The following is a 71910-nucleotide window of genomic DNA, read 5'->3' as shown; positions in this document are numbered from 1 at the left end:
TGATAAATGCTGAATTAGGGGTGATAAACCTTCCCTGCTAGGCTACTTAGGAAGGGGGGAATAATCAGATGCTCCTGCCGGGCCTGACCACACCCCGCCAAGCTCATCCCTGTGGAACGAAGGGAGGTGCTGCTTTAGCATCCCCCCGGCTTCTAGCCTGAGCCACTGCAAGCGTATGCTTGCAGTTCTGGGATGTCTGTCTGGTTACAAAACTGATTTAGCTTAGCCAGGTTAGACTAACCCGCAAAGATTGAATCAATTCAGAATAAGGCTTTTTGAACTTCTGTCCCTAGCCTAGACCAGCAATGCGCAAACCTTTTCTGGTTGTGGCTCCTTACAGACAGTTAATTTGTACAAGTCTGTACAGCAGTAACTGTCCCAGGGCCCATAATAAAAAGGGCATGGGGACTTTTAGCACCTCTGTGGTAACTGTGCCTGTGCCCACACTCACCTAAGAGTGAGGGCTAAACCCAGGTAGTTTGCTCCTGAAGGAAACCATTCTCGATTGGCTTGGTTTTAACACCCACTCACCTCAGAGCAGATGCGGGCACAGGGATAGTTAGTGTGGAGCAGCTGAGGTTCAGTAAGTTTCTGCTCCTTGCTAATTGCAGGCATGCAGGGGAATTGTAGGCTCAGGGCATTGGGATGTCATGGAGCTTGCAAAAACACTCAGATTTACCATGATCTCCCTTGGAATCATGACTTAAAGGCTAGGCACCACTGACCTTGACTATTCATGAGATAATCTTGTTTCCTGATCCCTCATTCATCTTCTCTCTCAGGTAATAACCCCAGCATTTTCCATCTCGCTTCACATGGGAAGTTTCCCACACCTTAGATCATTTTTGTCCCCTCTTTTGTGCCTCTTATCCTCCTTCACTGTGAGGTGGGATAACCAGTGCTGCATCCACTAGCCAGAGAAAGGTGTACCAGGATTTGTATAGTGACCTCAGATTATTGCCCATATTATTTTCCTCCCATTCCTTGTGCATCTAAACAGTTTGCTTTCCTGGCCACAGCTCTGCATAGGACACAATCCTCTTTGGTGCCAGGTCCCTGTCCTCAGATGACGCAGTTAGTTTAATACATATAGATCACTTTTCCATCTAGTGCATATCACTTTGATTTTGTCAATACTGAACTCCATTTGCCATCACATTGCCCTGTGACCCACTGGGGTTAGGTCCCTCTGAAGTTACCTTACAGTCTTCTCTAGACTGACCTAAATAACGGTGTCATCTGCAAATTTTGCCGACTCAATTCTCATCCCCCTTCCAAGAAACTTGAGTTCCTTGCTAGTAACCTTTTGCCCTGATGAGCACTGACCGTTTATTCCTATGTTTTGTCTTTTTGTCTCTTAGGTATGGATATATGAATACCCTAGCATCAGGCTTTATTGTCCATGTGTTGCCTTGTAGTAACTTGTCATTTGCACATTTTTACTTAGCAATAAATGGAAGCTAAACAACAGTAGGCTAGCCCTCAATGAAAGAGGGTCAGGGCCTTGTTACACATTGTACTTTGAGCCATACAAATTTGATCAGCTTAGTGCTTGCTAGCTTGGAGTTTGGAACAGCCACACCTAGCAGTATAAAAATTTTCTCTGACTGTCCCCAACCTGCACAGCTGTGACTTGCCACTAGAGGCCTGATGAGGAGGGAGGTCTCTTCCAGCACTACTCATGATTCTCTATGCTTTGTCTGTCCCTCCCCTGCCGCAGCAGCAGTGTTCTAGGCTGCGGGTAGGGGAGGAAGGCAGCAAGGTCCCTCAAGAGTGACTATGAAGGACTTAGAAGTGACTATCTCCAAGCTCCCACCACCCATGTGCTTTGGGTTCACTGTCACATGTGTCATGGCCCATCTCCTGGCCACATGCATCCCTCAGGCTGTTCCCAGCACCCAGAGAAATTCAGCTTGAGGCGGGTACAACTGCTCCCTTGCCTCTTCCCCAGCTCCCCATTTGCCCCCCTCAGCTCTGCGCCACATTGATTCTAAGACTTTTACAAACTTTGCTAAATTATTCCAAGTTGCCTTATTTTCTAAATGCCATTGAGATATTCAAAGAATTCTAGTAGATTAGTGAGACATAATTTTCTTTTGAAAAAAACATTCTAATTAGACCGTCATATCAGATTGTTTTCTAGTCTAGCTTTTTAGCTCTACTCATTAGGCCACACAACCTCTGCAAGACTCTAGAGCAGTGTTTCTCAACCCATAGGTTACAACCCAAAAGTGGGTCACTAGAATATTTGAATGAGTTGCAAGCAGTTGCAAAATTAAATATGGGAAAATGCAGGTTTCCCCTTGCAGGCTGCAGGCAGGGAGAGGGCCTTTGGGGTCAGTGAGGAGCTGGATAGCCAGGCCAGCAGCACTGGGTCTGGTGCCTGTACTCGCAGGGGCACAGTGGCCAGGAGATGCTGTCTGGGGAATGGCCATGGCTAAGCTACCTGGCACAGCATGGGAGTCCCAGCCCAGGGCAGGGAGGTACCACAGGCCTCCTCTCCTCCTCCCTCCAGCCTGTGCTGGGACTGGGCTCTCCATTGCTGCCTGCATGATTCAGAGCTGCTGCAGCCGCCACACTCTGGCCCATGCAGGACAGGGGTAGCTGGGGACCCCCTCTGGAAGGGGGGGGGCGGGAGTGAAGGGCACCAGCAGGGCCCAGAGGTGAAGGGGACTTTGGGTCAGGAGTGAGGAACACCAGCAGGGCCAGGGGGCATGTTTTCTACTTAAATTATTTACTGGGTTGGGACTGGCCATCAATGTTTACATATGGGTCCTGGTACAAGAAGCGCTGCTCTAGACAGCCAGTCGTTTATGCAAAGGTCACCTTTTTTTTGTCTGTGCACAGAATGTTGAACTGTTAGGTATTCTGAAGTTTTGGCCAGTTCCCATAGCAAACAGTTCATGCCAGGCAGCTTATTCAAATGGCAAATACTGCCAGTATCACTTAGCCATTCATTTTGGGGGACATCCAAGCATCTGAACTTTCATGGTATATTCATGCCTGTAAAGATCCAGTGTTCAGACACTTGCAGGAAACAAAGGCAAGCACGTGGAAAAGATCTATGGATTCAAACTAACATTTACTGTCTCCACTACACCTAAAAGGCCCTATCCCAAGTCCAGTTCAAAGGGGAAAGCATCTCCTTCCAAAGACCCTACGCTATGACAGGACCACATTCTCTGCCAGTTTCCCATTCAAGCATCTGCCCTTGTGCTGCTTGGTTTATGACATCTGACAGGATCACAGCACAGAGTACTTACCATAAGTCTCATGACATAAATCCCATGCCCGGTGCCAGAATTTGCTTGCATGCCTGGACTTTGCTCAGGAGTTTGTAGCTTACTGCCATTGTAGCTCACTGCCAACATCCTTGACCTAGAAGTAAGGCCTGCTGTCCTTGGTAAGCCCTCTGCTCTTGGCAAGATGTCCACACAGCAGTTCTGGGATAACAGAGGGCAGGGGCAGATGATGCTCAGGTGGGACACAACAGGTTCACACCATACATTTTTCATATAAATCATACACACCATACATTTTTGTATAAATTGTATAAATATGTTGTCCTCATCATCACTTCTTTCCTGCAAAGAGCTGAGGAAGCAGAGGTCTGAGCCAGCAGTTCATATATCATTTCAGAAAGATTTCCCTTCAATGCTTCTGCAGCAGGTCACATGCACCTCTGTGAACCTTGGCAATCTGCTATGTCTCACTAATGGCATTCAGGTGGAGATGGCAGAGAGCCAGTGTGTGACATTTTCCCCCAGGGACTGTTGAGCTCCCTGCCAGGTTGCCAATGTAGGGGCTTCAGACAGAGCAGCCAGTAGAAATGGCACTATGGAGAGTGCTTGGGAAGTGTATGAGCAGTTCAAGACTCTAGTCTCAAACCTGCAGGAGATTCTATTAAATATATATTTTTGAGTTGGTCCTACACTCCAGCCAACAGGAAGAGATGTCTTGTGGCTAAAAGAAAAGGACAGGGTTATGTTTCCTGGCTTTGCCACTATTAGCATGGTCACATCTCCCACTCTGAGCCTCAGTTTCCCCCAGTATACAGTAGAGACAATATTTGTGACCTGTCTGCCATACAGCTGGTGAAATGCCTATAGCTTTGGTATTGGCAACACTTTCAGACATCTCCTCTGCAGCTGCTCTCATTTTGAGATTGAATTTCCATAAGATTTGTTCAAGCCCAGAAATGAGGTTTTCAGCAACAAGGCTGAGCAAATTCCCTTTGTTTTCCTTTGGGTTAAAGCAAGGTGAAAACATACCCATCCCCCATTTTCAGGGTATGTCAGAGCACTTGTCTAAATGTGCCTAACTACTGTGTAGTCTTGAATGTTTAGGAAGCTCTGTCCTAACCAACAGCTGGTCTCTTTCACTGCTTGGAAAAGAAAGAAGTCCTAGTATCCCAGTGGATTAACATTATAGTCCTCAAACTTGCAGCCAAATCAGCAAGGATAGAGGGATCTGTCAGTGTGGGTGTGATTGCAGGATCTGACCTATAGCTGGAACCTAATTAGAAAAAAGCTTTCAGCACAGAAAACTTCACTCTGGTCAACTCTCCAGAGTTTTGTGCTAAAGTCCCTATGTCTTGGAGTGTCTCATCCTGCAGGAGGGAGATGAGTATACTACTGCTGCCTGGTCCCTCTGAACATTTTTACCTTGTATTTTTGTTTTATGGAGAATAAAAATCAAAGGAAATAAAATCTCCAGCTCAGATCCTCAGGAGGTGCAATAGCTCTTCTGAGTTTAAAAGGCAGTTTCCAGCAGCTGAGGATCCCTCCCTAGAATTGTTTTTGAACTAAAATGCAGGAAATACAAAAGCAAAGTAGAAACAGTCAAATTTGGCTCTCCCTGACTGCAACCTGGATTTTTACTTTAGCCTTTGGACAGGTTATTACAAGCTTTTTTTCAAGTGATACGCTACAGAGAAGATGGAGTACTTGTTGCCTTAGTACTGGAGCGTGTGAGGCCCAGATGATTATGTCTATATACCACTGGACAAAGTTAAGGTTACACATTTATTCTTAATGTTTGCATTTCCTGGCTCACAAACATTTCTATTTTTAGCCTTAGTTTAATGTACATGTTGCTGATTTAATTCTGTGTATTGCTAATTTGTTTGTTTTGCCCAGTTCAACGGGGCACAGTTCATGGGCAGCAGATGCTTTGGAAAGAATCTTACAGCTGTGTTGAGATGTTTCTTCATTCTCCTTTGAGTTTTGAACATATTCTAAAAAGTGCTACACAGCAAACAGGCATTGTACTACTTCCTTTTGACAGTAGAATATAGATTTGCCCGTGAGAATATTTGCTGGTTAAAAGCAGGTGGCTCTGCAGAATAGCAAAAGATTTGGACTCCAAGAATGTGAGGGGAACAGGAATTAGCAAAACAACATAAGCTTTTCTGATTTTCTTTCATTGTGTCAGGATATTTTAAGTAACAAAAATTAAAAAAAACAACAATAAAGCTGGAAGCACCAGCTGCAGTTGATGCTGAGGAGGGGGTGGAGGGAAGGGGGGGGCTTCATGAGATGTTTGAGAGGCACAATACATGAGATGTTTGAGAGGCACAAGGCTGGGGAATTGTGGGGATGGGCAGTATCACCTGCAGACAGGCGGGAGGCAGTGGGTGGGCAGAGGCAGCATTAAGTGGGACTCAGCTCAGGGCTTTTATAGACTGTATTTTTAACATTGTCTTCTTAGGCAACTGTGGAACAACTTGTTCTATGACAGAGTCTAACATGACTCAACGTTACCTACTTTCTGCCACAATGACATATGCCTGTTTATCTTTCCCTACAAAATCCAGGACTTGACACTTTGATGAGTTTATGTCATTTAAAATGTGACTTGGAAGGGGGCTAAGGAGCAGGAAGCTGCAAGGAAGAAGAGGCTTTTCTTCCTCCCTGGTCCAGGTTCTTCCACACACTATAATGCTCAACACCTCCCCCGCCCCCAACCTGTCCCCGGGTCACCAGAGGTGCTAAGCAGCATGCAGAAGTTGCTCCAGTGGCACAGCTGGCTCTTGTCCCTGGGAGGAAGCACAAAACTGCACAAAGTCACTGAATCATTAATTGAATATTTAATTTTCAAAATAACCTTGCAGAACTAAATGAAGAGCCTGGAAAGAGGCAGCTAATTGTCAGCTGCACCTGCTCAGCACACAGCCAAAAAGTGCTGCTTATGGCTGCACTCCAGCTCACTCATACTTTTTTTTCCTTAATAGTAACGTCAATGCAGAGGGCAAAATTGCATCTTAGAGTAAAAGGAATATGCATAGCTGTGGTACATGGCTGCATTAGGAAGTGTGCAAAAGAGAGCATGAAGTTAAGTGTGCTAGGCAGTGAACATAGATGTGTAAGTGGCCATGTGTCTGGACTTGGATATGTATCTTCTGTGTAGCCTCGGCTGCTTATTAGTAAGAGTAAGATATATTATGCATATGCATATCAGTATCAGTCACTATGTGTAGTGTGTCTGTCTGTGCGTGCACATGTGCACATATGTGTGCACACACTTGTGTAAGAGGCCTGGTCTAGACTTAGACTTCATGTATGCTATGTTAGTTAACAAACTCTAATGCTCTGGTATGTATGAAACCGTGTAGACTTTAATACATGATTAGCAGGTTGAAATTGAAATCAGGGAGCAATAGGATGGGAGAAGCTCTTCCAAGTTCATTCCAACATCCCTATGCACCAACCCTTTCCTAATCCCTTGCACCCAGCACTACAGGTTAGCACAGTACCTTCTGTTATATCCCATAAGGAATTCCCACCCACAGTTTAGTTCCCCATCCTCTCACAAATCCCACAGCTTTCCTCCCTGCTGAGTTCAGGTCTTTGATTTCCAGCAACCTCCTGCCACCAACTCCAGCTTCTATTCACCCTCACCTCTTCTAGCCACTGCACACTATCTGCCCTCAAATGCTGACTCTCCTGACTCCCTTCTGGCTCTCCAACCTTCACCCCCTGTGCTCGTGTAGGTGACAACACAAAGGTGCCCATCAGCTGGGAAGCCATACACCATACCGCTAAGAGTTAAGACACAGTTCCCCTGCTGCCCCTCTCCACTCAGTAGGACACTTACCATCCCCATTTCCTCAGTAAGCTACACACACTGCCCCTTTTCAGGGCTCAACAGCCTTCCCCTCCTTGTGCCCCTGGCACTATCATGGCATGCCCTCCATGCAGCCATCACCACACTCTAACAGTTCCAGGTATTTCCCAGACAGGATTATGGAACATCCCAGCCAGTCCTTTCTTGTTGTAACTAAGACACTCACTCTAGTGCAGTGACCTTATGGATTGGGTGGTCTAACACACCCTGGTGCTTTTGCTGCCAGGACAAGAGAGGGAACACTTCCTGAAGGATGCAGATTATGTCCCAGGTCCCAGCAAGATCCAGGGAGGGATTTTGCATAACAAGCATATCCAGTCATGTTAATTAATGGCAGCAAACATTTGAGGAGGGAGATATAACCTAGAGATTCTGGGTTATACCCGTCTCTAACCATCAGAGCATGGAGGACACTGAATGTGGAGGATAGGCCACCACCCATCTGCCTATAGCTCTGAAGATGCTGGTGATGGCCACTCCTGGGGACCAGGTTCTGGACCAGATGGTCCTAAGGTCTGATCCAGTCTGGTGGCTTCCATGGGGGTAAGCCTGTTAGCTGTATGCAGAAGAGCCAAGATGGGGAGGCAAACCCTTAAAGATTAGAAGAGAAACTAAGAAGGTCACTGACCTAACAGACCTGGCCTAATCTGTAGGAGAGGGAGAACATTCAAGGCAAAGCTATGGGAGCTGAGTACCTGAAGAGCTTGTGTGGGGAAGGACAGAAGTGTCTTGGTTCTTCCAGGGAGGAACAGGGCTGGTCTGGAGGATTTTTATTCCCTTGCTGGGAAACAGCGGGTCACGGTTGAAGGTCGGGTCTCAGCTGGGCCAGAGGAGAAACAGGACAGGACTGTTGAATTTCCTCCCTTTACAGGCATGAAAGCCTTCCTTTGTTTCCCTGTTCAGAGCTTTGGGATGGGCAGATAATTTCCTGAGCGCCCCTACTGGCGGCACATGCTGTTTACTCCAGCCAGCCCTTGGTCTGGAGCTGAGTTAGCAAGTGAGCTGTGGCCTCTCTGCTGGGGAATCATGTGAGGTGCCATATGCTGATTTCTCCAGCACTACCCAGGTCTTTCCCTCTGAATCACCAACTGCAATCACACTTGGCTGCATTAATAACTAGCTGGATAATGGGGAAGGATTTACCAGCTGTTTTCCATGACTCTGCTGGCCTCAGATAAATCAGGGAGGGGTGTCACATGGTGTTTGCCAGCTGCCTGATGGATGGTGCTGGGTATGGATCGCTCACACGCTGACACCTACTGACTCTGTCAGGTTTGCTGAGACTATGCAATTAATGGCCCTAATCAGGTGGGAAGAAATTGCTGGGATGGTACCTGTACTTCCTGCAGCCTTCCCTCTACCTACTGCAATAGGCAGTCTCACTCCTGTCCAACTCAGGCTGCTCAAACAGGGGGAAGGGAGGGGAAACAGGGAGAACTCTACTTAATCCCACACAGCTTCATACTTTTAGCTGCTGTTTCCTAGGTCTACAGATACGGGACATGAAGGCAGCAGTTCTACAGCTTTCTAACACATAGGTCTACCCAGGCTCCTGAATCCTAACCCATAGCCCCAGTTATCCCAGTCATGAGCTCCCCAGAAGTTCTATCAGGACTCCATTGTCCTGACATGCAGCTCTTTGCTAATCTAATCCTGAACTCTTTCCATATGGCTCTGGTAAACCCCTCAGGGCTGACTCAGAGCTCTGCTATCACTGCTCTGGGTTCCCTTCTGCTAGAGCCTCTCAGTTCTGACATATAGGCATGTGGCCATTCCAGCCATGCTTTACTCCTATGCACAGTTCTCTAATGCCCCCACTCCTAATCCACCCACTTACCCAGTCCTGAGCTAAGTAGCAGGACTATACATCTGAAGGCAGCTGTGGCACCCTCTAGTGGCCCCACTAGCCCTATTTCTCATTGCATCTCCCCGGGGTACTACCCTCTTCTCACATAGCACATCTTGATGGAAAAAAAACAAAACTCTTATGAATTTGGGAGGCTGCCCTCAGAATAACAGAGTAAGTCTAGAGGTGTCTCACTCCAGCCTGTTCAGCATCAGACATCCTCACTGTAGCCCAATCTTTGAACTCTAATCCTAGGCAGGGCATCTCTCCCCCTTAATTGGCCTCCATCAACCTATCCACACAAATTCCTAGGGTCCATTGCAGCTGTTGGTTAGGTTTCTTTCTGTAGGTCTTTTACTAGTCCTCAGTGGGAGGTTCTTACAGTGGTCCCCAAATAGCAGTCATCAGGGCTCTTGTTCTTTTCCCTCTTACTCTCTGGCCCCAGGGGCCTCAGTCTCTCTGAACTCACTTAACACTCATAGCACCTTTCCCAGGGATCCATAGTGGCTTATTGCCAAGTTCAAACATGCCCTTCCCTAGGCACCCTTAGTGGCCTGCCTTTTCCTCAGAAGCCACTCCCATGCCTCACAGCAAACACAAATTTAAAAAAACAAGACGTAGCTGCCTGCTGCTCTCAAGTCCTGCAGACCTCTTTCCCTGAGCCTAGCATAGGTCAGTCTGACCACTCAGCCTAGGAGCGAACTGCCTGGCTCTATACCTTCTGGTCACCAGGCTTTCCTTCCCTAATGGGGTACAGAGGTCCCTCCTTACTAATTAATAGATTGATTGTTCTGGAGTCTGTCTTTTTGTTGCCTGCACCTGCAACTTGCCTTTGGGCAAGAAGACTTACAGTTCAACAATCTACCTCACTGAAGCTTTCACCCAGCATTCAGTAAAAAGAATAAAGGGCCCCTGTTACGGGCTCCCTCAACACCAGTTCTGCCAGAGCATCCTTGGTCTTAGACAAGTGTCTTGCTATCCCATCCCTTCTGTTTATCCCAGTCTAGAGCTCTCTGCACCTAGCTCTCCTAATGCCCTTTATTCCCAATCCAGAGCCCCCTGGCTATTCCAGTCCTCTAAGCAGGGGACAAATAAATGTAAAATACCTCTCTCAGAGGCAGTGCCTGGGATCCCATCCCTCATGAAGCTGCTGGCAGTTGGTTCTCCTTGCCTAGTTCTCTGGTGCTGGATGCCATAGAAGGCCTGTGTGAGGATGAGTCTATAGAGCAATGGATTGGATGTGGGAAGGGATGTTTCAACTTCAAAGAGCTGCACACCCAGAATGTTTTCAGTTCAAATGAAAGCAAAGCATGGAGCAGCTGTGGGCTAAGTAGCCAGCCTCTTTCACTACTCACAACATCTGGAAGGAGCAGATGTGCCAACTAACAAGAACCTGTTCACTGGGAAGAAAAATAACACAATATCTATACAGTCTAACACAGGCAAATACTGGATTTTGACTATGAAAAAAACACTTTTAGCTTTATGAGTCTTTGGGCCTACTCTTTTGAGACCAAAGGATTCTCTGTCAATAGACCTCATCAGAGATGATGTTGGATACAGAGCTTTGTGTGCATAGCAAAGAATGGCATTCTGCAGTTCTGCCTTCACATAGTTCTATTTTCCCCAGGTTCACCCCTCTCAGTGCCCAAGAGCACAGATAGAAGCAGGCACTGAAAGAGATTGTTAGGAACCATTGCAGAGTATCTGTAGGCCATCACAGGCTCTTGCACCACACACCTGAGTGGGAAAGGAGTGAATACCCCTCATGGGATGGATGCCTGCCATGTGATACACTGAATTCACAGGGTGCCAACAAATACCTCCCTCTATGGCTAAGGAGACTGCCTACACTGGGGAGCTACACTCCTGTCTTGGCCCTTACTTTCATTCTCAAAAAAGACAACCAGCACCTGAGCTAAAGAATTTCTTTATGGCTACCAGGTAGAACTGGTACCTTATCCTCCATGTGGGCAGCAGGAGGCTGTACAGGCAGGTGTTCCCAAAGTGGGTTTATTACCCAAAGTGGTTGTATCATTCCCAAAGTGGGTTGTATCATCCTGCTTTCTCTCCCTCCAGGTAGGATGAGAATGTTAAAAAAGGCTTTATGAAAGGATTTGGCAAGGGGTTGCTAATCTGCATCCAGAAAAGAGATCAGCCCTTACTTCCAAGCATCCCCAGAGTCTTCCTAATAAGATTAACACAGGCTTGTACAAAGAACTAGAGAAACTCTAGCTCTAGCAAACTCAAGCCCTCCTTTCAGGTTGGGCCTCTTGCAAAGCTTGTGAGAATTTATAAGTGAGGTAACCTGTCCCTGGAAGAGCAATGAGCACTTTTGAGATGCAGTGGGCACACCGAGGTGTTACCTCTCAGCTGTGTGTTCCTGGGGAGCCATGGCACAGGACACAGGCTGTCTGACTCACAAAGAATTCCCCCCCCCCCCGCAAATGAAACTGATTAAGATGCAGTGAGAGACACACCTAAAACCTTCCAGATAAGAGTAACAAGAGTGAAACAACTGCCCTAGGTCTCATTTGCATCTGAGATGGAACCAGAAGACCATTCATCTACATGAGAGATGGAGAACAGAAAGCCTGAAGCAGAGACTGCAGTGAATTCTGGGATCAGAGAAGCAGGGGAGCACTGCATGATGGGAAATCTGTGCTCCAAATGCTAATCAACCCACATTTACACACACCCAGCTCAGCATTTATCAGACCAGTTCTAATCTGGATTTACAAAGGACTTTCACCCCCCAGACACACACACACCTCTAATAGGCATCTCGGGCTGTACATTCCCCAGTCCCACTATGGGAGGCCAATTTAAACTTGATTGACTAAAACTTGGTTGCTGGGTTAGGGAATGCTGAGGCAAGAGACCGAGTCAGAGGGAGTATGGGCAACATTTGAACAATAGTAAAGGGGTTCATCACAGCGTCCAGCCTGTTGAAGCCCTGACCACAAGTGTTGTCATACTTTTCTTGGGATGACTGGTGGAAGTCCTCCTGCCCAAAGGTTATAAACACTCCAATAATTGCCTTAAGTCTGTTAAAACACTATAGTAAGATCTGGAAAAGTCATGCTAAACTGAGGCTTGTTCACAAGTAAAAATCCAAAACCCTGATGCTGCAAGCTATCTATTGTTTCTGAAGAAACCATGAGATATCCCATCAGTATAGCTGCTATACATATGAATTTCAAGCTGGCTCTCAAGTGTCTGGTTACTCCCTAACCTTATGTGTTTCCTGATTATCAAGCAGTTTCTGGAGATGTTCCAAACCAGATAACCCCCTGTCAATAGAAAAGACAATGATTTACACTATTGAGAATGCTTTGAAAAAGCTGAACTGAGGGTATAAAAATCTGTAAAAAAGCAGCAGTGTGTGTGCTTCAAGAAGAAATATCTCTGATACCATCCACTGTTCTTCTCGAGAGGCTGGAGGAAACATATCGTCTCCCTTCAAGGATTGTGCTACGAACTTTACCTGTCAGCTTTGCAACCCAGGTACCTTGGACTGGTGAGATCCCAGTGCTTTCTCTCTCTTTTCTCTCTATGCATAAATTTTTGAAACTGAACTGTATTAGTTAAGCTTGAGCTAAGTTTCCCCAAATACTTAGTGAAACCAGGGTAATATTGTAATTGTTTGTGTTTGTTTTTCCTTTGCATGGCTATTACTACTAGTACCATTATATATTTCATATACTTAGCAATAAATAACTTTTATAGTCCTCCTTCCTCACGTGCTTTGCAGCAACACTTCTTTTACCTAAGTTAAAGATCCCTATGAAGCCCAAAAATACTGTGGGGTCTGCTCATCAGGAGGCCAAAGATTGGGACTTGCTGAGTTTGAAACACATAAGGGGATCAGCTTGTACAGGCTGATTGACCCAGTTTGACTCAGATGTGCCCTTATGAACTGAATGCTGGCCCATGAGGGTGTCAGCTAGACACCCAGCTGGATTCAGAAGGATTCTGTTCACCTGTGTGCTTGTGTCTGACTGCAGTTTATTGTAGCTCTGATGAACTGATTCTTGGCATATGAGGGTGTCAGCCTGTCCATGGTGATCAACCCAGCCGGGTCAGGCATGTCACGTTAATCTGTGTGTGTTTGTGTGTGTATGACTGATTTGGTGACTGGAGGAATCCAGCCCCATTGAAACTGAGTCCTGCAGGATAGCTCCATTGGGGGTGAAGACTTGCAGAAGGGAGAGATACAGCTCCGTACAGAAACACAAGTAACACAAGCAGCACGTTGACAGAATTACTAAGACCCTAGAAATGTATCCGTAATAAATGAGCACACCCCAAAGTAATGGGCAAATCTGGTAACAAGGGAGAGAAACAGCCTGCCCCCAAACCAAGACACACACAGACCCCAGCCCTTGTACAGCCCTCCCCCCTGGCACCAACTGGTCAGTAGCTCCATTGGTATTTCTTCATCTCCCTGCTAATGAACTGGAGTCACTGATTTCTGAACTCTGTAGCTGGGGTAAGTGATCCACAGCTCCAAAAGCCCCCCTGTCCTTGCTGTCATTATAGACACAAGCCAGCAAAATCCAACCTAAACTTCTTGCTATTCCATATCCCTCCTTCTTGCAGCTGGGAAAATCCCTTTCTGAGGCCAAGCTGGTTTTAGAGCTCATTCAGAGCCCTCCATCTTATAAATGGGGACAGTGTCTTCTTCAGGCAGTGTTTGAGAGAAGGAATGACTGGCAGGAGGCTACTGGAGGGCTGTTTACTTCCCTGAGCAGCTTTTATTGTACAAAAGCCAACTAGGGGGCTATCCCCAGTGGTAGCTGTTATTGTACCGGCACAGAAGCTGAGTTCCTACCATAAGCCTGATTTTGGTCCCTCCAAGATTCACATCAAAGGTCCTTAGGGCTGGCATCATTGCAGAGTCTGGAGCCAGTAATATGTTCCTCCATACTGAATACAGTGGCCTGGGCAAGAACCAGTAGATTTTCTAGGCCTCAGAAAGTGTTAGCTCTCTGCTCTGTGCAAATGCCAGAGAACAGGAGCAGCTACCCTTGGCTTCTGGGGCCTCTCAACCAGCCCAGAGGAGTTGAGATGGGACCCTGTGTCTGCCAAGGCCATGAGGGTGAAAACTGATTATGAAGTGAAATATCCAATTACAGGACAGCTACAATTTAGGCATAAAGCAAAACCAACTTTAATAATTAGGCAAAAAACAAAACAAAACACTACAATATAACTGGGGAAGACAGAACATAAAGATTTAAAACACACTATCTCCTAATATTTTTCACACTCTCATCTGGTCAGATCTTACTTCTCAGTCCCTGGCTGGTTCCAGTGTCAGGGACGAGTCAACATTGTCTCTATAGCAAACTCCCCCTCATTCCCAGATGGCTCAGCTTCTCTGATGGCTCTCATCAGGTTGCCTGTGCCCCACTGCTCCAGCCTTTCCAGCCACAGTCTCCGTGTAGCAGACTCTGTCTCTACTCTCTGAGACCTCACACCAGCAAGCTGCAGGCTGGCAGACCCTGACATATGCACAGGCATGTGCACGGTCCAGCTTTCCTGCTTATATTTTGTCCCCCAACCCCAGCTTCTAGAAAGAGCCAGGGTTCTCAGGAAAGGGCCCTTCCAGCACCATCCCCATATTGGAGTGCAGTTAGCCAACCCCTCTGAAATCCAGCCATTAACTCTCCAAAAAACCACTTTCAACATACAATATATAAAAAGCCCCCAATACAACCACATTATCATCACAGGAGCTCGCTGACTCTCCCTGGAAATGGTGCTCTCCAGTGCCATCGCAGTCTGCTGGGTTCCTCAAAGGGCACCACAACCTACTAGAAAGGTAGCTGTATTTCCTGCATTTCCCACTGTCACTGAGGAGACTCAAGACACAATCTCTCCTTTCCTCCTAATCATGAGAAAAGCCAAAGTTTAAATAAGTCTCAATCCTGACTGTTACTAAGGGTACTCAGCTTCCTCTCAAAGGAACCAAATGCTTTTGCAGGTCGTCCCATGCTTTTATGTAGGCCAGTTGGTCAGGGGCCATTGGGCACAGAGCTGTCTCTGTAAGTAGCAAAGCAGTACCTTCAGTATCAAAAATATCTCATTGCAAAACAGAAGGAAAACGACTGTACTATGGGGTCTGCAATTTCCCAGACCTGTGTACAGAAGAGGGGAGATGGCTGGCATCACTGTGGGGCACTGTGACAGGGCGTGGCCTGCTTGTCACTTTAAGAGCAGGTAGGCTGTAGCTGAGGCAGGCTGCAGGTCTGGCAGAAAGGCAATCAGGGAACACATGACCAAGAAGGCGGCTGGGCTTAGAAAGGATATAAGCCCAGGCCCTGAACTGAGCAGGCAGTAGAGTCCTGGAAGCCACTAAGGGAAGATTGCCTGAGCAGGATGGCTGTACCTCCTGAGTCCTAGAGTACAGCCTGGGACAGTCTGGAGGTTGGGAAAGGGACTAAGGGTAGAGGAGTCTCCCAGGGGCCCAGAAGGGAGCTAAGAGTGGGACCAGAGGCCTACAAGCAGCAGTGTGTGTGATTCCAAGCAGGAAGGCTGCATCCAGGAGCAGCTGAGAGAGGCAAAATGCTCCAGGAGGAGCAGGCCACACTGGAGGTTGAATGGATAAGTGATAACACCTGTGAGGCCTTAAGGCAAGATCTGGCTTGGGAAGTTGTGGGGCAGCCTCCCACTTTCTAAAGGTTAATACCAACAAGACATGTGGAAGATGAGGGAAGGGGAGTTTTGTCTGAGAGGCAGCAAGGCCAAGGGCTAAGAAGATACTCCAGGGACAGAACAACCACTCCCAGATAGAAGACCCAGCTACAGGCAGATTTAGGGCCATTTGGATCCCTGCTGAAGAAATATGATCTAAATTTGATCCTGGCTGAGTTCTTATAGGGGTCTGTTTTACCTGTACCTATGCTGCAAGAAATTGTATGACAGACCACAGACATAGGTAGCCATGGTCTCCTAACTAATTATTCTCTGAGATTTGAAGGGACTGTTTTGGCTGATGGTCCTGCAGTAGTGTCTCCCTTCCCCGCCCCAAGACAGACACAGTCAGTCCCAAAAGCACCCATGTCACACGTTTTGCTGGTCCACAGCTTGAGGTGCAGTCCCCCCAAACCCCTTAACTGATCTCCTTGAAACTTGGCAGGCTTTGTGGCCTATGTAAGAGCTACCATCCCTGCAGTTTTGACCCCCCTGTGGTGTAATACACAGCTGTGACATGAGTTTTGCTTTCAAGAATTTGGGGTACAGTTCCCCCCAAACCCCTGCACTGATATTCTTGAAACTTGGCAGATTTCATGCTCTTAGCAGAGGCTACCATCTCTACAAGTTTCATCTAAATTGGACAAAAAACAACAAGGTTATAGATATTTCATTGATTCCCCATTATACCCTATGGCTGGATCTCCGAGGCGGCTCTGAAGCTTCGGAGCCACTTCAGTCAGATCGTGGCAGAAACCCAGTCCAGAGCTCCGGATCAGATCGCAGCCATCTGAAGTGGCCAGATCCGAAGCCGGATCGGATCGCTGCCGACTCTCACAGGCCTAATGTTTATCCTCTGCTAAAACTGATGGGGTCCAGAAAGCATGAGGCCCAGGAGGCAAGAAGATGAGGTAACCTACAGAAGGGACTATAGCCAGTATAATACCAAGAGGTCAGGAATGTAATATTTTAGGGCCTTGTTACATGGTAATTTTAGGTGGCTTCTGGTGCTCTTAATCCCTGGATTGGCTGCATGTTAACACCTTGAAATGGCTTAAAGCAATAATTATTTCACTTAAAGTTATGCCACTTCAGGGGCAGGATTATCTCTAGTCTGCTCAATTTTTCTCCTGTTCCATTAAGGTGTGGCCACTCCAGACAGCTATTCCACCAAGTTGGAGTCCACCAGCATTCCCGAATGCAGTACGCGCTCCTGTGTCAGGGAGACTGGAACACTGGGGTACGGTGGGGCTAGGCATGGCACCTCTGCCCTTTGCTCCCGCTAGGCAGAGCCAGTGCCACAGCCCTGTAGTGCTCAGTGGCTGCAGTGCCTCCCAGACTGGCTTACTGCTCCAAATGCCCTGGCTGGAACTGGACTGTGGTACCTGCAGGGAGCAGCAGGCTAGTGCTCACCCTTGCTGCTGACCCACAGTTGAACTTGTGCCCAGCACCACACTCCACTGCAGTGCATCCCTTACTAAGTGCCTGCACCCCCAGAACCCAGACACATGTGCCAGGGAGCTGCAGCAGGGTGGAGCTTGGTGGCTGCAACATAGCAGCCCAAGTCTGATTCCTGCTGACCCCATGCTCTGTCAGGCTGTGCAGGGCCCAGTCACTGCATACACCTGCCTGGCTTACCCAGCAGCTGTCATGGTTGGCAGGTGCTTGAAGCCCCTGAACTCCCCATAGCAGTTGGGCAGCTCCTGGCACAGAGTGCAGGACTTGGCACTGCCCATCCAGGCTGGAGCTATACAGAGCAGGTAAGGAGGCTGTGCTGCTCATAGACACCCCCAAAGTTCAGTGGAGTAGATCCCTGTACTGCCCTCTTCCCTCCCCCCTCTGAGCTTGTTTCTGGACCAGGACTAGGAGTTACATACAGGACTGGCTCCCTGCTCCAGCTGGGAAGAGCCAGTGTTGCAGCCCTGGAGCTCACTCACTCTCTTCAGGCCTAGCAGTCTGGGAACATGCTTGTGGGAACAGTACAGGGACAGGACTTCCCACCTCTGGTGAGCTTGAGATGTGGCAGTGAGTGGTACAGCCTTCCTGCCTGCTCTGTGAAGCCCCAGCCCAGGTGGGCAGTGCTGAGCCCCACACACTGCTCCCTGAGCTGGCTGGTTACTATGTGGGGTTCAGTGGCTTCAGGTGCCTGCCAACCATAGCCACTGTTGGGTAAGCCAGGTGGGGGGAGCTGGTGCCTAGACCCTGCACAGCCTGGCAGTGCATGGGGTCAGTGGGAACCAGCCTTGGGATGCCATGCTATAGCTGCCAAGCTCCACCCTGCTTCAGCCATCCAGCCCCACATGGGCATGTGTCCAGGTCCTGGGGGTGCAGGCAGAGGGCAGGGGATATGCTGCAGTGGAACCTGGGGCTGGGTGTGGATTCCATTGTGGGTCAGTGGGAGGGGTGAGCACCAGCCTGCTGCCCTCCACAGGCACTGTGGCTGGAGTTTGGCCTTGGCATACAGAGCAGCGAGGCAATCTGGGAGGCACCATGGCTGCTGGGTGTTCCAGGGCTGTGGCTCTGGCTATGCCTGGCGGGAGCAGTCAGCTAGTCCTGCCTCTAGCTCCTAGTCCTACTCCTGCTCATCAAGCCTCTAGTGGCAAGTCACAGCTGTGCAGGTGAAGGACAAGCAGAGATGGATTTTTGCCTTAAGGTGCAACTGCTCCATTAAGCTGAACAACGCTAAGTCGATTAACATTTGTGTGGCTTACAGCATAAGGTGTAACAAGGCCCTTAGCAAGCTGCTACCAGGGAAACAGGCCCCAAAGGGCAGCCTGTACCACTTCCTGTACCACTGACTTGCTATCCTTCCCCCAACACTGATCACAATCTCACGATTGTTGGGTTAAATTAGGGGTGGCAGCATTCAAGATAGTGGACTTGCAAAGTTTTGAGGCCAGATCCCAGTGCAGTCAGATTGCAGGAAAGTGAGAGAAAGGAAAAGCATCTCAGGAAGTAACCAGTGCAGCGCAAACCCTACCTCCTGAATTGGGGCTGGATGAAATCACCACAAAGAGCAGATCCCAGCCGGAAGCAGGGAAACTAATGCATTCCAGGAAAGCCATCCCCCGAGATGATCATCTTCCTGGCTGGAGATCATTAGCATTTGACATCTGATACCAGCCACCTCCCCCACCTCTCTTTGCCAGTAAATGGCTCCAGAAGCAATTTTCTTGCCAGAAAATTAAAGCCCACAGTTAACCCCACATTGGGAGGTTAAGGCACAAGCTGGGGGATATCAGCTGTACCTGACAGGACTAGAGAAGATGCAGGACGCAGTGAGCACCAACTGGAGCAGCCCCTGCCTTGCATTGCTGAGGGGCTCTGCCTTCCAATGCAAACATGGTCATGCAGCAAGGTGGGGATAGGCAACACAGACCCTTTAAGATGCCCCCCAAAATAACAACTTTCTGCACCCTGTGTAAGGAACACATAAGAACAGGGACTGTCAACCAGGTGTACATGTACCCCTGGGGGTACTTGGACCAGTCCTAGGGGGTATGCATGAGTGGCCAGGGATGGTGTGACACTGCCTCCCTGGAGCAGGGCTGGGGCAGGGCAATGGCAGCAGTGCCCCTTTGTGGGGCAGGTAATCTCGCATGCGGTGGCTGCCACTGCCACACACCACCCCAGTGAACTTCCTCACCCCACAGAGGGGCACTGCTGCCCTCACCCCAGCCCAGTGAGCTGCCCTGCCCTGCCCCACGCTGGCCCTGCTCCTGGGAGGTGGTGGCTCTCTGTCCCTGCCTGCCTGCACACCATCCCCAGCTCCCTGCTCCATGTCCGGCCGCGCACCACATCTCCTTGGCATTTGGCTATGTGCTACTGTCTGTCTGTCCTCCCCCATTCAGCGTCCGGCCGCCGGGGGTACTTAGACTAAAAAAGATTGAAAACCCCTGCATCAGAGACTTTAGCATAAGTGTCCCCATCTTTAATACATCCTTCATTATATAAAAATAGGAGCTGCATGTTTTTGTTCTAAATACCTAATTTGAAATAACAGATATTCTGGGTCACCTTGTATAAAGACAGGTTTTCAAGGCCAGATTTAAACAGGAAAGCATTAACTGTTTGAGCGAACAAATACAAACAAAGTAACTTAAACCTATTCTTTTACCATAAGGAATGGCACTCTCTGTCAAGAACTGGCAATCTAATGGATACCCTTGAAGACTATCCTAGTTAAACAGTTGTTAAACAATTAACATGGAACCTGATAATAAATTCTTCACTTAGCTGGGGGAGTTGAGGAAAAAAATCTTCATGATCAACCCCTTTCATTAACACATTCCCAAACAAATTGTAGGTAGTTGCATGCCATTAATGATTGTACATCATTGTGAACTTATGTAGGATTGAATGAATGAAGGACCTGAGTTAGGGAGAATGAAATATTTGACTAAGTGAATAACTAACAAGAAAATCCTTAAGGCTCAGAGAAAATCCATTCCCTTACAGAGAAAAAGTAGCACAAGGGTCAAAAAACCCTCTTGGCTAAGCAGGGAAGTTGCAGCCCTCCTACAGAAAAAGAAAGAGTGTACAAACAATGGAAGCGTGGGAGAGCCTCTAAGGAAGTCTACTTCACAATGGCCCACACTTGTAGAAAACATTTAGGCAAGGCAGAAACTGAACTAAGACTAGCTACAAGAATCAAGGACAACAAGAAGTCCTTCTTTAGCTACATAGGGAGTAAAAGGAAAACTAATCTGAGTGTGGGGCCGCTGCTCAATGCCTCAGGATACCTGGTCACTACCACTCAGGACAAAACGGAACTCCTAAATGACTACTTTACCTCGGTCTTTCACAAGGCCAAGGGGAACAACATGCCAGGTAGGGCACAGAACAATCAGGGCAGGATTGACACTGTTCCCACCATTGCCTTAGAACTGGTGTATGATCAATTAAAGAAATTAGATGTCTATAAATCAGCAGGACTGGGTGAACTCCACCCAAGAGTGCTGCAAGAGTTGGCCGAAGTAATCGCAGAGCTCCTGGCAAAGGTCTTTCAAAAATCATGGGCCTCTGGAGAAATCCCAGAGGACTGGAAGAGGGCCAGTGTTGTGCCCATCTTCAAGAAGGGGAAGCGTGAAGACCAGGGAAACTACAGGCTAACTTAGTTAACTTCTGTTCCAGGGAAAATCCTAGAAACATTAATCAAAGAGGCTATATGTGACAATCTTGCAGAAGGCATGATAATGAAGGACAGCCAGCATGGCTTTGTTGTGGGCAGGTCTTGTCTGACCAATCTCATTTCTTTCTATGATCAGGTGACTCATCACCTGGACGAGAGAAAAGCAGTTGACATCATATACCTCCACTTTCAGAATGCCTTTGACCTGGTATCCCATGAGTTACTGATAAGAAAACTGGAAGATAACGGACTCAACTGTGGGATTGTCAAATGGGTGCAAAACTGGTTGCAGGGTAGGATACAAAAAGTCCAAATGAATGGCTCGGTGTCGTCCTGGCAAGATGTGGGCAGTGGTGTACTCCAGGGGTCAGTACTTGGCCCAGTGCTGTTCAATATTTTCATCAATGACTTGGGTGAGGGGGTGAAAAGCCCATTGGCCAAGTTCGCGGATGACACCAAGATATGGGGTTGTGCGGACACACCTGCAGATAGACTGCAGATACAAGCAGACCTAGATAGGCTGGCATATGTTGGGCATGACTGGAACCAGATGAGGTTCAACATAGAGAAATGCAAAGTGCTGCATCTGGGAAGGAAGAACCCCCAGCACACCTACAGGCTGGGCATCGCTAACCTGACCAGCACTACAAGTGAAAGGGATCTGGGGGTAACAATAGACCCCAGCATAAATATAAGCTGGCAATGGGATGCAGTAGCTGCTAGGGCCAATAAAATCCAAATAAGTGATTCTCCTACTTTACTCAACATTGGTGTGGCCGCAGCTGGAGTATTGCGTCCAGTTCTGCATACTGCACTTCAACAAGGACATGCTAAAGCTCGAGAAGGTCCAGAGAAGGACCACCTGCATGATCAGGGACTAGCATGGCAAGCCATATGAAGAGAGGCTGAGGGATCTCAGACTCTTCAGCCTAAAGAAAAGAAGGCTGAGAGGGGACCTGATTGCGGCTTACCGTTATATCAGAGGTGTATATTAGGGGCTCGGTGAACAACTGTTCACCAGGGCACCCTGGGGGAAATCTAGAAACAATGTCCACAAACTTCTGGAAGATAGTTTCAGGCTAAACATTAGGAAAAACTTCTTTACAACAAGGGTGTCCAGACTATGGAACAAGGTCCTCCCAGGGGTGGTGCAGTCATCTACCCTAGAGGTCTTCAAGTGAAGACTGGACGGTCACGTGGCTGGGGTTGTCTGACCCCAGATGTCTTTCCTGCTCATGCAGGGCATTGCACCCGATGATCCTTCAGGGTCCCTTCCAGCCTTATGATTTTCTGATTCCATGAACTGAGAGATTCTGAGTTCCAGCCTACAACTGCTCCCTGGCGTGAATATGTTTTTGTATTTTTATTACCTAATCTGTATGCCAGTTAATTTACATTAACTTGTCAATAAAGTGATTCTCTTGAGAAGTGTCAGGCATGCTTTCCCTTTATTCCAGGTTTCTGTCTGACACAGTAAGATTCCCGTGTCCTAATCTAAGGATAGAGGGCTTCCCTTCTCCTGCACCCATCTACACTCTCCCAAATTCAGACCCTCTCTGCTTCCCCTTTTTCAGCAGAGACGCCATGTTGACCTAGAACAGAGTAGCCAATAGCCCCACTTGCAGCCAATACTTTTGTTCTACATCATTTGATACTCCTTGATGAGATCTACTTCACAGCCAGTGTGCCTTACCCCAGCTCTACTAGTGGTTTCCCTGGGAAAGGCTGGGACCTTCAAGTTCTATTGAGCCCCAGCAGAGTAAAAATCTACCATGATAAAAACCACAGGTAAATGTTTTTGGATTTGGGAGCTTTGCAAGAGGTTCCTTGTCAGGGGCAGCATGTGTGCAGCTGGGTGAGATGCTCTACAGAGGGCAATGCAGACCTGAGTCCCAACTACCTGAGTGTGGGGATGGATGGACTGTAACAGATCCCCTGAATAATGGACCAAATGAGTGAATGTCTGGTGTGTGGGAGCTAAGCTGCTGACTGGCAGCCTAAGATTTTCTGCTCACCCACCTTATCACATTGCGCTGAGTATGCCAGAACCCTCAAAGTCACCGCACGGCCACAGCAGGGATGATGCTGCACTCAGCCCTGCCTGCCCCACCTCCCCCTGGGATTAGGTCTCTCAAGTATGCTGAGCAATGACATCTGACATACACAAACAGGTCAGTTGTCCCTGTATTGTGTCATACTGCAACACATCACATTATGCCATATCATGCACTGCCTGGATCCATCGGAGAAGGACTAAGGTGCCAAACCTTGAAGGCTCCAGTTGTCCAAGGTATCTCCTGGAGCTCTCTGTAGATGTAATGGGAGTGGCAGTGCCTCTGCACTGAACTACCCTAACCACAATTCTGCTTCCCTGCTTGGGGCTAGAAATGACATGGTGCCAAGAGGACTGCTGGGAGTATACCTGGCACCAGAAAGGGAGGGGTTCCAACAAGATAATGATCTCTGTCTCCATTCCATCCCAGATACTGGGAATGTGACCCTGAAGTACATAGCATGCAATGCTCTCCAGAGATAGTGTTACTATACCCACCACAACCCCCAATGTATGCCACTTTGTGCCCTTTCCCATAATGTGTATGCTCACACACTCACACCACAGTCTACCCCAGCAGATCCCCAACAGAGGTACATCACTTCCCCCAATATACCTCATAGCACATATATTCTATGTAACCCATTCCCAAAGCACACACTCCCCACAGCCCTTCCTTATACACCCTTATAACAACATCCACAACCCTCCTCATCACTTAATACATATGTACCAAGGCATTTCAACACTTACCTAAAACAGTGGTCACCAACCCGGGGATCCCTGATCTACAGGTAGATCCTGGAGCCTCTTTTGGTAGATCCTGGGCTACGGGGACAGCTGGGTGTGTGTGCATGTGCACATCGTCTGCCCCCAAACCCAGCAGGTCAATCTGTGGGGGAGAGAGGGGGGCCAGATCAAGGCCCCAGTGGTGAGCAGCTGACTGTGCAGCCCAGCCAGGAGCAGGGAAAGGTAAGTGAGGCCCCAGCCTGGTTTGGTGGTGGGAGGATTGGAGCCCAGGGGACTCCTCTAAGGGCGCGGCGGGGGGTCCCCCATCTCTGTGGGGGTGGATGCAGCAGAGGCTGCTGCTGCTGTGCCTAAGGCCCCACTGCAAGCTGGCCCCATGTGGGCCCAGTTCAGCTCAGCAGTGGGGACTCATGTTGGGGTAGCCCTGGCCCAGCTGGGTCTGGGAAGATCTGGTCCTCCAGGTCCACATGGGGGGGGGGGTTGGTTCCACTCCAATGGAGGCTCCAGGGGCCTGTGCCCACCCCCCGACCTGTGCTGGGGCCAGCGACAGCACCGGGTTCTTCCTGGCACTCAGCAGCGGTGCTGGGAGGGCAGGTTGGGGGGCAGGGGCTACAGCAAATTTTGGGGTGGCAGCAGCCCCCCTCCCATCACTGCAGCTTGCCCTGAGTGCCAGGAAGAGCCTGGTGCTGCCACCAGCCCCAGCCTGCAGTGGCAGCCTGCTGTTCTGCCGCACTCAGATCCAGGGACATGTGCAGTCCCCCAACCTGCAGCCCTCCCATGGTTTACGTAACAGCAAGAGCTGCATTCCCCCCATCCCATGCCCCACACCCATTCAGTTTCTTCTGCTTTGCTCCCTGCTGCAGCCCTGGGAGTGGCAGATGGGTTGCACCATGCCCCTCCCCCCACCCCTTCCCTAGTCCCAGCCTTACTCCCTCCCTCCCTCACCGCCGCAAGAATGTATCCCTATTTGTTACATTATAAAATAGGTTCCCTTTATGCAAATTTGATTTATGCACACTTTTCCTGGAACGCATGTACCTCATAAATTGAGAGAAACCTGTACATCCCTTCTTACAGAGCCTTGCACACATGTATACCCACACACTCCCATACACTCTTGTGAGCTTTAATTCCTGACACCTTCATATATACAAACACATGCAGGAAAAAGCCCTAATGATTAACTAGTCTGTGTTCTCTTTTCATACTTTGCCACAGTTGGAAAACTAGCTAATCTTACCAGCTAGCTCTGTAGCTGCCTGACAGATTCACTAATACCTCCATTTCCAGTGCCTGTGCATTCATCTGTCGTTGGCTGACACTCTAATCATATGAAAGTATCATCCAGTACATTGTTAGGAGAGTGAGGACAGCTAAAATGCCAGAGCATATGAAAGCACAAGCAACACCAGAGGTCCCAGGAATGTCTGTGGGTGCAGAGAACTTTCATCTACTCAGTACACAATTGTTATACAGAGACCAATGCCTGTGTGCCCTTACAAAGAAGACTTGAGTGCAGTTCCTCTAGGTTACACCACATTTTTAACACCCTTTGTGACATCAGGGACAAGGACAAGAAAGCAGGGAAACATAGGAACAAAGTGAGATTGGCAGCAATGCAGTGAGATGCTGAGTTATTATGCTGGTGCAATGAAGCTGATCGCCCAGGATGATTACAAAACAAACCTTTAGACAGGGGACATAAGTTACACGTAAACCAATTTAAGTAATCAGAAACTGGTTTAAACCTGTAACAGAACAGAAGCTCAGTGCACATAAACCAGTTTCAAAATGGATGAAACTGGTTTAAGATAAATCTGGTTGAATGTAGTATCAGACTTAACTGACTTGGGTCAAATCTGTTTATGAAACTTCTGTCCCAGACCCCTTCTTGGTTCAAGTTAAATCACAGTCCCCCCAGCATCCCAGCATGCTTTCCAGGCCTGGGCTGGGAAGTGCTGGCTCCTAAAGCAGAGAAGGGTTGAAGTGGGGGAGGCAGGGACTGCCCCCTCAGGCAAACCCCAGCTGGGGTCCAGGCCCAGGGACAGTAGTTAAACCCACCTTCCCCTGAGTACAGAGCTGCCCTGCTGATAAACTTACTGAAAGTATTTTTTCAGTGACTGGCTGTGACTGTGGACTACAAATCTCAGAGGCACCTGGAAGCAGGAAGAGGAAGTGATGAGCAACCCTTGAGAGTTCTGCTGCTATGATTCTGAACTGCAAATTCCAGAGACCTTGGGGGCATCAGGAAGAGGAAGCAAACATACAACCCATGCTGGCTACATGCCAGAGAGGCATGTTCTAGTGCCCCCTGACTTCTGGCCTAAGCCCCTACTGGCAAGTAGCTGTATTTCCTGAATCAAAAGTGAATGTGTGTCCAGTTGTTTCTCAATTTAATCTCTGCATCTTAAACTAACTTGCAAAGACTGAATCAATCCAGCTTCAGGTTTTTTGACTGTCTGCACATAGCCTTATGTTCTTTGTTCCAAAGCAGCCTGCTCTCTCCAAGGAGTTTACTGTTACCTCAAAGATCAAAAAGACCTAAATTGATCCCTGTACACCAAAGCCAAACATTGCTGTTGGGGGCTTCAGGTTTCACACTTGGACCAGTCAGCAAAGTGAAAAGGCAGAGCTAAGAACTCTGACAAAATCTTAGAAATGTCCTAGGGTAGGGCAGTTCAACTGGCAGCCTACAGGCCATATCTGGCTCACAAGGGATTAAAATGCACTCTGCCTCCGCTCCCACCCCCCACCTGCCCAGCTGCCACTCCCCCCACCCATTGCTCCTCTGGCTTCTGCTGCCTGCCCCTGCTCCCAAGCGCAGGGCAGAGGCATCAGGAGAGCACTGAATGCATGGCAGAGGGAGATCTGGGCTGCCTGTGTGGCAAGAGAGGCTGGTTTGCCTGTGCTGTGAATATGACCACAAGTGAAGGTGCTCTTCTCATGGTGTAAGGGAGCCAGTTTGTCTGTGCTGGGCACATGTGGCCATAGTGGAGCCAGCTGGCATGCCTTATACATGTAGCTAAAGAATGGCCAGTTTGATCATGCTGCACATGTGACCAGAGGGAGACTGGTTTGTCCATGCTGTGCATGTGGCCAAAGGGGTTGGGGGGGACTGCATTGCTTGTGTAGTGGAAGGGGTCCAGGCTGCTCATGGTGCTGACATAGCTGAGGGGAAGAACAGTTCAAGCTGCAGGGTGTCCAGAAGTTGGACAAAGTTGTTGTAGATCATTTGGCTTGTAAAGCTGGGCCTTCATGGATCTGGAGAAGTAAGAGGGAGTTTATTGCCTTTTTTGTAACAAAGAGGCCTTTATTTAACACTTGTGGTACTGGGAAGAGAGGGCTTGGTGTTTAGAGTTGGATACATGGGGCTTTCTGATCAGCAGGAAATTATGCTTGATTGACAGTTCACATATGCAGTCATCCCTTGCAGACACAGAATGAAGGCATCTCAACAGTTACCTACAATGCTGAATGATACAGGGCAGATTAATTTATGGAATCAACAATGACTAGATTTAAAGATGTTTGCTGCGGAAGGGTGATTTCATCTGGCAAAGAGCTGTAGAATCAACAACAGTGGGAGTGAAGGCAAAAAAAGCAGTGGGACCCACACCTGGGAGTCATGAGGAATCAAAATGAGACTGCAGTTAAGACACAAAGCTGCCCAGACAAAGTAAAGGCTCCAGCTGAAGGTTCTGGCATGCCAGGGATCATTTTGCATCTCCTTGTAAATTTAAGTTGGCACACAGAGGCTTGAAGACAGGATACTTAGTAAGAAAATGCAAGATAAACACTGCAGGGAGTATCACCTCATGAGGTTAAACCACATAAACACGCAAATGCCATGAGCAATCAGAGACTAGAGAGGAGGGAAGTAAACCCCAGCCTCAGCTTTTGTCACTTTTTTCCAGACACACACAGCACAGGCAGTGGCAGGTAGGTGCAGAGAAACTAGAAAGAGCAAAAGTAATTTTTCCACGAGAAAGAGAGATGCCAGTGAGCTGACAGTATGTGAGCCAGAGATAGGTTTGATAACTGCACTGTAGTTTCATGCACAGAGCATTGTACACTAATAAAGGGACTCCATTTGGACTGTAGCCACTGGATCTTTATTAAGTGCTGCTTCTTCTCAGCCAAATGGTTCATGTGGCAGGGTACTGTTGGTGTCTGCTGCTTTAAGGGCCGAGTCAAGCAGCCAGCAGGTGCTTGATTGAGGCGGCCATTTTAGAACCATGGCTGCCTATATACACAGAGCTGTTTGCTGCTGGCATCTAGGCAGGTGATATTACTTGGCTAAACTCTTGTATGAGAACATCTACAGGTAAGAGCAGAAGGCTCTTGGTCCTGGGCATGACATTAAACTGCACCCTGCCAGGAGCGGGTGGCCTGGTGGGGCTCCCAGTGGTGCGGGAGCCTCCAGGAAAATACCAGACTAGTTACCACCCCATTGGAAGGCAGGTTGGGGTGCTTCAATAACCCCTGGCCCCATCATTGTGGGTAACAGTTGGGGCCAGGCATGGCTATGGCCACCTGAGCCCCTACTAGGGAGGGAAGCCCCATAGCCCCAGTGAGGGGGTGGAAGATGTGGAGCTCCAGTAAGGGTGGGTCCCAGTGAAGGGGTAGAGAGGAAAAACCACTGTGTGGGGGAAACCAGAGGGCTAGGAGCCTGCTGTGTGTGTGAATTTGTATAGAGTTGCCCCAGGAGGGGCCAGTGCAAGCTTGGCACCGGTTAGGTAATTGGCTGGGCGCTACCCTGGTGAGGGTTGTGGGAGAGGCCCAAAAGATGGTACGTCTGCCACCCAAGGTGTGCACTAGATAAAGCCTATGGCCAAAGGGGCCTGTTCCAAGTGGGAGCAAGACGGTATAAGTTCTCGATGCATGAAAGAGACCCTGTGAGAGAGGGTGGAATGTGAAAGGCCCTAGTGAGAGGAGGGTGGTATGAATGTGCATGTGTCTGAGGCCTGACAGCAAGGGCTAAGCATTGTGTCACCTTGGATGCCATCTGCGAGGCTTGGGCTATGGTGTAGGGGAGGAACAGGGTTGCAGATAGCGTCCCCTGGCACTGGGGCAAGAATGGGCAGCCTCCTGCCTAATTACAACCAATTAAGAAACAAAAAAGCATGGCAGGTGAGTCAAGCAGGTGGTTGGCCCAGAAACAGGTGGGCGGACCAATGGTGGACTGGCCCCAGGAAGGCCCCCTGTTACAGTTCACTAAGCTCAGAGGGGCTGCTCGCTGCCCAAGCACATAAAGCTTCCCAGGACCTTACTGGTGGAACCCACAAAATCATCCCTCTTAACTTCAGCTCCAAACTGCAGGTTCCCAGCAAGTTGTTACATGTACTTAACAGAATCCTAATAATATAATCATAGAAAATTAGGTTTGTAAAGGACCTCAGAAAGTCTTCTAGCCCAACCTCCTGCTCAAAGCAGGACCGTCCCCAACTAGATCATCCCAGCCAAGGCTTTGTTTAGCTGGGTCTTAAAAACCTCCAATGATGGAGATTCCACAACTTTTTTGGGTAGCCTGTTCCAGTGCTTTACAACTGTCCTAGTGAGAGAATTATTTCTAATGTCTAACCTAAACTTCCCTCGCTGCAACTTCAGGCCACTGCTCCTTGTTTTGTCATCTGCCACCACTGAGAATTGTTTAGCTCCATCCTCTTTGGAACTCATGTTCAGGTAGATGAAGGCTGTTATTAAATACCCTCTCAGTCTTCTCTTCTGCTGACTAAATATACCTGGTTCCCTCAGCCTCTCCTCAGAAGTCATGTGCCCTCGCCCCTAACCATTTCTGTTGCTTTCCACTGGACTCTTTCCAATTTGTGCCCCAAACTGGATACAGTACTCCAGATGTGGCCTCACCAGTACCAAATAAAGGAATAATTATCACACTTGAAGTATAGGCAAACTTGAGGTGGTTGGGGCAGCAACAATAAGTGAGAATTCAGACCATTCCAGTTGTACAGGATACATTGATTTATTGACACATTAAACAAAGCAAAATGAAATAATCAGATATATTACATATAGGATTAATAGATTTTGCTTGGTGACATAGCCTGGCCAGGCTAAGTCATCAAGCAAGGGGGCTTCTGTGCTCCTGTACAGTGGTGTCTTTGGTGTCAGGCAGCCAAGTTGCTTTTCATGTAACCTCCTCTTTTATACCTGACAGTTCCTTTGTTTGCTGTTATCCAATCACATTTGATTATCCAATCAAATTTTACCACCTTGTCAGTTGCTGATCCTTGTTCAGTTTCCACATCTTGCGGTCTTCTCATTTTGCTGCTTCTTTTTCCTTTTTGCCCATCTGTCCTTATGCATAGTCAGCAAGTTATCAAGCTTGTAACAATCAAATGCAGGTTATTTCCAGATCAAAATGAGGCCCATTGTGGTAAGCCTAGGCTTGTTTTATTTCAAATATAGTTATTTCCTTCTTTTGGTGTCCAGTTAAAGACTGCCTCATGCACGTAATAGTGTATTGTTTTATTTGGAAGGGGTTGGGATCCTAAGGAAATGCCTAAGGTGTTTCAGTAAGGAAAGGCTATATTATATGAGCATGTACAAGGGGGTTGAATTAAAGATGGTGCAGGCATTCCGGTTGGAGCATTTCCTGGTTTCTGTGCAAATATAGTTGTGCACATGTCCACACAATCTGCCTAAGATGCTGGCTCAGATTCCTCTGAAATGGTGAGCTATAACCCCTTCCTTTCATTCTTATCAAAAAGCAGTTTTCCTAGCCTCACAAAGAAACATATGGTCCTCAGCCTTGGCTGGTCCATGGACAAGAACACTGAGCAAACCATACCCTGAAGACAACATAGATTTCATAGACATCAGGGCTGGAAGGGACCTCAAAGATCAAGTCCAGCCCTCTGCCCCAGGGGCAGGAAGTCAGCCAGGATCAAAGGATCCCAGCAAGATAAGCACCCAAGAGTTTCTTGAATGAGTCCAAAGTAGGTGCCTGCACCATTTCTGGAGGGAGTCTATTCCAGGCCTTGGGGACTCGGACAGTAAAGAATTTTTTTCTTATGTCCTGCCTAAAACGTTCGTATAGGAGTTTGACTGTTGGTCCTCTTTTTCCTTGGGGTGCTCTGGTGAACAGACGTTCTCCCAGATCCTGATGCACACCCCTTATGTCCTTATAAGCAGCCACCAGTTCGCCCCTGAGCCTGCGCTTTTCCAGGCTGCCGAGTCCCATGGCTCTCAGCCTCTCTTCATAAGGCCTGTTCTCTTGCCCTCTGATCAAGCGCATGGCTTTCCTCTGGACTCTCAAGCTTCTTGACATCCTTCTTGAATTGTGGACCCCAAAATTGGATGCAGTACTCCAGCTGCGGCCTCACTAAGGCCGAGTACAGCGAGAGAATAACATCCTGAGATTTACTTAAGAAGTATCTATAGATGCAAGCTAGGGTTTTGTTTGCTTTACCAGATGCAACATCACATTGGTGACTTATGTTCATCATCTTGTGGTCAGTCATGACCCCCAAGTCTTTCAGCAGTGGTGCTAGCAAGCATAATACTGTTGAGCCTATAAGTATGCATTTATTGGTATTGAATGTCATCAGGTTTGTGTCTGCCCACTTACTAAGTTTATCCAAGTCAGCCTGGATGAGTAACCTGTCCTCAGGTGTGGACGCTATGCCCCAAAGTTTAGTGTCATCGGTGAACTTGACCAATGCTCTTATGACACCAATGTCCACATCATTGATGAAGATGTTGAAGAGAACCGGTCTGAGGACAGAGCCTTGGGGGGCACGACTGTTTACAGAGCGCCATAATGATTTGCTGCCATCAACCACTACTCTCTGGGTCTGACCTTGGAGCCAATTTCCCAGTCATTGGACTGTGGTATAGCCAAGGCCACAGTTGGCCAATTTTTCCATGAGGATGTCATGGGACACCAGATCAAAAGCTTTTTTTAAAGTCCAGATATATGATGTCAATCTCTTCTCCCTTGTCCAGGTGATCATCATACCTTCCTTTCCTTTCTTTTCAACCTCAGGTTAACTTTTTAATGTCCTGTCACCATTAGCAAAGTTTTGTGGGCAACATATTGCCTGAAAGCCATTTTTGAACACCATTGATCAAAAGACCAGTTTGCTTGCCCTCTGATCATGTGCATGACTCTCCTCTGGACTCTATCAAGTTGCTCCATGTCCTTCCTGAATTGTGGAGCCCAGAATTGGATGCAGTACTTCAGCTGTGGTCTCACCAAGGCCGAATACAGTGGGAGGATGACATCCTGGGTCCTGCTCAAGATGCATTGGTAGATGCAAGCCAGAGTTTTGTTCACTTTGACAGATGCGGTATTGCATTGGTGGCTCACATTCATCTTGGGGGGTCATGACTGACCACAAGTCTCTTTCAGTCATGGTGCTAGCGAGTTTAGCGTTGCCAAGCCTTTAAGTGTGATGTAGGGTGTGCCGCCTTCACCCCCACAACCGAGGTGGAGCACCTTGTATTTCTCCATATTGAACACCACCAGGTTTTCATTTGCCCACCTTGCAAACCTATTGAGGTCGGCCTAGATCACCTGTCACCGTATCCACACTTGAGGATAGGCTGAACACCCCTTTGGGTGTCTGTCACTTTAAGGGCTGGAGCAGGGAGCTGCCAGGTGGCTGATGAGAGCAACCATTTTGGGAGAGCTCTGTTATAAGAACAGAGCATTTTGTGTTCAGTTGCCTGGGGAGTAACATTTCCAGGAGCAGGAGCTCTACCAGGCATATCTTGGAAGTAAGGGTGAGGCTATAGGGAAGTAGGAGGCTTCACTGGTCCTGGGAATGAACTAAAACTGCACCCAGCCGGGTTAGGGAGGCCTGGTGGGCCTGCCTGTGGCAGGGCAGGATGACCTAAATGCCAGGACCAAGAACCTGCCTGGTGTAAGGTGGGTTGGGGCACCTAAACCCCTGTTCCCACCTTCGGGTGGGTTACTAGGAGGGTTAAAGGGGGCCAGGCATGCAGAGTAGCTGCACCTGAGTTCTATGGGGTGTTGGACCCTGGAGTGGGGGCCAGGCACGCTGAATGAGCAGCACCTGAGTCCTAGGGGGTGTAAGACCCTGGGAGAGGGTGGAGTGCAGGTCAAGCATGCTTAAGGAATAGGAGCACCTGAACCTGTTGGGGTGGAAGACCCCAGGCCCCAGAGAATAGGGGGGGAAGGGAGTTGTGGCCTGAGAGAGGGGTGTAGTGGTCTGGTGAGGGGCTGGGGTGAAGGCGGCCCATAGTTAAACAATCGCTCAGTCCTGTTCAGGTGAGGGTCATGGGAGTTAGCCCAAAAGACCAGACCAAAGCTGACTGAGGGGTGGAGAAAAAAGCCTGAGGATCTCTTTAAGTAGGGCAGAGTGAAGATGGCCTGTATGCAAGAGACAGGGTGAGAGCTGGTAGAGTGCAAGAGGCCCCAGTGAGAGGGGTGTGGTGTGTATGACCTGAGAAGGCAGCATGGGAGAGACAAATGTGTGTCAAGTTGGACCCAGCTTTGAACCGGAGTTGGAACACACTGTGAGACATCAGCGAGGCATGGGATACATCTAAGGGTGGTAGGAGCATGTACATATTGCTCACAGTCATTTGGGCACATGAAGGGCAGCCTCCAACCTATTTAACATCAAAATAATTTCTCAATGAGGCGGGCAGTTGGCCCAGAGACAAGGGTGGGGCCATACTAGTACCGGGCCTAGAAGGTGCTCTTGTCATAGATACTGTTCCCTGAAGTTTGGTGTCATCAGCAAATTTAGCCAATCTGCTTCTGACACCAGTGTCCAGATAGTTTATAAAGACATTAAAGAGTACAGGTCCAAGAACAGAGCCTTGGGGGACACCACTGGTGCCATGTTGATTCAGTTCTGTCAACTACCACTCTCTGGGTCTGACCTTGGCGCCAGTTCCCCAGCCATCAGACTGTGCAGTAGTCAGCAGCAGTTCCCCCAATTGTTTCCATGAGGACATCATGGGACACCAGGTCAAAGGCTTTTTTTAAAGTCCAAATATATGATATCAACCTCTTCCTTTTTATCCAGGTGATGCATCACCTGGTCATAGAAGAAAATGAGATTGGTCAGGCAAGATCTACCCACAACAAACCCGTGTTGGCTATCCCTCAGGATGTTGCCTTCTGTTAGCCTGTCAAGAATGGTTTCTTTGATTTTTCCACTCCCCCCCCCCCCCCCCCCCCAAATCTGCCCAGGGATTGAGGTCAGGCTGACTGGCTTGTAGTTTCCCAGGTAGTCTTTCCTCCCCTTCTTGAAAACAGGCACCACATTGGCCCTCTTCCAATCTTCAGGTACTTCGCCTGAGTGCCACGAGTTCTCGAATATCCTTGCCAGTGGCTGCACTGTGATTGCGTGCAATTCTGGGCACCATGCTTCAAGAAGGATGCGGATAACCTGGAGAGGGTCCAGAGAAGGGCCACTCATATGGTTAAGGGCCTGAAGACCAAGCCCTATGAGGAGAGACTAGAGAACCTGGACCTTTTCAGCCTCCGCAAGAGAAGGTTGAGAGGCAACCTTGTGGCTGCCTATAAGTTCATCACGGGGGCACAGAAGGGAATAGGTGAGTATTTATTCACCAAGGCACCCCTGGGGGTTACAAGAAATAATGGCCACAAGCTAGCAGAGAGCAGATTTAGATTGGAAGAACTTCTTCACAGTTAGAGTGGCCAAGGTTTGGAACGGGCTCCCAAGGGAGGTGGTGCTCTCCCCTACCCTGGGGGTCTTCAAGAGGAGGTTAGATGAGTATCTAGCTGGGGTCATCTAGACCCAGCACTCTTTCCTGCCTATGCAGGGGGTCGGACTCAATGATCTATTGAGGTCCCTTCCGACCCTAACATCTATGAGTCTGCTAGTTCCTTTAGCACTCTTGTGTGCAGTATATCTGGACCAGCTGATTTGTGGGGGTCCAGCCTCTCAAGATGCTTCCTCATAAGATCCACGCCAATGGTGGGCATATATTGACCCTCACCCTGGTCACCCCGCATCATGTTAGGCAGGGTGGTCCTGTTGGGCTGATGAAAAACCTACACAAAGTAATCATTAAACAGATTGGCTTTTTCCTGGGTGTTGGTAGTCAGCTGCCCCAACTGGTTTAGCAGGGGTCCAATGTTGCCCTTGTTTTTCTTTTGACTCCCCACATATCTGAAGATGGACTTTTTATTGTCCTTGATTCGTGTAGCCAGTTGGAGTTTGGTTGCAGCCTTGGCTTTCCTAGTTCACTCCCTACAGGTATGGACCAGTGCAAAATACTCCTCCTTAGTGGTGTTTCCTGTCTTCCACCCTTTATATGCCTCTCTGTTTAGATATAGGAGTCCATGAGTTCCCTGTTGAGCCCTTTTACCACCTTTCCTACAGGTGGGGATGGACTTCCCTTGTGCTTCTAGAATTGCTTCCTTAAGGAGCAACCACTTCTCATGAACTCCCTTCCCTGTTAAATCATAGTGTCCCAGGGCCTCAAGAACAAGCCTCCTGAGCTTAGGAAAGTCAGCTTTCCTAAAGTTGAGGACTACTGCATTGCTAGCTGACTTACCAGCTTTGCTATGGATAGTGAAAGTGATCAACGCATGGTCACTGCCACCCAGCTTCCCTTTGATTCTTAAGTCACTGATTAGATCATCTCCCTTGGTCAGTACCAGGTCCAGCAGCGTCTTCCCTCTTGTTGCTTGTTGGCTTCCAGGATTCAGTTTTGTTTCTGACTTGTTCCAGACTCCAGCCTTGAACTTCTTGTGCTCCAAATCCCTGTCCTGTGGCACCTAGCTCCTCCTGGCTTAGCTTGGCAATTGCCTATATCTTGGTACTGTGCAGCTATAACTGCCTGCTCTGGCTAGTGACTTCAGTCTGTAACCCTGTCTCCCACTTCTGCTTTCCCTTGCAACCCCCCACCTTGGCTTGTGATCCTGCCCATGGTGACTGCCTACATCCTGGCTCATTACAACTTGGCTGCCTGAACTGCCTACAACTGCTCCTCAGACTCCAAGTGGGACCCTTACTTCCCTGTCCTTGTCTGTTCCTAGTCTCCTGAGTTGTGTTCCTCTAGCGTCAAACCCCAACCACCTATATCCTGGTTATGCCTCTGACAGTCTAGAGAGGAAAAGGTTTCCCCCTCTAACCATGCCCCTGTCCTAGCTGCTGGCACACAAGTATCAAGGAAACCAGAGCTTAGAAGTTCCTTCTTCCCTTTTTAAAGCCTTCTGTCCAGATAAGAACATCATTTCAGTACTGACTCCCAACACTGGACAGTGTCAAGGTGTTACACCTGGTATCTATTGTAGACATTTTGGAGATGGGTACCTTAATCATCTCAAAATGATTGCACAAACTCTTTGTTCTATAAGCTTTGGGACTAGACAGGGTTGTGCTCCCCATAACTGGAAATCTCTTAGACCCAGTGGGGTCCTACAGAAAACTCTTTTTACATTAACAGCAACAGTGAAATGCACTGAGCCATCTGGGGATGAATATTTTTATCTGTATTCCCACATGGGCTACTTGGTGAGCTCTTCCATGGAGGGGAAATTGTATTCCAGGGGTGACAAACCTGTGGTACATGTGCCACAAGTGGCATGGGCAGCTTCTGTGTGTGGTACATGGCAGACCAGGGGGGTGGGGGGCAGGTGGCAGAGAGAGCAGGGAGCAGAAAACAGAGCAGCAAATCAGGTAGGGAGCACACAGGGGAGCAGAGCAGCAGATCAGGAAGGGAAGGGAATGGGAATGGGAATGGCACATAGGCCGGGTGCAAGGCCAATTTGTGGCACACCTACTGTTGTGTTTGGTGAAGAACATGCACAAGGAAATGGACCACAACAGACGGAACTGTTCTGTGCCACTTGCAGTTGTCGTTCTGCCAAACTCTGAGTTTCTTTCTGATCTGGGATAGGATGATGCTCTTGGCCAATAAGCTCCTTCATGAGAACAGAGAGGCACTCAATGACAGCTGAAAATCATCATATCAAATAATGATTTGAGAGCAAAAACAACTCTCATTGATGCAATAGTTGCAGACCTTGACTAGTTTTGACTTTGGCTTCTACTCTGCTAAACCTTTGAACTAGTGTGGACTGGCCATCTGTGCCCCTTTAAATCCTTACAGATGAATGGTTGTAAGCAGGCTAGGAGTACAGCATGGTGATCTGTTGCCCAGAGAGTTTGCTGCTTTCTGCTCTGGGATTACAAAATGCCTGTGTGGGTGGGGCCCTTTTCCTTTAATCCTGTGAGGATGACTCGGCTTTAACCCTCCTATGGCATCTATGATAATAACCATGAATTAGGCTTCCAGGCTCCAAGAATCATGTAACCCTAGTAAAATACAAGCCATGATTGAAGATCTGCCATTGGAAGGGGATTAAATGTTTTTTTTAATGAGCAAATGAACAGTGGTTTGCACGCACTTTAGGACTCCAAGTCAACCTTGTACCTCCTTGGAGGTAAGGGACCAGAGCATGGACAGTCAGAGTAGGTCAGCTGTGGGTATGGACACACATTTGGAGCCATTTCAAAAACAGTGGCAAAAAGGAGTGCATATTAGCTGTTGCATTCTAACAGTGAGGGCTGGACAAGCAGGGAACCATACAAATATACCAGAACTGCTCTAACTTCTAACTCTGCTTCATCCAAAGTTAAATGTAACAGCTGATACATCTTTTGCAGCAAGAGTTTCCCATTCCCTTTTGAAATGTCCCCGGTGAACATGTTCCGTGAGGGTAGGGCCCAGAAGCCAGGATTCAGGGTGGGGAATTGGAGGTAGGAGTGCAGAGCCAAAGTCTGCAGCCAAAGTCAGTGATGTGGGTAAAGTCAGAGATAAGTGATGTAAAGAGGCAGGGTTTGGCTGGGGCAGATCTGGTCCCAGGCCCCCATGTACACATATGCAATCAAGGATCCGGAAGAGTGCAGACCCGTTCTGGTCTGTATAACTCAGACCAGGCAACAACAGCCTGCCTGCTGTGCCTCTGGCTGGCTTGGAATGCCTGAACCTAAATCTCTGGCTTGGACCTTCCTGCTTGCTCTTGTTTTGGATCTCCTGGCCTGGATCAACTGCTTGCCCTGACCATGACCTTGTCTTGACCCTCATTTTGCTATCCTGGACTAGGATTGACACCTGGTTCTGACCTTGGTTTCTAATCTGCTTTGAACTAGTGTGGACTGGCCACCTGCACCCCTATAAATCTTTACAGATGAATGGTGGTGAGCAGACTAGGAGCCATTGGCGACACGTAAGGGGTGTACATGTACCCCCCTAGCTTGGTGGTGCACCCCATGCACAAAGTGCCACTGATGCTGCTGTCAGTGCCTGCGAGTAGTCGCTGCTCGCCACCCCCACTCCTCGCTGCCAACACTGCTGGCGGTGTTTGTGGGTGATCCCCAATTGCCACTGGCTGCCGCTGCTGCTGCCAGCAGCATCTGCAGGTGGTGGCCAACCACCAGTCGGTGCTTGCCACCCCCTCTCCCCCACTGCTGATACTGCCGCAGCTGCCTGTGGGAGCTCCCTGCTCAGCCCGCCCCTGACCCTGCTGCGGCTGCCTGTGGGAGCTTCCTGCTTGTCACCGCTGACACTGCCGCCGGTCGCTTCGCATAGCCCTATCTTTCAGTTTGTGGTCATTGTTCCTGATTATTCCAAGGGGTGCCCTGGTAAACAGAACATCTCCTATTTCTTGCTGCTTTCCCCCCCCCCCCCAATTAATTTGTAAATGGCTACAAGATCCCCTCTTGGCCTTTTCTTGTGGAGGCTGAAGGGGATCCAGTTTCTTCCATCTCTCTTCGTAGACCCTTACCTGCAGACCCTAACCATATGAGTGGCCCTCCTCTGGACCCTGATAAGGTTATCCACATCACTCTTGAAGTACAACACACAGAACTGGATGCAGTATTCCAACTGCGGCCTGATGAATGCTGCATGGAGGAGAAGTATTACCTCCCTGGACCTATTTGTGATGCACCTGCTAATGCATGATAGAGTGCCGTTAGCTTTATGATTAATTCATCACACTGATGGGTCATATTCATCTTGGAGTCAACTATGACTCCACGATCCCTTTCTGCTCCTGTGCTGCTGAGAAGGTTATCCCCTAGCCTGTAGGTGTATTGGTGATTCCTTCTCCTTAGATGTAGTACTCTGTACTTGTCTTTGTTGAACTGCATCCTATTCTTTTCTGCCTATTTTTCCAAATTGTCCAGGTCCACCTGGATTCAATCCCTTCCCAATAGGAAGTTCCCATTAGTATGTTTGCTGTACCCCATAATTTCGTGTCATCCACAAATTTTGAGAGAGTGCTCTCCATGCCCTCATTCAAGTCGCTGATGAAGAAACTGAATAGCACAGGTCCAAGGACCAAGCCTTGGGGGACCCCACTGCCCACGTCTTTCCAGGTTGATACTGGCCCATCCACCACCACACCCTGGGTGTGACCTTTAAGCCAATTTGGCACCCACCTGACTATGTAATCATCTATGTCACAGCCGCTCAGTTTGTTTATGAGAATAGGATAAGATACTGTATCGAAGGCCTTTTTTAAATCCAAGTAGATGCCATCTACCTCATCCCCTGCATCTAACCATTTTGTGACTTGGTCATAAAAAGAAACAAGGTTAGGCAGGATCTACCTGCTTTGAACCTGTGCTGGTTTCCCTTCAGCATTATTTTTCCTGCTGGGCTCCCACAAATGTGATCCTTGATAATTTTTTCAAAGGTTTTCTCAAGGAAAGAGATGAGACTAACCAGCCTATAATAACCTGGATCCTCCTTCCTCCCCTTCTTGAAAATAGGGACTACATTGGCCCTTTTCCAGTCCTCTGGGACCTGACCTAAGCACCATGAATGCTCCAACAGTTGTGTCAGTGGCTCTGCTATGATACTGGCCAATTCATTCAGCACTCTTGGCTGAAGATCATCTGGGCCTGCTGACTTAAGCACATTCAACCCCTCCAAGTGTCCCTTTACTAGGTTGATGCTGACTGTTGGTGGGCTGGTGCTCCTCTTGTGCCTATGTATAATGCAATTGGGAGATTTGTCTTGATCCATGTTCAGCAATACAGAGGCAAAAAACTCATTGAAGAGTTCAGCTTTGTCAGTCCTATCTATCACCAGTTGCCCTAGCCTGTTTTGTAGGGGTCCTGTGTTACTCTGTGCCTTCTTTTTGCTCCCTATATACCTGAAGAAGGACTTTTTGTTGTCTTTAATTTTTGTCACAAGCATAAGTTCCATTGCTGCTTTGGCCTTTCTGACTCTTGGCAAGTGTGAGCCAAAGGGGTATACTCCTCCTTGGTAGCCACCCTCTGCTTCTACAGTCCATATGCCTCTTTCTTTACCCCTAGGATTTCCTGGATTTCCCTGGATTTGGCAGGCGCAACCCGGTGCTGCAGGGCAGAGTGAGGCCATGCAGGGAAGCTGCTTGACATTGAAAACATCGGGGGGGGGCACATGCCCCCCCAAATGTGGGAGGCTGCAGCTGTTGTGAGGTAGGTAGTAGAGCTGGGGCAGGCCCTGCACAGCTAGCTTGGGGTGGGGCAGGACGGAGCTGTGAGCAGCTAGTTTGGGGGTATGCAAGGTGGGGGGCACACAGCCCAGGAGGGCATGGGGGCATGTGCCCCGAGATCTTCCCAGCAGGGACTGGGCTGTGAGCAGCGGTGGTGCTGGAAGGAAGACCACAGCGGGTTTCCAACCACAGGAAAATTCACCATAGGCTGCCCAACCCCTGCTCCCAGCACCACCACCACCCACCCCAAGTGTGGCCCACGGCCCGAGCTGCAGTCCATCCTCCCCCACACAGATCTGGAGGCACACACTCGGGCAGGGGGCTGAGAGACTGCACTGGGCTCTTCCCAGAGGGGGCCAGGGGCTGCGCTGTGCTCAAGGCAGGTGGTGGCAGCACTGGGAACAGGGGTTGAGGGGGCTACGGTGAATTTTCAAGTGGTTGCAGCCTCCTGTAGCCCCACTCTCAGCACAGCCCCCGGCCCCCACTGGGAAGATCCAGGGCACACACCCTCATGCCCTCCCAGGCTGCATGCCCCATGCCATGTCCCCTGGATGAGCTGCTTGCTGCTCTGACCCCTGCCCAGCATCGGCTGTACAGGGTCTTCCCCTGCCTCAGCCCCACTCCTTAGCCTCACTACCATTTGGGGGTGGGGGAGGATGTGCAGATCAAGGGCCTAGCCGTGAGAGGGAGTGGGACTAAGGCTGGGGCCTCAATCTGCACCCCCCCCCCCCATGGCCCTTTTCCCTCCCCATAGACTTACCTGCTGGGTGGTGGGTGGGGAGGGGCGTAAATCTTGGGTTCCTTTATATTCCAAAAGTGATCTCCAACTTTAAAAGGCTGGGCTCCCTCCCAGCTCCTTGCAGGATGGAACTTTGCCAGCCTGCAGAGAGCTCTTTGTAACGGTGCAAAATCTGTGGGTTTCTCTGCTAAAATGAGAAATCCGTATTTTGTTCTGGTAAAGGGGAAATCTGTGTTCTCTGTTTTTCCATGGGGAAATACAAAACCCAGATCCTTGTTGATCACACCAAGGTGAGACTTGAGCTGAATCATCTCCAGCTAGGCCCAAGATTTGAATCTTCAAACTCTCTGTGAATGGATCTACATGTGCAGTTAATGTGCCTGAATGTTTCTGTGCAGTAAATTTCAGGCATGTTAAGCTTTGGCTGGGAACGCATCTACATGTGCACCCTAATGGGAGCAATCACTGTGCCCCAACTACAGCAGCCAGGGGGAGCTCTAGGCTATGATCACAGCAGGGGACATTCTCCTGAGAGCCAGTGGCCAGCATGCCTTGGATGCTCCTCGCCTTTCCTTCTGGTAGCAGCAGCCAGGGCACTGTGCCCACAAGGTGCTTGCTGACCACCTCCTACTCCAGCCCCCTCAGTAGTGCCCCTGGGCAGCCACCCATGGACCCCAGGCCCACAGTGCTACCCCAAAAACACGCATACTAGGATTACCATTTTTCCAGTTTCAAAGAAGATACCTGTTGGGGTGGGTGGGTTGGGAAGCAGTATGATTGTAGGGTGGGCAGTGATATGCTAGTTCCCTGCCCATCCCCATACTGTTGCCCCTCAGTCCCAGGCCACAGTCTCCCCAGCCCTGCTGCTACTGACCCACAGACCCCTGTTCCTGCCAGTACTCCTCACTCTGAACTCACAACCCCCCGGCACTACCAGTGCCCCTCACTCTTGACCCACAGCCTCCCTTCCCCCCAACCCTGCAGTGTCTCCTAGCTGCCCATTCTCATGAACAAGGGCACCAAACCTGGTGCTGCCAGCCTGGCCATGCATTCCCCCTGCCTCCAGCTGGAGGGACATGTGCCTCCTGCCACCCTGCTGCAGCCCCAGTGCCTGGGCAGCTTCCCCCAGCACTGACAGGCACCTGCTCCCCCTCACCCCCCCAAACATGCACCCATCCCATTCACACAACCCTGCCACACACATGCAGAGACTCACATGCCCCACACATTCCACTGGACAGTCCCCAAGCCCTGGTCCTCCAACCCCTGCTCCCCGTAGACTTACCTACATCCAGCTGCCAAGGCTGCATTTACCACCCTTCCTGGTTGCATACCAGCCACGTGTGTGTGTGCACACAAACACATCTGGCACCCTCTACCTCCAATCAACATTCCCCTACTCCCCTCCCCCCCAGCCTCAAGCAGCTCCTTGCTAGGAAAGCACTTGGATGCTGAGCAGACCAAAATCTTGGACATTTGTTCATATTTAAAAAAAAACAACACCTGGATGGAGATTGGAGGACCCAAATAAAGGACATGTTAGGGAAAATCCAGATGTATGGTAACTGTACACTATGGACAGTTTGCAAAAAACATTAAACTTTATTTCCCTCTACCACACAACAACTGACCACCCCCTTAAAAAAAACAAAAAAAAAACAGACTCCGTCCTGTCCTCCCCAACAACAGATTCCCTCCTTCCCCAACAGCACACTGCCTCCTTTCTAACAACGCACCCCTCCCTAGCCCCAATGCCCACCACCTCTTTACCATGGAAACTATTTACACTGGTGCATAGACAATTGTTGGGGGGGCAGGGGCATAGAATGGAGGCATCTACAGTACGGCTTGCAGGGAGAGGCGCCTAGCACCCTGGCCTCCGGTGACGCCAAGGGTGTGGACACAGTGGTGAGCCCAGTGGGCTGGGAGATGATCTGAGGGCAAGTGTTGACCAGCTCATTTGGCATGTACCCCATCCTCCTCCACAAGGTCGGGGCCAGCAGGGCCCACGTGTGGAGCTGGCCCAGCTGTGGCCTGCTTCTGCTCAGGGGCCTCATGGAAGCAGGGTGAGTGGTGGCCCAGGCAGAGGCCAGGCCACCTGGAGACCAGGCTCAGTTGAGGCAGGGCACCCTGACTGCTGTAGGTGTCACTGCACCTCCTCCCAAGCTCACTAGGGAGCTCAGCCCTGGGCTGCAGGTGGCTGCCAGGGATCAGGTGGGGCCAGGGCTGGAGGCTGGATGTCAGGTGGCACAAAGCTGGCTGTCAGGGCCAGGATGGTGTTGGCGAGCATAGCTGTCCTCCTCCACCACCACCTAGGTTACCATGGCACCCTGCCGGTCCTGGGCCTTGAACAGCCTCTCTAAGAGGGTGATGTGCCTGTCCTCAAGGGTGAAGTATACCCAGTCCATCTGCTGCTGTCTCTCCAGGTCCAAGGCTCGCTAGGCCTGAAAGTCTATGAGCCGCTTCTCCGCTACAGAGAGTAGTCAATCCAGCGGCAGAGTCTAGTCCTGGGTCTGGCACTGGCAGAGGCAGCTCAGGCGGAAGGGCACCGGTCAATGGTGACAGCATCCTTGCAGCCACATCTCCACTGGTGAATGATGGTTTTCCCCCATGTGCAGCTGTTGGATCTGCAGAGTAAGGGCAGAGTGGCTCTTTGTGAGAGTTTGCAACATTTCAGAAATAATATGCACTGTGCTGAGGGACTGTGAGTCCCCCAACCTTAGTTCAGGGGTCATGGGCACACAGGTGTGCCCATGCTGTGCCTTAAGGAAATGATCCTTTGGGCACAGAGGGAGACGATCCCGATGCGAGGAAAAAGAGGGAAAGGGGCCAGGAGGCTTCCTTGGCTGACCAGAGAAATCCAGGACAGCCTGCGGACTAAAAGGGGAGCATATAAAAAGTGGAAACGGGCAGAGATTACCAAAGAGGAATATACCTCCTCTGCTTGCACTTGTAGGGAGGCAGTTAGACGGGCCAAAGCTACCATGGAGCTGAGGATGGCATCCCAAGTAAAGGATAACAAAAAATTGTTTTTTAGATATATAGGGAGTAAAAGGAAGTCCCAGGGTGGAATAGGACCCCTACTTAATGGGCAGAAGCAATTGGTGTTGGACAGGGGGGACAAGGCTGAACTCCTCAATGAGTACTTTGCCTCAGTGTTCCTAAGTGAGGGGCAAACAAGTCTCTCACTGGGGTTGTAGAGAGGCAGCAGCAGGGCACCAGACTACCATGCGTAGACCCTGAGATGGTGCAGAGTCACTTGGAAGAACTGGATGCCTTTAAGTTGGCAGGCCTGGATGAGCTCCATCCGAGGGTACTGAAGGCACTGGCTGACGTCATTGCATAGCCACTGGCGGGAATATTTGAACATTCGTGGTGCGCGGGCCAGGTCCAGGAGGACCGGAAAAGGGCCAATGTGGTCCCCATTTTCAAGAAGGGGAGGAAGGAGGACCCAGGCAACTATAGGCCAGTCAGTCTCACCTCCATCCTAGGCAAAGTCTTCGAAAAAATTATCAAGGCTCACATTTGCAAGAGCCCGGCAGGACAGATTATGCTGAGGGGAAACCATCACAGGTTTGTAGCAGGTAGATCATGCCTGACTAATCTAGTCTCTTTTTATGACCAGGTTACAAAACACCTGGACGCAGGAGTAGGGGTTGATGTAGTATACTTAGACTTCAGGAAGGCCTTCGATACAGTATCCCACACCATACTGGTGAACAAGTTAAGAGGCTGTGACTTGGAAGACTACACAGTCCAGTGGGTGGTGAATTGGCTAAAGGGTAGCACCCAGAGAGTTGTAGTGGATGGGTCGGTATCGACCTGGAATGGTGTGGGCAGTGGGGTCCCGCAGGGCTTGGTCCTTGGACCGATACTCTTCAATATCTTCATCAGCGACTTGGACGAGGGAGTGAAATGTACTCTGTCCAAGTTTGCAGATGACACAAAACAGTGGGGAGAAGTGGACACGCTGGAGGGCAGGGAACAACTACAAGCAGACCTGGACAGGTTGGACATATGGGCGGAAAACAACAGAATGCAATTCAACAAGGAGAAATGCAAAGTGCTGCACCTAGGGAGGAAAAATGTCCAGCATACCTACTGCCTAGGGAATGACCTGCTGGGTGGAATGGAAGCGGAAAGGGATCTTGGAGTCCTAGTGGACTCCAAGATGAACATGAGTCGTCAGTGTGACGAAACCATCAGAAAAGCTAATGGCACTTTATCGTGTATCAGCAGATGCATGACGAACAGATCCAAGGAGGTGATACTTCCCCTCTATTGGGTGCTGGTCAGATCGCAGTTGGAATACTGCGTGCAGTTTTGGGCGCCACACTTCAAGAGGGATGTGGATAACCTGGAGAGGGTCCAGAGAAGCGCCACTCGTATGGTTAAGGGCTTGCAGGCCAAGCCCTATGAGGACAGACTGGGGCACCTGGACCTCTTCAGCCTCCGCAAGAGAAGGTTGAGAGGCGACCTTGTGGCTGCCTATAAGTTCATCATGGGGGCACAGAAGGGAATTGGTGAGGTTTTATTCACCAAGGCACCCCTGGGGGTTACAAGAAATAATGTCCACAAGCTAGTAGAGAGCAGATTTAGACTGGACGTTAGGAAGAACTTCTTCACAGTTCGAGTGGCCAAGGTCTGGAACGGGCTCCCAAGGGAGGTGGTGCTCTCCCCTACCCTGGGGGTCTTCAAGGGGAGGTTAGATAAGCATCTAGCTGGGGTCATTTGAACCCAGCACTCTTTCCTGCTGATGCAGGGGGTCGGACTCGATGATCTATTGAGGTCCCTTCCGACCCTAGCATCTATGATTCTAGGTGCCCAGGGATCATGCTAAGTTGGCTGGGCAGGCCCTTCTACAGGCAGGCTCTGGCCGAGCCCTCCATCCTTTTGCTGACATTGGGGTTAGGTGGGCCTCTTGCCATCTGCTGCGGGCAGCCTAACTTTCCTGTCCCCTACCCAGGGGAAACTTGGGCTGGCTCCTTCTGGCAGCTGCCACAGTGGCTTCAGACCAGCTCCCTCCTTGCAGGCCAGGCAGTTTGCTCCCAAGCTGTTGGGCCTGTGATGCCCAGGTTCTGAGGATGAGGGGCTCCTGCCTGGCTGGGATGTAGAGCTGGTGATGCTTCCCACACCCCACAACGGGCCTCTTCAGGGAGGTACCCTGGGCCAGGGCCCCCGCTGTGTGTGGACTGTGCCTCAAATGTGCCCCTGATGAGAGTCCCTTGGGAATGCCACGGCAAACTTTGAGTGCACTGAAGGGTGCTCGATCTGCTACTCCCTGCTGCTGCTGACTGATGTGGTTCCCCTGGCACAGCTGAGAACCTGGTGTGGGGCCTTGAGCTTCTACAGTGCCCCAGGCAAGCTTGTGCTTCTCTACAATGTGTGCCATCACCTGGAGGGGTATCTCTGCCTACGTTATGAATGCCTGACCCCCATAGCCAAGTAGGAGATTGCTGCTGCCATTCACAAGTTTCTCTGAATGTAACAGGCCCTGGCTGCCTAGTTGGGAGGGTGTGGGCTACTTAGTAAAGTCCTGAACTACCTCCCTGTGTGTTGGGGGTGGGGGGGTGGTGAATTCCGGTGGGCAAGCAGAGAAATCTGCCAGTAAGAGTGGAGGGAGGTGGCAACCTTCCCCCCATGCAGGGCCTCTGGCTGCAGGCATGCAGCCCAAGTGTGAGTGGATGAGCTGCTGCAGGCACAGGTAGCTGTGGTGCCCCCTTTTGCCCTAGCCCTTCTCTCTGTGGGGGGCTTACTGAGCAGGCATGGTAGACATTTCCAGCAGTCAGACTTGGTCCCTGGCTGTGGTGACGTGGTTTGTTTGCTTGCAGTATCCTGGGGCATGGAAGCACAGCATCTAGCCACCAGGGTAGTGGTCCCCTCTGGGGAATAGCTGGAGCTGCTCTGCTGGTGCCATCCTTGGCCTGTCCTCCTCAGGTAGGGCTTGCTGCCAGAGTTCGTGGGGCAGGTCATGGGTGACCGGTACCACCTGAGTCAGGAGGAGCACGTGCCTCCCCAGCAGCCAGTCAGCAACCGGGGGTGGGAGTCCCCCTGCTGCCAATCTCTCTGACCAGGAAGTGGCCGCGGCGCTCCTGGAAGTGCCAGTGGCACTTCATTCTGCACCCCCACTCCGCAGCTGGTGTTCGCAAGGGGGCACACCAGCACTGCCTGTTGCCTAAGCAGGGAGTGCTGCCTGCCAGGGGGTGCACCAGTGCTCTCAGGGGGTGAATATGCACCCCCATGAACCCTAAACATTGCCACTGGGGCAGGTGGTGGTCTGGGCTTCCTGAGCTGCCAGGTGAGGCCATGGCTGAGGAGCACAGCAGGACCTGGCACTGGTGACTTGAAGGCCCTCTCCCACTGAATCTTCCTCTTTTCTGGGTTGTGGTGTAATTTCTGGCAGCATGCCTATGCTGGAATACACATAGCAGGCCTTGCCAGGGTCCCTCAAGCCCAGGATCCCGTTCAGCTGCTGCATGAAGGGCTGCCCGCCAGCCCATACCCTGGACTGATGATTGATTGTGGTCCATGACTTGGACCCACTGGGCTCACAGGGCCTTGACTTTCATGTGGCATTGGCAGCTGGAGTGCTGGTGGCCATGCTCATGCATGTGCTCCAACATGGCCCCATAGATATGTGTTTACCCTGGTGGCCTAGCTAAGCTGCTGCTGGACCTCCACAATATTCCCAGATCATGATGAAATCCAGTCTCCTGCTTTGTCTTGGTGGGGCACTGTGCCCAGCTGTAGGCTGGAGCTGGCAGGGGCCCCAGGGGTCAGGCCAAGGGTCTGCAGACCAGGTTGGACAGCCAATGAGCTATCCCTGCCATGTGGCTGGAGAAACTGCCAGTCATGTGGCTCTGCCCCAAGCAAGAGTCTGTGCCCCTGCTAGTGTGGCTGACTGGGTGCAGTTTGCACCCAATGTCAGCATCTTCAAGTGCACTACTGCGCATTAGTTAAGGTGCCATTTTTCTAGTACCTGTATCTATCAGTATTAGAACACAGCACATTAGATTAATTTAATACATGGTAAATGTCATGCACATGTAGACAATGACACTACTTCATATTAAATTAGTCTAATGTACAGTAAAGCGTCTCATGCAGACGCATCAAGTGATACTGAGCTATTGACTGAATATCTGGCTGTTATGGTGTTACATTTAAGGTAAAAGGGAACTGATGCCTATTTATACCAGGGCAACTGGCTTTCTAGGGGCAGCTACTAGGATAAGACCAAGCCAGCCCAAAATGGAGTCCTCTTCTTATTCCCTTTACATGGTGAACTACAAGCCATTGTTTTTTATATCATCCCAGACACAACAATTCCTAGGATCCTGACTTTACTCATAAGCAACTTAAGGAGGACATGTTCAGGTCACTTCAGTTGCTTACACATGATATAAGGACAGGACCACACATGATCATTCATATATGTCACTATGCTAGGACAGATGCAGGCATTAGGGAGGTGTGAAATGGAAGCGTTCCATTTTGACCAGCGTTTCGACGGAACAGTGTTCCACTTTGACTCTTGTCCTGGGAGATTTGCTGTTTGCCTGGAGCTGAGATCTGAGATGTTATGGAAAGATTACTGAGACGCATCCAACCCTCTGACTACAACCCCATGCTGCTTATCCATGTGGGCAGCAGTGATGCTGCCAGGGGTGACCCTGAGCAGATCAAGAGTGACTACAGGGCTCTGGGTGCAAGGTGAAGGGGACGGGGACTCAGGTGGCATTTTCTTCAATCCTTCCAGTCAAGGGGAAGGGCCCAGGAAGGGAAAAAGCGAGAGGCCCTCAGTGGTGAAAGAACGGGTTAGGGACTATTTCGAAAAGCTGGATGTGTCCGAATCCATGGGGCAAGATGCAATGCATCCAAGAGTGCTGAGGCAGTTGGCTGCTGTGGTTATCTTTGAAAACTCATGGCAATCATGGGAGGTCCCAGATGATTGGAAAAGGGAAAATATAGTGCCCATCTTTAAGAAAGGGCAGAAGAAGGATCCAGGAAACTACAGACCAGTCAGCCTCACCTCAGTGCCCAGAAAAGTCACAGAACAGATCTTCAAGGGATCCATTTCTGAGCACTTAGAGGAGAAGAAAGTGATTAGGAACAGTCAGGATGGATTTACCAAGGCCAAGTCATGCCTGACCAACACGATTGCCTTCTATGACAAGATGACTGGCTTTGTGGATGTTGGGAAAGCAATGGATGTGATATACCAGGGGTGGGCCACCCCTGGCATGCGTGCCAGAGTGTGGCATGTGAAGGCATTTTGCTTGGCATGTGAGTCTCAGGGCAGATGGTGGAGGACCTACGTGGTGGATTAAAAATGGCTGTATCTTCAGGCTATAGCTAGCCAGGGAAAGAGGGAAAGGTTAGGAGTATCCATCACAGAGCTGGTTACTCTGCAATAAGCTAGAGGGCCAGAACCCTGCTTGGGAAGCACTAACCCTGCTGCAGCAGCAGGACCAGCAGCAGTAAGCTGCACTGAAGGCTAGTCTGCAAACCTACTCAGGAAACACCTGTGGCAACTCAGGGAGCCACATGACTAAATGGGGTGTGGCCCCTCATGTGGCTTCCAGCCAGATAAACCCAGGGCCTGAACCAGAGCATCCTGTCTGGCCCTAGAGACTGCAGTGGAAGGAGCTCCAGAGCAGGAAGAGCCAGGAGAGCTCCTAGCTGGTTCTGGTGCTACTGTGGAGGAGGAAAAGGGAATGCTGCTATCTTGCAGAAGAATGTGAGCCAGGATAGGGGGAGGTTTGGTTGTACAGACATGTAGTCACTGTTTATATTTGGACCCAGAGTAGGTTAGTTGGTGCTATAGGCAGAGGGCTTATTCTTGTGTTATGGTCTACTGGTGATTGGTGGAAGGGACTAAGGGGCAGTTTTGGAGGTCCCATTAGTGTCTAGGAAGCATGTGACTGCTTAGAGTCCTACTAAGGGTCAGGCTCAAGGTTCAGGCTGGGGTCACATGGCCCAGAGCCCTGAGGAGGGTGGAGACAGGGGCCAGGGGCCCAGCACCCAGGAAAAGTGGTGATAGGGTCCAGGGGCCCAGCAAAAACCAAAGCAGACTCAGTGCCTGAGAGAGACTGAGATGGGGCCAGGGGCCTAAAGCCCCTCTTGGACTTTAGGCCCCTGGCTCTGGTTCTGCCTCTCTGGATAAGTCGGATCTTGATAGGATGAGACTAGGCCTGGAGCCCAGAAGCCAGGTCCAACATGGTAGATCTGAGCAAAGCAGCCCAGCAAGAGAAAGAAGGTGGAGGCCAAGTGGACTGAGGTCCCAACAAGGGAGACTGATTGGGCAGACAACATCTACAAGGCATGGGCATAGTGTAAGGGTTGGTTGGAGCCATGTAATTAGCCCTTAAGGCTTATAGGTGCCCTGGGGTATGTACAGGATAAGAGTGCCCATGCAACCTAAAGGCCAGATTGAGGTCAGCAGAGTCCAGGAGGGACCTGTTAGCTATTGGACAGATTAAGACTCACTGTAGAACCCTTAGGTAGCCTCCTTTTCAATCCAATAAGTACATCAAGGCATGGTAGGTAAGAGGGTATCCTAGAGGCATAGCAGGGCATGAATTATGGGGTCTACAGGTGGTATTACAGCTGCCCCTGGATCACAATCCAGTCACAGTTAGATATTAGGACATTTTTTTTTTTTTTTTACCAGGAGGGTAGTAAAGCACTGACTACCCAGAGAGCTTGTGGAATCTCTATTCTTGGAGGTTTTTAAGACCTAGCTAGAAAAAGCCTTGACTGGGATGATCTAGTTGGGGATGGTACTGCTTTGGGCAGGGGGTTGGTCTAGACGACCTCCTGAGGCCCCTTCCACCCCTAATTTTCTATAGTTTAATGATCCTATTAAATGTTTTCCCAAGTTAATATATGTATTCCACCTGAGCCATTCAATCTCTCTATCACCTTCCCTGAACTATGTGCTTCTTTGGGAGAAAAGGTGCTGTGTACCCTGGGAGTCTCCAGAGCTCAATAATATTACCTACAAAGGAGCAAGCCCTGCCCGTATGGGGCATATGGAAAGGCCAAGCAGTTTTATCCTAGGTTGCTGAGGGGTGGTCTGTCCTCTATGCCCTTGCACAGGAGCATGAGCCAGCTCAGGTTGCAAGTGCAGTGTCAATGAACAGAAGTAGCTAAAAGACTCCAATATTTCATCATGTGGTACATATGCACTTGTAATAGCATCTGGACTGACTGAGACATCACAAGTAACCAGTTACTGGTGGGTGAGTAACTTTTTGGGGCAGTAGGGCTGGCATACAATGTCTGATGTTTGCACATATTTTGTTGTCACACTGTTTTGAATTATTTGCCACAGTGGCACTGCAGGACAGTTCTGCATCCAGGACAGCCATGATGCATGGAGCAGCACCAATTGCTGCTATGCCAATTGTGGTTGTTCCATCAGCTGCCACTACAGTAGTGTCTACTTTTGAGCCCCTCCCCAGCAAAAGCAGTGCCTGGGGCTCCTACCCTGGTTATCTCCCCTCAGTTATGTTACTGTTCTTGCATCTGAGTCTTTATTAATAAAACCCACTTCTGGAAGCAAGTTTACTGAGAAATAGGAGCAATATTCCTGCAACAAGGTAAGTGTGGATGCATTCCTGTCTGGAATCAGCTCTTCTGGCCCTGGCAGTGCTCTCACAAGTATTCTGTTCTGCTTTGTCAGCTACCTGGGTTGGTTTTACTGTAACTGGTGTGTCCTCTACTGTACTGAGGTCATCTTGCTCAGATGCCCTCTCTTTCTGTTTGAATGCTGGCACACAGCTGTATGTACTCCTGTAACACGGAGCCAAAGACTCCTATTACTAAAATGTGGAAGGCACAACAGGGTGGCCTGCCTGTGTAGATAGGCAGGCAGTGGGGACAAGGCTAGCTGCACAACAATAAGCTGGAGGAATAAGGCAGACTTTCAGGCAGCCATAAGACAAAGGCAAGCAGCAAAGCTAAATTGCAGCTGGACATTTGGCATAAAGCGGAATACCTGTGTAGGAAGGACTAATGGGACCCTGGGAGCTATCTGATCCAAGAAGGCAGGGCTCTGGGGTATATAAATCCAGTGCCTGGAGAAAAGTGGTCAGTCAAACAGGGTGTGTGTTGCAGGGAACAGAATTCCCAGGAAAGAACAGCTGCAGGAGGTACCCTGGCAGGCACCAAAGCACCTTGAGAGGAGAGATGAAAGCCCAAGGTAAGGAGGGATGGTTAACCATTTGTTTTACCCAGAGTGGGGAGGGCTTTTGTTTTAAAGTGATTACTTGGCTCTTTTGTTCTATCTTTTACCAATGGACTAGGTGTGGAGGGAAGGGATGCAGAGAAGATCACAAGGGCACTAGGTGTTGAGCCCTGCCAGGGCATTGGCACAAGGCACAGGTAGCTGAGGCTAAGAGGGCCAAAGCCTGAGACAGAAAGGAGCAGGAGAGGCGGTCTGAGGCCAAGAAGTCCAGGGCCCCCAACTAGGTCCAGGGGAGGCCCAGAGCCCGAGAAAGGCAAGAAAAGGGCTGGAGCCCAAAAGCCTAGATCTGGCATGATGGACCTAGGTTGAGAGCAAAACAGCCAGAGAAAAGGGGTCAAAGTCAGGAAGGCCAAAGCCTGAACAAAGGGTTTGAGGGCCAAGTAGTGTAGTGGGGCTGGGTGGCACCTCAGAAGTGATATCACATACCAGGGTGGCCAAAATCTGGAACCAACTTTCCAGGGAAATGGTCCTCACCCTACCTTGGGCAAATTCAAGAGGAGGTTGGCTGATCACCTGTCTGGGGTCTTGCGAACCCAGCATTCATTCCTGCCTGTGGCAGGGGGTCAGGCTAGATGATCTGTTCAGGTCCCTCCTGACCCTAGCTACTGTGAAACTGAAACCATCTGTGAGACATGGGCATGGCTATGGGGGTGGATGAAGGGCATGAATATAGCCCCTAAGGTGCCTGATATCTTAAGGCACCAATAGGGCCAGAAGGGATGCAACAGATTTGATGAAGGCAAATTTGCAGTGGACTAGACTCACACTGGGCCCTCAGGCAGGCTCCTAGCCCTCTTTTGAACAAAATCAAGGCATGGCAGATGAGCAATAGGGAAGGGCATCCTGAAGGATCAGAGTGAGCAGGAGCCACATGTCCACCGGGGCATACCACTGTGCCACTGGGCATGAGTCTTATCACAGCACCTTTGTGGCTCTGGCTTTTAGTGAGCCAGTGTACCTGGAAGCTAATACTATTTACATAGGAGGCATGCCGTATGCTTTCATGTGTTCTGGTGGTGAAATCCATTATTTTCTTGCCCTTTGGGGAGTGAAGCTTGTCAGGGACTACCTGAGCAACAATCAGCAGAAGGTCTAGAACTCTAAGCAGCTATGAGACCCACTGGAAAAGAAGGAACTCTCGGGCTCAATTTTGTGCTGCAGCAAAAGGAAGATGCTCTGGCAGGTTTAAGGAAATGTAATGGATGATAATAATAATACTTTGGGAGACCTCACAGCCTTCATAGCTACTAGAAGGAACTGGATCAAGTGACCATCATTGAACCCCAACTTTGTACAAAATATTGCAGTCCTCCCTATCACTATTGCCCAGAGTACCAGGTAAGAGGTTGTTCTGGATAGACAGATCTCATTGACCCATTACACCCCATGAAAACATAATGCTAGCACCTCAAGATTGCTCCTTCATTAGGGAAGATCCACCCTACAAAGGGGGCTTCTTCTAGACAATATTAGCTATGTTAGAATGAAGCTACACAGTGGGATTTAAACAAATTATTATGCATATGCTTAAGGAACCACTATATATGACTAGTCTCCTTGTTTTGCCCTACTTCTTGGCATATTCAAAGTAGCAGCTACATTAGAGAATGTAAGAGGTCTGTATTGCCTGTTTTTTCCAAAGTATACAATCCCCATAACCCTTGGGGAAAACTGGCCAGCAATCCCATTCTGCCCATGCCACTTAGTACTCATTGTTTGGTTAAAGACCAGTAGCACCATGGAGATTAAAAAGGAAATAATTTCATGGCAGACACATTTTATAGTAGGATAGATTTAGTGAAGAAAAAATATGACTTTTACCCATAGTTTAATGAATAAATTTTTAGCTAACTTGAGATTAACTAGAGATTTTATAAAATAATGTGTCCAACTTGGAATACAGCGATGGTACAGAATGCATAGGAATGTTAATGAGATGCAAAGATTTATTTGGATGATGGCTTTTATTGGAGTAACTGCACAGTTGAGATTAGTTAGTCAAGCTTTTGAATGCAAGATATTCTTCTTCAGGTCTGAGGAGAAAAACAAGTACAGTGATAGTTAAAAAAAAAAAAAAAAAAAAAGCAACCCCCCCCCCCTTTCCTCAAAAAGTTGGTACAGTTGTGAAATGTCAGGGGGAACAGAAATTCCCAGGAGGAAAAGACAAACAATTAGGAGAAAAAAAAGGCTTTCACTCCTCAAACCTGATGAAGAATGTCTTGTATTTGAAAGTTGACCTAACTATCCCAAAGGTGCAGTTTGTCTAATAGATATCGCCTTAAAGAAGTCCTTGCCTCTCTCAATTCCTACACCATCACGGCTCCAACATCACTCTAACACTGTCAGAAAAGAAGATGATTACTAGGAAATCAAAGCTTATTAAAAGGGAGGAGGGTAATATCACCTTTGGGTATAGGGCAAATTCAGGAATTGGGTAGGCTTATAATGTGCCATAAAACCAGTATCAGTCCCTGGTTCCTATCATCTAGCCTGCATACTTTCCCGAAAAAAACAAGTGCTGTGGAATTCTGTTTACTTTGCAGTATGTTTTGTGCTGATCCAGAAGGTCCTAAAATGGTGAATTTAAGACCAACATTCTATTTTGGCACACTTATTGCATGTCAGAACCATACCTACATAAGGCCCCACTGCAGTCATTTTGCATTAGTGGAAGGCCCTGATATTGTTATCCTGCATCAAGGCAAAGCCTCAGTGTAGTCATACCACTTCTGCGCAAAGCCCTGTCATAGTCAAGGCACACACTAGTGCAAGTGCTGCTGTAATCATGGCAGACTGGTGCAAAGCTGTACAGGAATCCCACTGCATCAATACAAGACTCAGGTACAGTTAGTAATGAGCAAGCTGCCCTGATGCTAGCAAGGGCTTGCATACTTGTGCAGCATATTCACACTGAGGGTTTGCCTACTGCAGTGTGCCTAACAGAGTCTTCTGTGCCTGAACCTAGTGTGGGCCATAGCTGCCATAGTCAGGGTTAACCAGGAAACTTCTCTCTAAATGTGTTTGACTGGAAACACGCTTACTACACTTTGTGCAGAACTGACATTTTCCACAGAACAATGCTGATTTTGCTGAAATATTTTTATTTTCCATCAGGAAAATGCAAATGAAATACGTGAGTTTGGACTGGGTTTATATTAACCTCTCAGCCACCGGAGTACAGTCTTCAGAGCTGAACTTGGGAAGCCTCATGCCTCCATTTTCTCCTCAAAGCTGGGCTCTAATGGAAGTCTCCTGAGCATGACAGGAGGTGACACAATGTTTTTGAATTTTCTGTTATGCTAAGTCTTGATATTTGGACTTTTCATCTCCATTTGGGACAAAAACAGGTGTTGAAATATCAGAATTGCCCATGGGAGAGAGACTGAGCTTTTTAATTGGTGCTACTCACTTATATCCTAAACACACAGCCCCTGACATGTCTGCCTGCCCACGCATACATCTCTGGTAGATGGCAGGAAAGCTGTGCTAAAAGCACAAAACTCTCATGAGAAGTGTATACTTTCTTCAAGCATAAAGAAAAGCTGCTTTGAAACAAGCCCATTTTGATTCTGCCACAGGCCCGTTTTCAAGTGTAAACCTCCATATTTACTTGCTATAGCCTTGACTGGTGAGGGTTATCCTTTCCCTTCCATGCTGCAATAGGTGAAGGAGCTGTAGTTCTCCCATTCATTTTGCACAGCTCACTCCTTCCACCTGTACTCCTTTCCCTCACAATCTTTCCTCAGCACTGCAGCCATCTTTGGGTCCCTCCCCTCCTTGCTGTTTTCTCCCCACTGGCTGCTTGTTCTAAAGCCCCTCCTCGTGGGCAACTGGTGCATCCTGACTCAGGTGGGGCATTTGCTCCCCCCCGCCCCTTCCCCAGTGGCCAGTCAGTGACCAGTCACTTGTGCTGACCAGGAATTTGCAGTGGCTCTTCTCCTGGCACCCCACTCCCTGACTGGCGCTCTCAGGGAGGGGCACCAGTGCTCCAGCCTGCCCCACTGCCCGTTACTTAAGCGGGGAACGTTCGCTGTCAGGGGGTGCACCAGCACTCTCAAGGGAGGCACGTGCACCCCCTATTCATTGCCACTGCCCCTCCCTATGCTGTCTTCTCCTTTGGCTGCAGAGGGTCTGTGACAATGAGGGAGTGGGAAGAATGCCCATTGCCTCTGCAAGCCCTGGTAGGTTCCTGTCCATGTGGTAGCAGGTAGAGCAGCCCTATAGGATCCTGAGTCTCAGCATCGTCTTTAGGGTGGGGCCTCTTTCCCATCCCATCAAGAAGTTGCTTATGTCTCTGACTCCTCCCCAGCTCCTTGGTACCTGCTGTGTTACACACCACTGCAAGGAAACTGCATGTAACCGGGCCTTGCTTGCCTCACTGAAGTTACAGCAAAGGATTTTTTGAAGCCAAAGCAAATAAATTATTCCATTTAATTTGGGGGCATCAATACTAGAATGCTGCCTCTCTAAGCACCAGCTGTGTTTGGCTCCATGCCAACTTAGGCCATTTGTGTAGAGTTCCACCTGATCTCAGGACTAGGCCTAGGGGCCTAGGACTCTAAGTTCATCTGGTGTCTTCTTGGTATGGGATATATCCCATGGGGTATGGGATATATGGCAGCAAGAACTGTGAGACACAATCTGTCTGCTGCTAGTTTCCTTTCTCTCAAAATTCTTTCCAGCTGCATAAGCAGACATCATGCCATATGTGAGATGCAGCCACCTCTGAGAAGGAGTTTGACAACTGTCCTAAGCTTGGAACAGCAAGCAAAGAAGAATGCCAACTCCAATAGTGTTAGACTGAAAGTAGCTTGGTAACAACTCTCACAAAATAAGTCTCTATTTGCCTTCTTGGGACAAAGCTGTGGGTAAACCTGGGTCCTCACTACTAGTCTTCCACACACTGTCGAACCAAATTATTCTATGCCCACTCCGCTAAATATCTAGGCACTCACTGGTTTATCTATTTCAAGCTGATCTTACTGCTCATTAAGTTCAGAGACACTTTAAATTCTGTAACCAGCCTTATCTCTTGAGTAGCCCGTGCTGGTACTGTGAAAGCATGGGGTGGAGGAGTGGTTCAGTCCATCTGGCCCACCTTGTCCCCTGAGGCAGGCAAGATGCATCTGCAGAACACATTCCAAACCCACTGATAGAAGTGAACAAAACTGTTGTTTCAACAAAAAGTGCAAATTCACTCTTTAAAATATCCCAAAATTCATGTTCTTCCACAATTAAAACAAAAGAGGGAGAGCAAGAGCATGCGTGATCAGTTGGGTAATATTTTATTGATATATTTACAATTTTAAAACAATTTGGAAGTCTCTATCATCATAATGAAATAAATTCTAAATAGCTATATGTTTTGATGTTTGCTTTTGGTTTTCTTATCATAGAACAATTACAGCTCCCCCTGATTCCTTACTAACTAGGATGTGGAGACAGCTACCCCGGCAGCCACAGCTTCTGCCAGCAGGTCTCATCCTATCTGGCAGCTGGGCACAATGGATGTGTGATGGGGGGATGTGGGGTGTGTGGGGGGGTGGGAAGAGGATGCGGGGGGATGCAGGTAGGTGAGCATGGAGGGATGTTGTGTGGGATGTGTGTGCGCAGGTGCAAGGGGACTGTGTGGAGGGAGCTACTCAGAGAGGTGGGTCCCATACCTGTCACAGGGTGCAGCCCCCTCTCACAGCACATGGACTTCCCCCCTTGCAGGGCCCCAGCCCCCCCACCCCAGAGGGCCCACAGCCCCCTTGCAGGGCCTCAACCCCCCACTGCAGGGCCCCAGCCCCCCCTACAGGGCCCATAGCTCATCCCCACAGCAGCAACAACCATGGGGTACTCAGCGCCCACTGCTGTTGGAGCCCCCTCCCTGCAGTGTGGCATGGCCCCAATCACCTTGGAGCTGATGCCGCCAGTGCCACTTGTTGTGGGTATGGCCTGGCAGGCAGGGACAGAGTGTGTGTGTGTGTGTGTTCATAGAATGAGTCCCACACACACCCCCTACCATACACATGCACCCCCCCCACACACACACTGCCATACATGCAGACCCCCCATACCCACACCCCCTCTCACACTCCAGCCACCCTTCCCACACACACAGATCCCCACAAACCCTATAACCACCCACACCCCACATATCCACACACACACCCATGTGATTCGTCAACCCACACACCCACAGCCCGTCACAAACCTATACCCCCCCGCACAATATACAAGCATAAGACTTTATTTTAAGCTATTCATCTTCATGTACACTACACAAACACATGTAAACTAGGGCAAAAATATTTTTTGAAATCAAATTAATGAATGTTTTAGATGTTTGCTTTTTAGAATATAATTTGGTATTTTTCTGGTTCTGAAATGTCAAAATCTCTTGCTGAAAGGAGTACTTCCAGGGGCAAGGGGAGGGACTTCTGGTACAAAGGTCAGCAGTTAGGGGGCAGGACTTCTGGTTCCAGATGGTGACCAGGGGGTGGGTCACCTGTCAAAGGGTGGGGCTACCAATGCAGCCCTCAACATCTTGCCAAAACTTGGTAAGCGGCCCTCCACCTGAAATAATTGCCTGCCCCTGGTATAGACCCTGGACTTTAGAAAAGCAGACTTTGACTTCTTCAGGGAACTCATGGGCAGGATCCCCTGAGAAACCAGGCTGAGAGGTAGAGAGGAGTCCAGAAGAGCTGGCTGTACTTTAAAGAAGCCTTACTGAGAGTGCAGGAAAAAGACCATCCTGATGCGCACAAAGCCTAGCAAGTATGGCAGAAGACCAGCTTGGGAACTCTTGTGTAAATTAAATCACAAAAAGGAAGCTTATATAAAGTGGAAACTTGGACAAACAGCTAGGGAGGAGTATAAAAGCATTGCTTGGGCATGCAGGGATTATGTCAAGAAGGTCAAAGTGCAACTGGAGTTGCAGATAGCGAGGGACATGAAGGGTAGCAAGAAGGGTTTCTATGAGTATGTAAGTAACAAGAGGATCAGGGAATGTGTGGGTCCCTTACTGAATGTGGGAGGCGAAGCAGTAACAAAGGATGTAGAAAAGGCTGAAGTACTCAATGCCTCTTTCACCTTAGTCTTCACAGGCAAAGCCAGCTCCTCGACTACTGAGCCAGTTTCACTGTAGTGCTCAGTGGAATCAGCGAGTTTCAGCGGGAAGGTGGGGAAAAAATAGTGGTGGCAGCAAGTGTGGTGAGTGGCAGCGACGGGTTGCGGGGGTGGTAACTGAGTAGCAGCAAGTGGGGAGGCAGGCATGAGCTTGCAGGGGTGGGGAGAAGACAGGCGCAGCTGGTGGACTCAGACTGGTGGGGCGGTAAAGCGTCCTGCAGGATTAGGGGCAGTTTTGCATCTGGCTAGGACTGGGGTGGGGTTTGCGGCCAGCCGGGCACGTAGCAGGGAGGCTGCAAACCACCCCCCACTCCTGGCCAGCTGTAAACCACTCCCACTCCTGGCCGGCTGCATACATCCACCCCGCCCCTGTGGGATGCTCCACCACCCCACCAGTCTGAGTTCACTAGCTGAAGCAGCGGCAATGGCAAGGAGTGTGAGGCCTGTACCAGTGCCCAGGGCCAGGGCTAGTGGGGGTCTGCAGCCAGGGTGGGGCAACAGGAGTGCAGGGCCTGAGACCAGGGCCAGCAGGGGCCCATGCCCAGAGTGGGGCAGCAGGAGTGCCGGTGCCCAGACTGGCACATGGGGCTGGAGTGGCCAGCGGGTGGGTGGGGAGAGGTGGCGGCAGTTAAAAGCAGTCAGTGGGAGAGATGAGCATCAGCACTGGGCCTGTGTCAGTGCCTAGGGCCAGGGCCGGCAGGGTTCCAGGGCAGGGTAGCAGGAGTGCAGGTCCAGGCTGGCACATGGGACTGGAGTGCCCAGTGCGCTAGTGGGGAGAGGTGGTGGCGGTAACCAATTATCTATATTTACATTCATTTCTATAGGCAAATGGGTTTCACTTAGCGTAGTTTTGCTTAACGCTTGTTTTTTCTGGAACCAATTAAGAGCATTAAGCAGGGGTTGCCTGAATTGGGACAAAAGAAATCTCATGAGGTTCAACAAGGAAAAGTGCAAAGTCCTGCACTTAGGCTGTAAGAATCATATGCACCATCATGGGCAACTGGTGTCTCCTGAGTTGGGGGGCGGGGGGCACTTGCCCCCCCGACTGGACAGTCAGCAACCAGGGGCCCCTACAGCAGCTGATCCTGCCGACCCACAATGGGCAGCAGAGCACCGCTGGCACTTCTGGATGTGCCACTGGCACTTCTGGGTTGGCAGGATCGGCCGCCGTGGGGGAACCACTTATTCTGACACACTCCCTGGCCGGCAGTCTCAGTGGGGGCACCAGTGCTCTCGCCTGCCCCCCCCCCCCCAGGAATGCTGCCTGACAGGGGATGCACCAGTGCTCTCAGGAGGTGCACAGGCACCCCTGTGCACCACCTCTACATTGCCACTGTACACCAGTACAGGCTGGGGGCTGACTGGCTGGGCAGCACCTCCGCAGAAAAGGACCTGGGGGTTACAGTGGACAATAAGCTGAATACAAGCCAGCAGTATTCCCTTGTTGCCAAGAAGGCTAACTGCATATTGGGCTGCACTGGTAGGTGTGTTGTCAGAAGGGCAAGGGAAGTAATTATTCCCCTCTATTCAGTTACTGGTGAAGCCACATCTGGAGTACTGTGTTCAGTTTTGGGCCCTCCACTACAGAACGGAAGTGGACAAATTGGAGAGAGTCCAATGGAGGACAACAAAAATGGTTTGAGGGCTGGGGCACATGACTTATCAAGAGAGACTGAGGAAATTGGTCTTATTTAGTCTAGAGAAGGGGGATTTAATAGCAGGCTTCAGCTACCTGAAGGGGGTTTGAAAGAGGATGGAGCTAGGCTGTTCTTAGTGGTGACAGAGGACAGAACAAGGAGCAATGGTCTCAAGTTGCAGCAAGGGAAGTTTAGGTTAGATATTAGGAACAAGTTTCTCACTAGGAGGGTAGTAAAACACTAGAACAGGTTACCCAGAGAAGTGGTAGAAGCTCCGTCCTTGGAGGTTTTTAAGACCCAGCTAGACAAAGCCTTGCCTGGGATGATAAAAGTTGGGGATGGTCCTGCTTCAAATAGATGGCCTCTTGAGGTCCCTTCCAACCCTAATTTTCAATGATTCTAACCCCACCCTAACACACCTGGTGTCTGTGAGCCCTGCCCTTCTTCCATGTGGCCTTCCCATGCCTAGGCACATCATGCTACACCTGATGTTCCTCACACCACCCCTGGAGCTTTCACTAGGGTATAGATAGGTATATGCAGACAGGTTTTTCCTGTGGAGTAGCATTTTGAAAGTTTCTTGGGTAGCCTGCTTCTATGCTGGATCTGAAATGTGCAACTTAGATATAACAAGGGAGGAATGGCCATCAGATGGCACAGTGAACAAAGGTGCAAGCCCTGTATCTAATGCCACCTGCTGCCCACCAGCCTCATAGGGCAGTCCATCCTATCAGCCAGCCCCCTCCACCCCAGAGCTTGTCTCCCCCCTGCCACACATGGCAAGGGGCCGTTTAACCCAGAGAATAGGCAGGTCATTGGAACAGGGGCTCTGTCCAAACCAGGGTTGGGGAGGTGTCTCTGCAGTAGATCCTGGTGGGTGGCATGGTCTGGCATCAAGGCTGGGAGAGAGGCAAGCTCCCAACCCTATGCTCAGGTAGCCTGTGGCGAGCAGTCACACAGTGTTGCTGGGCAGCTCTCCTCCTACTCACTGTGCAGCTGCTGCTGTCACTTCACCTCAGCAAACGAACAGCGCCAGGTAGCCCCACTGGCACAGTGAAATGTGCAATGTGTCAGGACTGATAAGGCTCCAGTTTACAGAATAGTGGGGCCCAGATCCCAGCTACATAGGGGGCATCACCCCTTACTGTCAGCATAGCTCCCACTCAAGCAGCAAGGGTAACAAAGTGGAAAATAGAAGATCACCGAGGCTTGCTGAGCTGGAAATAAAGTCTCTACCTCCCTGCTCCATGGAAAGCCTCTTCCTACAGCCCTCAAGCAGCACTGAGGTGAAGGCAGCCACAGACATTGTTAGAACAAGAATGACAGCCAAGCCTGGCCCATGTGAACAGCAGAGCTGGACAGGGTAGAAAGGTATGCCTAGGTGTCTATGCAGTCACTCCACGGGATAGTTCTGAGAGTCATGCACAGTCCCACCCTCCCTGGCTTGCAGGAGTAAGCATTGCATGTGTTGTTAGTGTGTGTTTTCTGTGTGTGGCATACAACGCAAATATATGAAATCATGCCAGGGGTTCAAGTAGCAGGTGCCAGTGCTCACAGAACCATTGAACCAGGGCTACATCCTCCCCTGAAGCACAGGCTGTCTCCAACAGCGTACCAAGTTCATGGGTAAGCCTACACAGGCATCAGAACATCTGTATGTGTGTGGCTGTATATATACATGGGATATGCTTAAGTATGTACTGCATACACCTTTGGCCCCACTGCAGTCCACTTTGCCCTTGGGGAGTAGAATCCAGCATGTCCAATTTATTAATGCTTCCTTGTTGGCAGGTTGCTCTTGACACCACTTTGCTGAAGTGATAGCATTTTCTCTTAGCTTAGTGGACTCCTTTATTTTGAAATCACTGTTATTTAGGGGCACCTATACACAAACAGAAAGGCTGCTCCAATGCACTGTAATTATAGCGCAATGGAGCAGACTCAATTAATTGAGTCTACAGGAGCGTGGTAATCACCATGTGCCAGCAGAATCCAGAGTCTCATGTATCAGTGTGCCCACACTGAAAAATGGTGGCAGGGGCATTGTAACTAAAGCTCAGTCAACGAGTTTTGTTAAAGTATCCTCACTGTCATTTTTCCATGTGGGGACACTGATACATGAGATGCTCCAGGTGCTTTAAATACAGTGGCTTTCAGAGCTGCTGTAATTAAAGCGCCCCCGACACACACTTCCAGAACATGTATATAAATGCCCTAGAATTCTTTATGGGTCTTCAGCCTCTGCCCACTGTGGTGGATTCAACTTCACCAGATGGGGAAACTGAGGCACTCAGAGGTGACTGGGCTGATGTAAGACCACAAAGCTAGTCACTACCAGACCCAGGAACAGAACCTAGGGGTTCTGCCTCCCAGACCCTCTGCTTAGCTCATTGGCATCCACGGGAGCTCCCAGAACCCCAGCAGGACAGGGACAAAGACAGGTTTTTCCACTAACCCCAGCACTCCCTGCTCACCCTTCACTCCCTGCCTGCCCTTTATGAGGCTGTGCTGGCTTCCTTGCCCTACACAGCAGAGTGCAAGGGTGGGGGTAGGGGTGTGGGGGGGCTTGTCAGGTTCTCTCTCCCTGTGAAGGCAGCAGCCCCTGCTGGAAACGCTCAGTGACATTTCAAAGCTCTGCAGAAATGTCGTCTTCTTAGGTGAGAAAGAAAATCCAAGTCATTAAGAAGCTGACTTTACAAGTCTGAAATGCTAAGTTTGTGCTGCATGTTCACTGAGTTCAAAGGCCTCTGTCTGCCTGCAAAGGTAGCTGGCTTACCTTGAGCCACCAGTCCTTTATTCTACAGCTACTCAGTGCCACCATAAGCAAAGCAGCTACCAGTGACTGGCTGACCTTAAATAAGGAACCTGTCAAATTCCACCTGGCAGACTCCTCAGCCTTTGATTCAGCTGCTCTCACAGAGGAAGCTGCTCACAGGGACCAAATCCCCCTGTTCCTTATTTCAGGACATTTCCTTCTTTTTGTTGCTTTCATTAAAAACCTATAATAACCTGTAGCAGGAGTGTGGATTTTACAGTAGACAGCAGTGACCAATTGATAGCCTGGTAAGGAGCGCGGTCTCTGCAAATCTCTGCCAGCTGCCCTCACAAGTGCTGACCATGCAGATAAGGTGTCCACCTTTTCAAAATGGAAAGGCGGGACACATGCTCACCTCTTCCCCACTTCCTTCCTTCCTGCCATGGCCGGAGGAGAGCTGAGCAGAGTGTGGTGGATTGCGGGTTGCCCACTGTGGGCTTGGGACTCCCCACACTGCTGCCTTTCCCCTGGGAGCGCCATGCTGGCCGTACACCCCCTGCCTGCACAGAAGTGGGGGGCACAACTACATACCACCCCTGCCCCCGCTGCTGCTGGGCAGGCAGGGTGGGGGATCCCCGAGGGAAAGGCAGCAGGGTGGGGGATCGCTGAGCTTGCAGGGGACAGCCCGCATCCACCCCCTCCTCATACATAAATATGGGGGGGCACATACTTCCCATGCCCCCCAGGGTTGTGTGCAGTGATGAGGAGCCATCACCTCCCCCCACCCTCCGTGGCCTCTGGATGAGCTGTCTGAGGCTCTGTCCAACTACATGCTAGGGCTGTGCCACATGGGGCTGTGCAGAGCTGCTGAGAGCACAGCCCTGGCTCTCCCCTGTCTAACACCACCTGGCTGGGCTGCTGCTTCAAAACTCAAAACATTTTGAAACTTTTGAAACGTTTTGACTGGCCTTGTTTCACTTTGATGCTGTTTTGAAGGCCTCTGTTTCATTTTGATTTTGCTATTTCAAGCTCAAAACAAGTTGAAACAGCATCGAAACAAAACAGATGGTGACATTTTGCACAGCCCTACTACATGCCCCAGTCCCCATACAGCACCCTACTGGGCAGCATCCCCAGCCTCAGCTCCTTCACCTCTCCCTCCTTCACCATGGGAGCCTAAATCTGCACCCCCCCTCCCCATGCCTTCTCTGCCCCACAGACTTACCTGCAAGGAGCTGCTCTCCATTCCACCCGACTGTATTCCTGGCCACGTGCATGTGTACTGGTGTGCACATGCACGTGGCACCCCCTGTATCCTGCTCCTGGCAGCCCCAAGCAGCCCCTTGCAAGCTGGAACACTGCCAGCTTGCAAGAAGAAACTCAGATCCCTGCACAATACTGTGAATCCAGAACAAATGTTGTCCCGAAGTCATGCAGCCCAGGACCAGACTTGAAGTTCCCATTCTGAGGCTGTCCTGCCCAATAGGGATGGGTGGTCACCCTACATGCAGCACAGTTCAAACCCCCTCCACTTGTTCCTTTCCTCAGCTCTGTTGGCACTTCACAGTCCCAACCTTCCCCTTGCTATCTCAGCCTCAGGTCTCTTTAACACAGACGTTACCAGTTATGCTGAGCCATATCACATTATGCAGTACTCTTGTAGTGCAGACAAATAATAAGTAAGGATGCAGCTGAGATCTCCAAACTCACTGCATCAGTGACTTTATTGGAGCTGACGGCTTAAATACAAAATGGCAAGAGCCCAACGGCTCTCCCTCCCTGGTCCCCGTCAGAAAAGTGGTAGCTTAGCAAGATGTCATGAGTTCAGAAAGACCCCAGAGCTTCTCTCTCAAATGATTCTGGCTCATGAACATCCATGGCATGTCCCTAGGCCTGGGCTGTCATGACTTTATGACTGATCAGAATCAGAGCAACGCACTACGTGCTCAAACATTGAGAAGGTTGAGGGAGAGGGCTTTTGATTCATCTTGGAATGGGCTGTGTGAAGGAGAAAATAATGGGGGACAGAGGCAGCTTTTAGAAACACAGGCTCCTTGAGCAGCATACAAAAATCTTTCAGCAAACAGTGTCACTTACCTCCAGGATATGAACCTCACTCAGCATCCTTTAAAAGCAGGTTGAGCTCTTCATTTAATGGGCTTATTTTATCTTGGTTGTGCTGTGCATCCTGTACTGAATTACCCACTATAGTTTTGCCCACATCCAACAGCAGATATGTTGACATGCTCCTTGTTTGCCAGGAGTATGTATACTGCACATCTGCCACAAGCAATGCAGTGTTACCAGTATCCCATGCAAGATACTTAAGGGGAGGGGCTGATACTCAAGCACTGCTATGCCCACTGCAGTTTTGCTTTCATTCTTTGGCCCACTCTCCATGACAAGGCTCCAGGCTGTGTGGTGTGATCATACCTCTCCAGCTCTATTCTGCACCCCTGACCCTGCCTCAGACATCCCACTACACGAGCTGCATGCTTTCTTGTGCTGACTTCATCCAGTCCCTCCCCATTCAGTCCAGCTGTTGAGAGAGGTGCCTTAGCTGAGAATAATTGAGGCCTTTGGGATTCAGATGAGCAATGTATAGAGAGAGATGAAATTTTATGGGACAGCTCAGTATTAGGTATGCTACTGTCAGAAATGGCTTAATTTATAACTCTCGGCTTCTCTGGACCTGTCACTTTAACATAGACCTGGTGTCCTGTCATGGCAGCATCAAAGTGGAAGCCTCTCAAAGTGCTGTCTAAGCTCCAGAGTGTCGGACTGCTCTCACAATGGCACATCCATGCTGCACACCCACTTGCGGTGCCATTACAGGGCGGGTGATCAGAACTAAGGTTTCAAATCCCCCAAGCACTCCACAGAGGCATAGACCCCTCCCAGGCTGTCCAAGCCAGAGTGTGCCTTGCACTGTGACAGATAATTCAAAAGTGAACATTTACCACATGCTAGTGCACCCCCAAGGCTGGGATAACCCAGCACTTCCCTGTGCCACCTACACAGAAAGTGTGATCACTGATCAGACTAGGCAGCAGGGCTGGGACAGGCACTTCAAGAGTACTTAATGGGGATACCTGCATACTCAGTGTGGGCTTGTGAGAACACCAGTGAGGAGGGATGGGTGAGCAGTAATAACAGGATTCATAGATTATAGAGTCAGAAGGGACCCAATGGATCATCGTGTCCGACCCCCTGCCCCTGGCAGGAAAGAGGACTGAGGTCAGATGACCCCAGCCAGGTGATTGTTAAGCCTCCTCTTGAAGACCTCCAAGTTAGGTGACAGCACCACCTCTCTTGGAAGCCCATTCCAGACTGGCCACCCTTATTGTAAAAAATGTCTTCCTAATGTCTAACCTAAATCTACTCTCCACTAGTTTGCACCCATTATTCCTAGTTACTCCCTGGGGTACTCTGGTAAACAGCACATCCCCAATTCCCTGCTGTCCTCCCCTGATAAATTTATAGGCGGCCACAAGGTCACCCCTCAGCCGTCTATTGTATAGGCTGAAGAGATCCAGATCTCTCAACCTCTCCTCGTAGGGTCTTTCACGGAGACCACTAATCATGCAGGTGGCCCTCCTCTGAACCCTTTTCAGATCCTCCGTGTCCCTCTTGAAGTGCAGTACCTAAAACTGGACACAGTACTCCAACTGTGGCCTGACTAGTGCTGCATAGAGGGGGAGCAGCACCTCCCTCGATCTGTTGGTCATGCATCTGCTAATGCATGACAAGGTGTGATTAGCTTTGTTGCTGGCCTCGTTGCACTGCTGGCTCATGTTCATCTTGGAGTCAGCTATGACTCCAAGATCTCTCTCAGCCTCTGAGCTGCTGAGGAGGACATGTGCTGGTATGGATGGGCAAGCAACAATGGGGCAGAAATACAGCAAATGGGGAGTTGATGTAGGCTGATGGAGGAATTGGCCTGCTCTGATAGGAGGATGGGAGGATTGACATGAATTGAAGTGCAACTTGTTGCAATGGTAAGATCTTGAGCTTTCAGTGAAGAAAGGGTGGACATGCAGCATAGGGTGGGAGTGCAGTGACAGGTCATGCCCTATAGTGATAGGGTGTGGATGTTTTTAGGTGATGAGCATGCAGTGAAAAGTGAAGGGGCATGTAGTGATGGATGATGCATGTGCAGAGATGGATGTTCAGTGGTTCATTCCTTAATGAATGGGCAGAGACAGGGGATGGATGTACAGTGAGCAAACACTGCCCCTATATCCAAGTATCCCCTCTGTTTCAGACCTTACAGGCAAGGGCTGTCCCAGAGGGCTCCTGCTTCTGCCCTAGAAGGCTGGGGCCTTCTGGAGAAACAAAGGGTTGTGTGGCTTTTTCTCCATATCCCTTCATACTTCATTAGTGAGAGAAGCAAGGCTCCTTCCCAGCCCTTGCCTTCTCCCGCTTCTGTCAATAGGCTGGTGCTGTCCAGCAGTACATCCCCAGTATCTGGGTCAGAGGCCTGTAGCTAGAGACCCACTAATTGCAATTCCTTTGGCAGTTGAGAGGAAAGTAACTCCCTTGATTTATGGATTGGCAGCAATAAAACTGTGTGCCACTGTTAAGGGAATTCACCCACCTGCAAAATGAGGTTAAATAAATAGCTAATAGGAGTACTTAGTAATTCAGAAAAAGATGCGTGCACAGGCACTAGTGAGACACACACACAGAAACACACACACAAAAAGCGAGAGACATGCAGTGCTACATGTGCTCACACAGTGACACAAAGTAAACAACACACGTGCAACATTACATGTTCACAGTGGCACACACATTCCACACACATGCACTCAGTGACAGGTATCAGGGCAAAAGTGCAGGTCTCTGTTGTGGCTGTTATGCAATGGCTATACGCCAGAGCATTTTAAATCCTTTTGCTTTGCTGTTTTACTGTGTTAAAGTCTTATTGGAAGCTGTATTGTTGTGGATGAATGTTACTCCCCACCCAAGGTGCCAGCAGGGAGCAACCAGGCAGTAATGTTCCTACAGATCAGACAGCACAGGCCAGTTTTAAAAATTTAAAACAGGAAAAAAGAATCACTACCAGCCACAGGACCTAGCCACAGGGCTATGTATGCACTTCTACATAACATCCTGCTCCTCTGCACTGACCCAGGCTGGCCCATGCCCCTGTCTGCACACAAATCAGTCCTACCTCCTGCACTCATTCTTGAGAATAAGCAGCATATGCTGTTCCCTGTCCTTACAGGAGCAGCTCTCTTTATCAAAATGCAGGCACTTATGTAGTGCTGCAGTAAACTGACGTTCAAACTCTAGCTTGACCTCAAGCTTGGGAGAAAAAATAATTTCCACGCACATTTTTGAGTGCTCTTTAATAGGGGGCAGGTGTGCCTTTCACCTGCATGAGCCTTTAGTAATGATTGTGCACCAGGGATGCATATTCAAGGCACAAGGTGTGGTCTGCCTTGTTATTGGTTCAGCTCTTTAAACAAGGAATGCTATCTCAACAAGGAGCACAGCATTGGACAGTGGGTAATGCTTTGTACAGGGGCTGGGGCTTCCTGCATACACCACTTCTGGCATTCTGCAGGGCAGGTTTGTATGTACGCAGTAGTGAAATGGAGCTGTCAACACAGGCACATGTAAGGTGGTGTCATGTGGTGGGCTTGCCAGGCTTTGCCCAGCTCTCTGGGCTTAGGAAACAATGAAAGCGACTGGTGGGGCAAAACCCACCAACTGGAGACAGACAGGGAAGAAGCCAGGAGGAGAGTCCATTCAGCCTCTACTCCAAAGGGGGGGGGGAGGGGGGCGGGGCAGACAGGAGCGGACCTAATTGGGAATTGTAGTTGCAGCCCCCCGATTGGTTCATTTTCAACCTGGGGGCAGAGCCCCAGAAGGGGATATAAGCAGCTGCCTGCAAAGCATGTGGTGTACTCAGTGGGGGAAGAAGAAGGAAGAGGTCCTGGAGCCAAGAAGAGCTGGGAATGCTGCCCAGCAGGAGTATCCGGTTGCCCAGAAGAACCTGAAAGTTTCCACCACTGGGTGGAAGTGGTGGGCAGTTCAGGCATCGCTGCACGGAGGGTTTGCGAGAAACCAGAACCCTGGGAGCTACAGCAAGGTGGCTTGGGTCTCCAACCATGGCACAAGGTCAGGCTGCAGTGCAGGCATTGCTGCACGGAGGGTCTGTGAGGGACCCGGGACCCTGGGAGCTGCAGCGAGGCAGCTTGGGTCTCCGACCATGGTGTGAAGCCAGGCATGGGAGCCAGTGCTACTGCAGGGTGAGTCATTGTGGTGCGTAAGGCCCTGGAGAAGGAGAGGCCGGGTGGTCTGGGACCTATACCCTGCAGTGGGTCCACAAGGGCCCCAGGAAAGGAACGGTTCCTGAGTGTGGGAAGCAGTATTCGGAGCGGCATCGCCCTGGGCATGCACAAGGCAGCCCAGGCCTGCAACTCGCCCTGAGAAGGATTGAGCCACTGGGACATGTGAGCAAGCCACGCTGCTCCCCTGAGGCCTGGGACTGAGGCCTCCCCTGGAGAAACATTAGCCAGGCCAGGGCAGCTTATGGACAATCCCCACCTGGCTCATTGGGACACGTAAGTTAGTGGGGCAATGGGTCTCCCACCAGGGAGTGACACTCAGGGGAGGTAGCCTTACTAGGAGAGGCAGGAGGAAGGGACCCTCTGAAGGAGGGGGACCCCTAGAGAACTCTTGCACCTCATATTCTGGAGTGTTTTAGTGATTGTTTGACAAGCGCGTGTATCTTTGGAGTGTTTATTAACTATTAACTGTACACCTTGTATTTTAGGGTGTCATTTATTGTTGTACTTACCTGTTCCTATTGGTTGGACCATTATGCTTATCTGCTTGTATATGGGTATGTATATAGTTATAGTTATATATATTTGTAAACTGTAAATACTCACCTTAGTTCATATATATTAATTTTGTACCTGGTTAAGACATTGTTTTCTGTTCCTCCTCTACTGAGACATGATAGGTGGGAGGGAACTGTGAGTAGACTGCAGTGTCTACCCCTAGCACGGGTGCCCTGCTGGCTTTCCCCTTTTATTGGTGGGGGAGGGGGGAGGGGGCACTCACTTGGGGATACCCAGGTTACATACATATCACTCACTAAGGACATCTGGGAAGATTTGTCTCAACACAGACAGACTCCAGGCTGCAAAGAAGGGAATCTTCTGTGCTCAGTATCCTGGTAAGCAGGTGCTCTTAGAAAAGTTTCTCACCCTTACTTACGCGATGAAGGGTTTTTGAACCCGAAAGCTTGCTTTATAACCATTCTCCAACCATTTGGGTTGGTCTAATAAAAGATATCAAATTCACCCTAGAAACCTTGTCACCCTTACTTTAGCATATGACTTAGGGCCAGGCTGAAGCTGCCAAACATTAACACTAAGTAAATGTATAGTTGATAGAATCATAGAAGTAGGGTCAGAAGGGACCTTGTAGATCTTCAAGTCCAACCCCCTGCCTGGGCAGGAGGAAAACTGGGCTCAAATGACCCCAGTCAGGTAGGCATCAAGCCGCTTCTTAAAGACCCCCAGGGTAGGAGCCAGCACCACTTCCCTTGGAAGTTGGTTCCAGAACCTAGCTGCCCTTACTGTGAAGTAGTTCTTATGGATGTCTAATCTAAACCTACTCTCCAACAGCTTGTGGGTGTTATTCCCTGTTATCCCGGGGGGCGCTAGGGGAAACAAGGTCTCCCCCAAACCCTTCTGGTCCCCCCTAGTGAGTTTATAGACGGTCACCAGGTCCCCCCTCAGCCTTCTCTTGTGAAGGCTGAACAGGTTCAGGTCCCGTAGCCTCTCATTGTAGGGTCTGCCCTGCTGTCCCCGGATCATGCGGGTGGCCCTCCTCTGGACCCTCTCAATGTTGTCCAGATCCCTCTTGAAGTGGGGTGCCCAGAACTGGACACAGTACTCCAGCTGTGGCCTGACCAGTGTCGTGTAGAGGGGTAGATCACCTCCTTGGCCCTACTTGAGATGCACCTGTGGATGCATGATAAGGTCCGGTTAGCCCTGCCGAGCGTGACCTCGCATTGTTGGCCCATGTTCATCTTGGAGTCAATAATGACTCCAAGATCCCTTTCTGCCTCCGTGCGCTCAAGAAGGGAGTTTCCCATCTTATAAGTGTGCTGCTGGTTACTACTGCCCAAGTACAGCACCCTGCACTTGTCCGTATTGAAATGCATCCTGTTTTTGTTAGCCCACCCCTGCAACTTATCCAGGTCTTGCTGCAGTCTTTCCCTCCCTACTAGCATGCCCACCTCACCCCAAATTTTGGTATCATCAGCAAATTTAAACAGGTTGCTTTTCACCCCATTGTCCAAATTGCTGATAAAGAAATTGAACAGTG

The 71910-nt window shown here is 49.6% G+C and overlaps 1 long non-coding RNA gene across 1 annotated transcript; it reads left to right on the top strand.

The window, feature by feature from the left end:
- Positions 1-27845: 27845 nt before the first annotated feature.
- Positions 27846-57401, top strand: LOC132243384 (uncharacterized). The gene is made up of 4 exons (XR_009454925.1): positions 27846-27925; positions 39900-40043; positions 51921-52005; positions 55165-57401. It is a non-coding gene; the product is annotated as an uncharacterized LOC132243384 (long non-coding RNA).
- Positions 57402-71910: the final 14509 nt, after the last annotated feature.

This window comes from Alligator mississippiensis, chromosome 9 (assembly GCF_030867095.1).
Source record: "Alligator mississippiensis isolate rAllMis1 chromosome 9, rAllMis1, whole genome shotgun sequence".
In the NCBI taxonomy this organism is placed as follows: domain Eukaryota; kingdom Metazoa; phylum Chordata; order Crocodylia; family Alligatoridae; genus Alligator; species Alligator mississippiensis.
The sequence above is the reverse complement of the archived record's forward strand: the minus strand, read 5'-3'. Positions and strand labels throughout refer to the sequence as shown.